This window comes from Cajanus cajan, chromosome 5 (genome assembly GCF_000230855.2).
Source record: "Cajanus cajan strain Asha chromosome 5, NIPB_CcT2T_4, whole genome shotgun sequence".
In the NCBI taxonomy this organism is placed as follows: Eukaryota; Viridiplantae; Streptophyta; class Magnoliopsida; order Fabales; family Fabaceae; genus Cajanus; species Cajanus cajan.
Genome location: NC_138521.1, coordinates 11,062,641 through 11,130,230, shown reverse-complemented (window position 1 = coordinate 11,130,230; position 67,590 = coordinate 11,062,641). Strand labels below are relative to the sequence as shown.

The following is a 67,590-nucleotide window of genomic DNA, read 5'->3' as shown; positions in this document are numbered from 1 at the left end:
CAAAAGAAATTGAGTCTCAGGTCCAAGAGTTGTTGGAGAAGGGCTGGGTTCGAAAGAGCTTAAGTCCTTGTGCTGTTCCAGTGTTGTTGGTTCCAAAGAAGGATGGCAAGTGGAGAATGTGTTGTGATAGTAGAGCCATCAACAACATCACTGTGAAGTATAGACATCCCATCCCTAGGCTTGATGACATGTTAGATGAGCTTCATGGAGCCATCATATTTTCTAAAGTTGATCTTAAAAGCGGATACAATCAAATTAGAATAAAAGAAGGAGATGAATGGAAAACCGCTTTCAAGACCAAGTTTGGATTATATGAGTGGTTAGTGATGCCCTTTGGGCTCACCAATGCTCCTAGTACATTCATGCGTCTCATGAATCATGTCCTTAGGGATTGTATAGGTAGATTTGTCGTAGTTTATTTTGATGACATTCTCATATATAGTAGGAGCCTAAGTGATCACATAGGACACTTAAGGCAAGTTTTTGATATTCTTAGGAAAAATCAACTTTTTGGAAATTTAGAAAAATGTACTTTTTGTGTAGATAGTGTTGTTTTCCTAGGGTTTATAATTAGTAAAAAAAAGGGTTCATGTGGACCCCGAGAAAATCAAAGCCATCCAAGAATGGGCCACTCCTAAAAGTGTTGGAGATATTAGGAGCTTCCATGGTTTGGCAAGCTTCTATAGGAGGTTTGTTCCTAATTTCTCCACACTAGCCTCCCCATTAAATGACCTAGTCAAGAAAAATGTGGAATTTATATGGAGAGAAACAAGAAAATGCCTTCACAACTTTGAAGCATAAGCTTACCCATGCACCACTTCTAGCTCTACCAGATTTTTCAAAAACTTTTGAGTTAGAATGTGATGCCTCTGGAGTTGGCATAGGGGCGGTTTTGTTACCGGGTGGGCACCCTATTGCATATTTCAGTGAAAAACTCAAAGGTGCCTCCCTTAACTATCCTACCTATGACAAAGAGCTCTATGCTTTGGTTAGGGCCCTTCAAACTTGGGAACACTACCTTATTCCCAAAGAGTTTGTTATTCATAGTGACCATGAGTCACTTAAATATTTGAGGGGCCAAGGCAAGCTAAATAAAAGGCAAGCTAAATAAAAGGCATGCTAAGTGGGTAGAGTTCTTAGAACAATTCTCATATGTGATTAAATACAAGAAAGGGAAAAATAATGTTGTGGTTGATGCCCTTTCTAGGAGACACACTTTGTTAGTCTCCCTTGGATCTCAAATCTTGGGATTTAATCACATTAAGGAGTTGTATACTAATGATCTCGAGTTTAAGGAAAATTATACCCAATGCTTAGCAAAGCCTCAAGGAGGGTTCTATATTTCTGAGGGGTATTTGTATAAAGAAGGAAGAATTTGCATACCCCAAGGATCTATAAGAAAACTCCTTGTTAGAGAAAGTCATGAGGGTGGTCTCATGGAGCACTTTGGAGTTGAAAAGACTCTAAGCTTTTTAAAAGGAAAATTCTTTTGGCCCCATATGAGAAGGGATGTTGAGAGGTTTTGCTCTAGATGTATAGCTTGTTTACAAGCAAAGTCTAAAGTAATGCCTCATGGCATCTATACACCCTTACCAGTTGCTAACTCTCCATGGGTTGATATCAGTATGAATTTTATTTTGGGCTTGCCCAAGACCCAGAGAGGCATGGATTCTATTTTTGTGGTAGTGGACAGATTTAGTAAAATGGCCCACTTTATACCCTGCCACAAAATAGATGATGCAAGCAACATAGCAAGACTCTTCTTCAAGGAAGTGGTTAGACTTCATGGTCTTCCCAAAACCATTGTTTCAGATAGGGATACTAAGTTCCTTAGCCATTTCTGGAAAACTCTTTGGAGTAGACTAGGAACTAAATTACTTTTCTCTATTACTTGTCACCCACAAACTGATGGGCAAACAGAAGTAGTTAATAGATCCCTATCTACAATGTTAAGGGTGGTCCTTAAGGGTAACCATAAGTCTTGGGATGAATACTTGCCCCACATTGAATTTGCTTACAACAGGGTAGTCCATAAGACTACCAAAATCTCACCTTTTGAGGTTGTATATGGTTTTAACCCTCTTACTCCTTTGGACCTAATACTCCTACCAGACTCTTCTCATTATTTTCATAAAGAAGGGGTATCTAGGGCTGAATTTGTTAAGAAATTACATGAGAAGGCTAAAACTCATATACAACAACAAAATGAAAGAACTGCTTTAGATAGAAGCAAGGGAAAGAAAACCCTCATTTTTGAGGAAGGGGATTGGGTTTGGCTTCACTTGAGAAAGGAAAGGTTTCCTTCTCAAAGGAAGTCTAAACTCAACCCAAGAGGAGATGGTCCCTTCCAAGTCCTCCAAAGAATTAATGACAATGCTTACAGGTTAGATCTTCCCAGTGATTATGGAGTGAGTAACACTTTTAATGTGAGTGATCTTATTCCCTTTGCAGGTTATGATGAGGAAGATGAGCCTACAGATTTGAGGACAAATCCTTCTCAAGCTACCTTCCCCTATATATTTGATTTTCCTACTCTTTTACTCACTTTTGAAGATTTATGAGAATAGAAATCAGATTTCTCTCTCACTCAAGAGTCCCTAGAACCATGGAGAACTCTCTCTCTAAGGTTTCCCTCAAGGTTCATTCAAACCTTGCCTTGGTTCATCAAGTTTCTACTTCAAGCTTGAAGTAACCGAATCCCTATCAAGACTTCTTCTCCATTGAAGAACACTTCAAAGGAGATTTTAGAGATTTTCAAGTGTCAACCTCAAGAGGCATTCGGTCCAAGCATGGAGCTATTGAAGAAATCACAATCTACTTCAACTAGTTCCATCAGTGACAGAGTGAGCCGAATTGCCATTTTGACATATTCTAATTCTTTCTTTCACAGGCAACTAGGAGTCATTAATTAGGAGGAAAACGATGTTTGAAGAATCGATGCATGATGTATAGGTTAAATAATTACAATGAAATTAATCCAATAATTAATACTACTATATAAAATAATGCTAATTTACAAAATTTCAATTGAAAAATGAATTTGCAGTTAGTGAGAAGACTTGATACTTATGGCGTCTGCGCTTCAATTGTTCGGTCAACTATTTATATCCAGTTCTTCATCTAACAAGATCAAGTTTCATCATATATAAGTATTATTTTTTTTAAATTACTTCTAGTTCAAGTTTAAGTATTCTTCGATTTACTTTTTTAAATAACTACTTAAGTATTTTTTCAACATAAAACTTCTCTAGACTTCAACAATCAAATATTATTTTACAACCAAGTCTCTTTAAGCTCAAAACAATAACATTAAGTTATAGTTAGATAATATAAAAATGTTATTTTGTCTTACTTTTAAGATATGATATAAATCAGTATAATACAAAGTTGATTTACATGAAGAATGAATATGAATATGTTCAAAAATTGATTTTACTTCTTTTTAAATCAATCTGCTTCATTATATAATGAAAATGACTGTTGCAAATCCTTAAACATCTCTTAGAGACTTGCTTCGTTTGTCTTGATTTTCGTTCCTTGTGGAGAGAAGTGTTTATTGGTGTATTAAATGCATTTAACCAAATTATTACTTCTTATCTTATCAAGGAAACTACTTATCATCTTTTAGGTACCAAATAGTGGAAACATGCATGTGTTAGGTCAAAGCAGTTCTAAACAACTTTGTTTGGTGCTTCATGTGATTCAAGAAATTTGTTTGTCTTTTTATAATGTGAAACATGCCTTTTATTCCTTTTAAGTTGAATATGAGTATTGAGGAAACTTTTTCATTTGATTTATTAAGGAATAATATAGACACACACGATTATATTATTAGACATTATAAATGATATGAAATCAAAACATGTGTCTTTCAAATTAAGTACTTCATTTGGCTAGATAACTTAATTGTCTTAGTGCCTAATTTGTCTTAGTGTTTTATTCCCAAAACTTTTTTTCTAAAAAAACATCTATGTTTGTTGACGTTAAAACTTGAAATCCTAAAATGTCTAAGATTATCTTTTGACCTAACAATCTCCCTCTTTTTTATGGTTACAAACATGTTTTTGAAAAAAGAAAATTTTAAATGTAAGGAATATGGTTATAAAAGAAAGATGAATGATATTTTCTTAAAGACTTTTGAAAAGAAATTTGTATGATTAGACGAAATAATAACTTTGCGAAATTTTTTTGCAGAATTGACTTGAAATAGTTTCTCTATCTTTATTGCATTCTTCAAATAATTCTATTTTTTTCCTACTTAGTATTAAATTAGATTAATTAATCATAGTGTAAGTCTTTATGGATCGAGGTTTAGGACCTCTTTGTCTTAGTCTTGCTTGGCGTGGTCTGGGCCACACCTAACGTTCCCTCTCTCGTAAAATCAACCTTAAATGGCACTAGACACAACACTTCACACCTAATGTCGAGAGGTTTAAGACCTCTTTGATAGTCCCACGCCTGAAGTGACCATCCTCATGCTTGGTGTGGTCGTTGATCCTACAATTCCTATAATTGCGATCTACACAATTCTTCCCCCTCAATAAACACAAACACACTCAAGGCTTTCGAAATGTAATCCAATTGGTCATTTGATCAATCCATACTCAAAGTCTATAACAACATTAAATTATCAAGATTCATCCACTCTCAATGCAACCCCCAATTTCTTATATGAATGACTTTATCCTTTGAAATATACAGACTCATCATTTAAATAGATTGATCAGAACATCATACAAAAATCATAAATAGGGTAACAATAAGTTCCCAATTATATACATACACAATAATATGAGTTGAACATACAATCTATAGGGCTTAGGGTTCACTCCCTCTGTCCTTATTCCTCATATATACCTAAAAGATTTGATAATCTCACATCCCTCCTACTTGGAATGATAATTTTTGCATAATAATGCTACTCCGATAGCTCCTATTGCTAATCAATGTGTCCTCTAAGTTTTCTCTTGTAAGTGCTTTAGATTTTTTAGAAGGTCCGTAATGACCTAATCCTCTCTTTATTTTCTTCTTTTGAATCAGTCTCTAAGTTGAGCCCAGAATCCAGTCCAAAATCTTTTGATTCACCTCTCCCCTTTTATTTTATTAATAATATTTCTCTTATAATATTCTAATTATTTTAATCTATTTATTATTTACTTTTAAAAAATGAGAGGTTACAACATTTACAATATGCGCCTAATACAAGTTTTTGTTGCTTCATTTCAATGCAACTATCACCATTGGAATTGTGATGAGACATGAAACTCAAAAAATTTCAAATTAAGTTTCGGAATAAAGAGTAGTTACCAATTTTATTTTATTTTTTTTAATGAAACAGATATTAAAAAACTTATGGTAAAAAATGGTTTTCGAAGCCAAATTGTGGAGTCAATATCCAAATATCATATACTTTTTCCGAAGTTTTAAACAGTTTTGGTTTCTATATATTCGAACTAGCTAAAAGCTATTCTTTTTAGACTTTAGGGTTCTTAAATGAGTTTTGAACATGCATCGGTGAGAAAATCTGACTTTTTTTTGGACGGTATTAAATTTTTCGTGTAGCTGGAAATGAAACAAGTGCATTCATAAGAGGTTGAATCTAATAAAGAAATGAAAAGATGGCATTTTAGACTTATCGAAAATTAGAAATACACCATTGTTTCATGGTATAGATGCAATAAGTGAAAAAGAAACACATAGGATTCGCCAGCGGAATTCTTGGTGTACCTGTTCTCACTTTTTGCATCCCCAATTGCATTTATGAAGTTATGCCAAATGGAGTTCTGTATTAACAAAGATGTCAAAACGGGTAACCGGCCCGGCCCACCACGGGTTGGTGGGTTAAACGGGTTGGTTCATCTAATTTAAAAAAAATGTAATTTTTTTTAATATACAACTAAAGCCCAAAATCATAATTAAATGATAATTCTAAATATAATCAAATAAAATCTAAATAATCTCATGTAAATAAATATAATTCAAAATCATCTCAAATACTCTTTTGGACCTAATAATTTAAATTTTTAATTCAAATCCTAATACTCATTTGAGCAATCAAGCCCAATAAAATGAAAGCTAAAGCATAAGTTTTTTTTTTTAATGGGTTGGTGGGTCAGCCCGGCTACTACGGGTTCAACCCGGGTGAGCCGGGTTGTTAGTGAGCCAGGTTCAAAATTGGCTTATATTAAAATTTTCAAATTATTTTTGGCCCAACCCGACTCGAACCCGTGGTGGGCTAGGTTGGCTCACCAGGCTGAGCCCATTTTGACAGCTCTATGTATTAATTTGGTTAGAAAATTTTATGGCTTCGAGACGCACGCTAAATCTCTATCCATAATAATTCATTCACCAATTGCATGTATGTAATGTGCCCTGCTTTAGCGAGCAATCAATTAATGAGGATCCAGAAATTTTAGCAGCTAAAGTGGATTTTCGCCACCCCAACACTTTTGATGGTTGACTATGATTATCACTTAAAATATTAAGAAATTTAGTAGAGTAACAATATATGAATCAGTGAACAACGTAAATATACTATGATATGAGACTATATAGTTATAAGAAAGTGAGGTAAAAGAAAAAGTTGTTATTTTACGTGGATCGTTTGTTATGATGATGTTTGTTGGAATTTTTTTTATGAGTCCTTTTTATTCAAATTAATAAAAGTTTTTAATTTAGGCATGTTTGGTATGAAGGTTTTCCATATTCGTCAATTACATAAAGACATGTTTTCTAAAGTGAAACTCAAATATATGGGATTAACTAATTAGACTAGTTAAAACTCAATTTTAGGTGATTTAACATGCAAAGATCTCTAGACATTTTTTAATAGTCACAACCAAACAAGATTCGTGTATATAAACATTTAAGTAGATCGAATGAATAACATATATATTAATTACAATAATCATATCCTTCACTTCAAGAGAATCATGAATTGCATAACATAAAGATCAGAATATGACACGGAAACGATGAACTGTACTAGAACAAGTTATTCTAGGTGTACGGAAGTCATGGGTGCAGACAATGAGTGCATACGAGCGTGTAAGTATTGGATTTCTGATCCTTTTGAATGGGCCTACTCATTTATTTATAGAAATTAGGGGGTGGTTATTTTGCATTAGTTCGATGTGTGGTATATAACCGTCTTGCACTACGTGACGTGGGTAACCTCCTTAAACCATTTTTTACTTCGCGTAACTTCCTTACGACCTATTAAATAATTCTCTTTGCAATCTTTAGAGATTGTTTTCAAAAGGTAGTTACTATGTGGATCCTATATGATATCTAACTGTTCCGTATTTCGTGAGTTACTCCCTTTTTTGGGTCATTTTATCCCTCTCTATTTGATAGTCGAAATTTGTTTTCGAAGGTGTTTGTATTTGTAAGGCAATCAATTTATGTAAAGACCCTACACTTAATGATCGTTCCGTTTTATGCCACGTATACATCCTATTTGAATCGTCTGTAACTATTTTCTCAGTTATCAAATTATTTCTTGAAACTATCTTCGAGTACATGTATAAATCCCTTGCTAATATATGAATAATACGTTACATATGGAATATCTAACTTAAGTGTGATTAAGTCAATTTTAGTGTAGTTAAGTCGGTTTAAGTATAACTTTAGCCTAAAAATGGTTGATTTATATATGGTAGAGTCGAACTTTACACAATACATGTCGAAATAATCATAAATAAGTTAGTTGGAATATTGACAATAAAGTCAACTAAAAAATTCTAAAATAATAATCTCTCAAGTCAATATTATGTTAAAGCATAATGTCTAAGAGAACGAATTAAAATAAAATAAAACAAACAACAATGATGAAATTGAAATGCAAAAATTGAAATGGTGATAGAAATTTCTAAGCAAAAGTGATCGAAAACTTTATAAAACTCGTTCAATACTTTAATGGGTGGTGGATATATAGGGTCTTGTGTACAAAGTAATTTCTATAGATAAAATATTTTGTTTTCAAGTAACTTAACACTTCTTCATAATAATTTCCAACATTCATGCCTTGAACTAATAATTTCCAACATTCATGCCTTGTAACAACTTTATGATCTTGATTCTCTGTTATTAATGACTTCAATGGTCTTCTCTCATTATCTTCCTTCCCTGACCTGTCAAAATAAAATATATTATACTTCAATGAAATAATCTTGGCATCAATAAGGAAATAACTTTATGGAAGTACAATTGTTTTAGAAGTTACCTAAAATAGAATTAGCATGCTCCTGCACCAACTTCCATGTCATAATAACATGGTGTTCCTCTGTCAAGGTTGCACCAATAACACATCTAATCACAAAAGATCCTTCAACTTCACCATGGGTCATGAATGCGTCGCCAGAACTATTAATTGAATCAAGCAATTTACGATTCACTTCATTCACCCTATATTCATCATATATTAGTTTCCCATTACAACATTCGTTGGTATCATTGGACACCCCATTAATAATTGCTGATGGCGCAATCCTAAAGCAAACCAAAGAGAATTTTGGTGGCACAACAATCTCAAATCTCTTATCCAACCTCACTAGCCCTTCAAAAGTTTGGGCCATTTTCACATGATTCCTCAGGAAGTTCCTAAGGTTCTCAACACCATAGCTTCTAAGAACAAGCCATAGTTTGAGGGCATTGAATTTCCTACTCAAGGGTATCTGCCAATCCTTGTAGTCCACCACTTGCTTTGACTCAGACACTTTGTTCCTCAAAAATTGAGGATTAACTGTCAAGGATTTTGTGAGGGCAATGCGGTCTTTCACCCAAAGGCAACAACATGCTAAGTTAGTCAAAAACCATTTATGAGCATTGAGACTAAAAGAATTAGCCTCTTCAACTCCATCTATGCAATACCTAAACTCAGGGCAAATGCAAGCTGATCCAGCATAAGCAGCATCAACATGGACCCAAATACCATATTCCTTGGCCACATTACACAATGGCCCTATAGGATCAATTGTGGCAATAGCAGTGGTGCCAACAGTGGCACATAGGAAGCAAGGAATCAACCCTTTTTCCACATCCAAAAGAATGGTGGAGAGAAGTGAATCAGGAGTCAAAGCAAACAAATTTGACCTCTTGGTTTTGATGACCCTGAAATTTTCCGATGGGATCCCAGCAATTTGTGCTGCCTTCTGAAGAGCACTATGTGTTTGGTCAGAACCATACACAACAAGCTTCCCTATGTTTTCCTTCCCAAATTGGGAAAGCTTTCCCTCTCTTGCAGCCACCAAAGTGCACAAAATGGCCTCACAAGTAGTCCCTAACAGAACCCCACCACCTTCACCTGAGAAAAGAAAGGTCTTGGGGAGCCTTAACTCTTGTCCAAGCCAATCCATAACTATGTTTTCAAGCTCAGTGGCAGAAGGTGATGACATCCAATTGAATCCAACCACATTGAAGCCAGTGCTGAGCATCTCACCCATAAACCCGGCTATGCTACCACTGCTGGGAAAGTACCCATAGTAGTTAGGACTTTGCCAATGTGTGATGCCAGGGATGATATGGTCTTGCACATCTTCAAGTATGGATTCAAAAATTTTAATACTCACTTTTAATTTAATTATATTAAAAATTTTAATATTTTTTTATGTGTGATTATTTATTATAATATGAGATAAAGAAATAACATAATTATAATTATAATATAATTAAAAAATAATTTAAAAATATTATATTTTTTATAAAAAATAAAAAATAAAAAATTTGACGAGTACGAGTATAAGTACAGGTATATCCGATACCTGATAGAGACGGAAATGAGAATGAAAATTACATACCCGACAGATACAAGTACAAAGACGATGATGAGTTTAGCTCACGAAGATAGAAACAAGTATCATGAAACCGGTACCCGCCCGGGCCGTTGCCATCCCTGATTGTCACTGGGGCTGACTTTTATCATCATGCATTTATATCAACTAATTTGGCCATCGTATATTTAAGTCATACCTAAATTTTTTGTGATACACAGGTATACAACAAGACACGTTTCATTCCATGTTGACACGTTATGATTATATATTACTCGATAATAAAATTGTGGGTTTGTTTTAAATTTAATTATAATTTATTTTAATTGAATTAATTTTGAAATGACCGACATTAATCATATATATATATATATATATATATATATATATATATATATATATAATCAAATCTAATCAATATAACTTTTACTAATAATTATATTGTTTAATCTCTTATAATTGTTTTTTCAAATTTACTCTTAAATTAAAAGCTTCTTTTATCTAAATTATTTTTACAAAATTTATATTAATCAAAAGTTATTCAATGCTTTATTTATATAAATCAAAATTGACATAATACATATTTTTAAAAGATAATAAAATATGAGTAATTTAATTAGTATTTTTTTATTATTGTTCATTTTAACATCAAAATAACATAAGTCAACTGCGAGTTCAAATAAAAATTATCTTTAATACTAAAACATATGTGGAGACTGGGGTATCAGAAATTGTTTCTTGATTTAAAACAAAAAAGGAAAATAAACACAACACAGTAATTTTTGAAAAATAAAATGATACATCAAAGCTAAGGCAAAAAAAAAAAGCATGCCTATGATTCCGGAAGCAGAAAGGGGATTAATTGAGTAGTGCAAGAACTCCAAACAAGAAAATTTTGGACATGAACCTATGTAGCTACCCAATCAGTGCAGAAATTTCCTTGCCAAATACGACCAAAAAATTGACTGTCCAAATGCCAGCTGTTAGGTCTCTAATATCAATGGAATTTTTTTTTTTTTTTTCTGGATCAAGAACATGTTTAGATTAGATGCAAATTTTTTTTTTTTAAAGGTTTCGTTATTGAAAATAAAGAACTCATTTTTAGTGATCCGGTCCAAGTTTGGTCTCCCATGATGTGGGTTCAATATTTTACAGGATCATTAAAATCTTAATTGGTGTACACATTATTATATATTTTAAGATATTTTAAAAAATTAATTTATTTGTTAAATTATTTTAAATTTAATTTTAAAATAATTATTTTATTAATTACAGATTTTAAAAACTAATTAATGTTAATTTTAATGAAATATAATAATTTGATATAATTTTAGTAAATTTTAATTAACAAATATTTTAAAATTAATTATTTTTAATTCTCATAATTAATTATAATTACAACGATAAATATTTCCCTTTTATTAATATGACTCACTTCTACATCGGTATGAGTCAGATCATCACTACCCTTTTCTCCATTCTTTCTTTTTGGTTAAGAAATTGTCAATTTTTTATTCTCTTTTTTCTAGATTAAGAACATGTCAATTTTGCATCATGAGACATGCAGGAAGGAGTTGAAATTATTTTGTGTTCTCTAAAGGACTTTAAGTTGTCCAATACAATCTGTTGAATACAGAACTATGAAGAACACGAAGAGCAAGGTGGAGGAGAACTAGATTGTGAACATCACAGATGATGAAAACAAGATTATAATAGTATTTGCGCGAAAAAATCTGGTACATCTATTTTAATTAAATATTGAAAGGCTAGTATTTTGGATTCCAATTCTTTATATTCGTGTTATTTAAATATTTGTTTGATTCATGTTAGTATTTGTGAATCACGGTTAGCACATTGCTAGAGTGGTTTGGATTTATTTTACACTATTGTTGTGATTTATGATGGCCGATTAAATATACTTAATTGTCATCAATATGTTTTACTATAAGTTGAATGACATATATGTGTGTGAATTTTTCTTTGGAGTGTGTGAATTACACGTGAGCTTGGACTAGAAAATTATTGTGCAACCATGTGGATTTATTTGTAATTCATTCTCATTGAATTTTATTCTTTATAATTTATATTGTCGGCGGAACATTACGATTTTGTGATATTTGCTAAATATATCGGTTCAAGGCAAATATAATTGTACGGGTAGGGGCGTTCGGCCACCGCCGGTCGGCCGCCGAATGGCAGTACTTGGTGGCCGAACGGCAATCGGCCACCAGGACCGAACTATCATTACTCATTGCTCTTAACCCGTGATTAGGGGTTAATCAGATGATTAAGATGTATTACCTGGTACGGTAAATACGTTGCAGGGCCCATGGGGTCCAGGGCCCATAAATGTCAGTATAAATAGCTCAGGTCAAAAGGTAACGTCACTGTTCATTAATTACTCTCGATATTGGTGCTTGTCCTGACTTGAGCGTTGGAGTGCCTTTTTGCAGGTACCAACCCCTCATTTGCGTTGGATCGGAGTACTCGTTCGGCCTTCAGAATACGAGAAGACTTGGTGTACCCTTGAGACAGGTACATTTTGGCGCCCACCGTGGGGCCGAACGAAAGTGGTTGAAAGTTTGTTGAGGAAAACAATGCCGATAACTAGGAGAACGAACACGCAAGACCGTCCTACTGAAGAACATGTGGAGGTTGTGGATGAAACAGATCTCACTGAAACAGTACGACTACTCAAACAAGAAATGGAGCTGATGAAACAACAAAGAGAAAAAGATGCGAGGGAGCTTTCGGCCTTGAGAGCTGAGAATGAAGCGCTGAAGAGTCAGGACACTTCCTGGAAGCCTACTCATATCACCAACACACAAACTCAAGGGTCATATCAATCTCACGCGATCCATACATCAGTCCCTCATGCCTCAGCAGTAGCTCCTGAGAGATTCCCTTCGGCCTTACCTACTGTGGGTCGTCCTGCTGATGTAACCACTGTCGGATCACACCGACATCCGTTTACCCCCTCCATTATGCAACTCCCCTTAATGGATAATTGGAAGGCTTTGCCTATCGACAAGTATGATGGTACCACTGATCCTGATGAACATTTAGATGTTTTTCTAACACAGGTAACTCTGAGCACGACAGATGACGCTGCGTTGTGTCGGATTTTTCCTACGTCCCTCAAAGGCAGAGCTCTCAGCTGGTTCACTCGTCTTCCACCCAATTCAATCGATTCCTTTAACACATTATCATCACAGTTCACTATCCAATTTGCGACGAGTCGCCCTCATAGTCTAACATCTTTATCCTTGGTTAGTCTTAGACAGGACAAAAAAGAGTCTCTTCGGGCGTTTATGGATCGGTTCAACAAGGCTACTTTGGAAATCAGAGATCTCAACCCAGCCGTGGCGCTACATCATCTTACAACAGCTTTAAAACCAGGCCCATTCGTCAACAGCATCTGTAAAAAGCCTCCTTCGGACATGAACGACTTACGTAAGAGGGCGGATAAGTACATGCAGATGGAGGAGTTGGCAGAATTTAGAAATCAGGCCCGAGCCGAGCAGTCCACTAAATCCGAGAAACCGGTTGAACCATCATACAGGGGGCGAGGCAAAGAGATATCCCTTCGGGAGCGGCCTATTCGTGGCCCGAAGTATACTCAGTATACTCCCCTTAATGCCAATCGCGCGGCGGTCCTTGAACAGGCTTTGGCATCTGAAGTATTGACAATCCCGAAGAGGGCTTCTACTCCGCCACGGGCAGATACTAGCAAATCTTGTCGGTATCATCGAAATCGTGGACACTCAACAGATGAATGTGCAGCCCTTAAAGATAAGATTGAAGACTTGATTAAGCAAGGAAAACTGCATAACTTTGTGGACCGGACCGGTTCGTCTCAGAATCGTTCATATCAACCCAGGTATCAGGATCGGCACAGGCAAGACCGTTCTGATAAAACCTCTGATAGAGGTCGGCGTGAGAGAAGCCGGTCACGTGAAAGAAAAGATGATTCGGCACCTTCGCATAGGAGGGTTATCAATACTATTGCTGGTGGCTTTGCAGGTGGAGACACAACATCTTCGGCCCAAAAGAGACATCTCCGAGCTATCCGATCGGTCAACACTGTTCATAGACAGTCGTCTCGGCGATTGCCAGCAATAACCTTCACAGATGCCGACTTCAAAGGTATTGACCCAGAGCAAGACGATCCGATGGTCATCAGTGTAGAAATTCACAACTGCATTGTCAAGAAAACACTGATTGATCAAGGCAGCTCGGCAGACATCATATATTGGAACACATTCAAACAGTTAGGCATTTCTGAAAAAGAATTGCTTCCCTATGACGATCCGTTGGTCGGTTTTGCAGGAGAGAGGGTCAATACCAAGGGTTACATTAAACTCTTCACACGCTTTTGTTTCGACGAAAAGGAGAGCAGGGAAATCCAGGTAAAATACATTGTCGTGGATGCAAGTACCTCATATAACATCCTCCTCGGTAGACCGTCTTTGAACACATTGGGAGCTATCGTTTCAACACCACATTTGGCGATGAAGTTTCCATCTGACCAAGGAAAAGTAATCACAATTCATGCTGATCAAAAGGCGGCGAGAGAATGTTATTATGCTAGTTTGCGAGTTGTGCCATTGGAAGAAAGAAAAACCAAGTCGAACAGAATCCATGCTGTGGATGCTTCGGCAACTGTAGAGGAGGCCGTATGGGATCTAGATCCTAGAATGAGTAATGAAGAAAGGGTGGAGCCGATTGAGTCAAAAGTGCAGTTCCAGATAGGTTCATACCCTGAACAGGTTACGTACATCGGCGCAGAAATCCCCGAAGATGATCGCTCGTCCCTATGCCAGGTTATAAAGGAAAATAAAGATCTATTTGCATGGACACCTTCTGACATGCCAGGTGTAGATCCAAGGATCATGTGCCACAAGTTATCGGTCTGCGCCGAAGCAAAACCAATCGCACAGCGTAAAAGGAAAATGGGGACTGAAAGAAAACTCGCAGTTGAAACGGAGGTTGCCAAGTTGATTGAAGCTGGATTCATCCGGGAGGTCCATTACACCACTTGGCTAGCAAATGTGGTGATGGTGAAGAAGTCGAACGGAAAGTGGAGAATGTGCACTGATTACACAAGTCTCAACAAGGCATGCCCCAAGGATGCCTATCCACTTCCAAACATAGATCGATTAGTTGATGGAGCCTCAGGACATGAGATGTTGACTTTTCTTGATGCTTACTCGGGATACAACCAAATTCCCATGCATACCCGCGACGAGGAAAAGACAGCCTTTATAACCGATTCGGCCAATTACTGCTATCGGGTAATGCCATTTGGATTGAAGAATGCAGGGGCAACATACCAAAGGTTGATGAACAAAATGTTTCAACATCAAATAGGCAGGAACATGGAGGTATATGTGGACGACATGGTTGTAAAATCCAGAAACGTTGATCGGCATGTAATGGATCTTTCGAAAATTTTCCAACAGTTGCGCAAGTACAACATGAGGCTCAATCCGGAGAAATGCGTGTTTGGGGTGTCCGGAGGAAAATTCCTTGGCTTCATGCTCTCGGCCAGGGGGATTGAAGCAAATCCTGACAAATGTATGGCAATCGTCAACATGATAAGTCCTCAGAACCTTAAACAAGTTCAACAGCTAGCAGGACGGCTTACAGCGTTGTCCCGGTTTCTCCCATGTTTGGCCGAAACAACGAAACCTATGGTAAAGTTGCTGAGAAAAGCAAACAAGTTTGAATGGTCCGTTGAATGTGAGAAGGCTTTTCAGACTTTGAAAGAACGTCTCGGCTCCCCACCTATCCTTTCTAAACCCAATCCAGCAGAACCAATTGTGGTCTACTTGTGTGTTTCAAATAATACAATAAGCACAGTTTTAATTCAAGAAAAGGAGGGACAGCAGCCTATTTACTTCATCAGTCGCATGTTACAAGAAGCCGAAACAAGGTACCAGCTCTTGGAAAAAGCAGCATTAGGACTTGTTCACACCGCTCGGCGCCTCCGACAATATTTTCAGAGTCACCAAATTATTGTTCGGACTGACTGCCCGATAGCCAAAGTATTACGCAAACCCGAGTTGGCAGGAAGGATGATGGCTTGGTCGATTGAGCTATCGGAGTTTGATATTTGTTTCCAACCTAGGGGACCAATTCGGTCCCAATGTTTGGTGGACTTTGTTAATGAATTGCAGCCGAGAGGTCGTTTTGTTAACAATGTATGGACGATACATGTGGATGGTTCCTCAAACAATCAAGGAAGTGGGGCAGGTATAATTCTGGAGGGACCAACAGGATTAATCCTAGAACAATCCTTACGGTTTGCGTTCAAAGCTTCAAATAATCAGGCCGAGTATGAAGCGCTATTGGCTGGTTTAAGGCTTGCACAAGAAATTGGTGTCAACCGACTGGAGTGTTGGACCGATTCAAAAGTTGTAGCCGAACAGGTGAATGATAATTTTCAGGTAAAAGATGCAAACTTGTTGAAATATTATCATTTATTCCAAAAAATGCGCGATACGTTTGAAGAGGTTCAGGTAAAATACACGCCAAGAGAACGCAATGCGAGGGCGGACCAGTTGGCTCGGTTAGCAAGCAGCACCAGAAAGCCGGGACAGCTACGAACCACACTTCACTTGGATCTTGAGTCGCCAAGTGTGGTAGCCACCGAATGTTTTGCAGCAGAGGGGTCCGTTCGTACATGGATCACTGAGATAATGGATTATCTCGAACATGGCACCCTACCCTCTGACCCAACGGCAGCCAAAAAACTCCGAACGCAGGCCGCTAGACATGTCGTGGTTGGAGGAGACTTGTATAGAAGAGGATTCTCGGCTCCGTTGCTGAAATGCGTTGATGAAGAACAAGCCAATTATATATTGAAAGAGATGCATGAAGGGATATGTGGCTTCCATTCGGGAGGACGGACTTTAGCAACTAAAGTGCTTCGGGCCGGATACTATTGGCCTACTCTCAAGGAAGATTGTGTAAAGTTTGTACAGCATTGTGTATCGTGTCAGCGACATGGTAACCTCATCCACGCTTCGGCCGAAGAGCTTCATGGCATCAGTTCACCTTGGCCATTCGCCATGTGGGGTATGGATATTCTTGGACCCTTCCCAATCGCCAAAGGGCAGTGTAAATTTTTGCTGGTTGCTGTAGATTATTTCACGAAATGGGTCGAGGCCGAGCCACTTGCCAGTATCACAGCAGCCAATGTTCAAAAGTTTTTGTGGAAAAACATCATCACTCGCTTTGGCATTCCATATGCACTTGTTACCGACAATGGTTTACAGTTCACCGATCAAAAACTTAATCGGTTCATTCAGGATCTCGGTATCAAGCACAGGTTTACCTCGGTCGAACACCCGCAAGCCAATGGACAAGCCGAAGCTGCAAACAAAGTCATCCTTGGAGAATTAAAGAAAAGGTTGGGAGATGCTAAAGGAGCTTGGGCAGAAGAGTTATTAGAAGTCTTATGGGCTTACCGGTGTACACCTCAGTCCACGACTAAAGAAACACCCTTTCGGCTAACGTATGGCACGGATGCCATGATACCGGTTGAGGTAGGCGAACCATCTTTTCGGAGGCAACATTTTCAGGAAAACACCAATGATATTGCTCTTCGAGCTGAAGTTGACATGGTCGATGAAGTACGTGTCCGCGCCGCAATCATAGCAGAGGCTTGCAAACAGAGGATGGCTCGTAGGTTCAATTCCAACCTTATCAAGAGAAGTTTCAAAGAGGGCGACTTGGTGTGGAGAGTACAAGGACCGGCAAGACGCAATTCCAAGGAAGGCAAGTTGGCTGCCAATTGGGATGGCCCCTTTCGGATCCGACATAATTTGGAAAACGGGGCATACAAACTAGAAGAACTCTCAGGCAAGGTCATTCCCCGAACGTGGAATGCTTCTCATTTGAAGACATACTATAGCTAGTATACATTGTAAAAGACTTGTATGAGCAAAAGGTGTACTCTTTTCCTTGATCGGTCTTTTCTCCCCTTATAAAAAAGTGAAAAGGGGTTTTGGCCGACAAGGTTTTTAACGAGGCACCCAATAATGAAATTACTTCAGTTCTTACAATCTATTGTGTCAATTTATCAATTCTTCACAACTACGACCTCGCAACAGGCTTCCCTCCCGAGTTGTTCAACTCGGCCAAGGACGTGCCTTAAAAAATCTCGCAACAGGCTTCCCTCCCGAGTTGTTCAACTCGGCCAAGGACGTGCCTTAAAAAATCTCGCAACAGGCTTCCCTCCCGAGTTGTTCAACTCGGCCAAGGACGTGCCTTAAAAAATCTCGCAACAGGCTTCCCTCCCGAGTTGTTCAACTCGGCTAAGGACGTGCCTTAAAAAATCTCGCAACAGGCTTCCCTCCCGAGTTGTTCAACTCGGCTAAGGATGTGCCTTAAAAAATCTCGCAACAGGCTTCCCTCCCGAGTTGTTCAACTCGGCTAAGGATGTGCCTTAAAAAATCTCGCAACAGGCTTCCCTCCCGAGTTGTTCAACTCGGCCAAGGATGTGCCTTAAAATTTCGGTTCCGTTGTTAAAATATGTCGACAAAGAGCAAGCAATTCCGAACGAACCCGTTCGGTATTGCTCAAAGAGCAAGAAATTCCGAACGAACCCGTTCGGTATTGCTCAAAGAGCAAGCAATTCCGAACGAACCCGTTCGGTATTGCTCAAAGAGTAAGCAATTCCGAACGAACCCGTTCGGTATTGCTCAAAGAGCAAGAAATTCCGAACGAACCCGTTCGGTATTGCTCAAAGAGCAGGCAATTCCGAACGAACCCATTCGGTTTTGCTCAAAGAGCAGGCAATTCCGAACGAACCCGTTCGGTATTGCTCAAAGAGCAAGCAATTCCGAACGAACCCGTTCGGTATTGCTCAAAGAGCAAGCAATTCCGAACGAACCCGTTCGGTATTGCTCAAAGAGCAAGAAATTCCGAACGAACTCGTTCGGTATTGCTCAAAGAGCAGGCAATTCCAAACGAACCCATTCGGTTTTGCTCAAAGAGCAGGCAATTCCGAACGAACCCGTTCGGTATTGCTCAAAGAGCAAGCAATTCCGAACGAACCCGTTCGGTATTGCTCAAAGAGCAAGCAATTCCGAACGAACCCGTTCGGTATTGCTCAAAGAGCAAGAAATTCCGAATGAACCCGTTCGGTATTGCTCAAAGAGCAAGCAATTCCGAACGAACCCGTTCGGTATTGCTCAAAGAGCAAGCAATTCCGAACGAACCCGTTCGGTATTGCTCAAAGAGCAAGCAATTCCGAACGAACCCGTTCGGTATTGCTCAAAGAGCAAGCAATTCCGAACGAACCCATTTGGTTTTGCTCAAAGAGCAAGCAATTCCGAACGAACCCGTTCGGAATTGCTCAAAGAGCAGGCAATTCCGAACGAACCCATTCGGTTTTGCTCAAAGAGCAAGCAATTCCGAACGAACACGTTCGGTATTGCTCAAAGAGCAAGCAATTCCGAACGAACCCGTTCGGTTTTGCTCAAAAAGTAAGCAATTCCGAACAAACCCGTTCGGTATTGCTCAAAAAGTAAGCAATTCCGATGGAATCCACCCGCTCTTTAAAGATAAACAAATAAGTTCACAAGTGTTATCGTAATTTGCGCAAGTTAAGATTGGCTAATGGTACAGCCTATCGGTATCCTAAAAATATCTATCGGCTCGGCAAGATTAAACATCCAGCCAGTTCATTCCAAGATGACACATTTTCAAATCTGAAAATAAACCTTCATTTAAAAAGAAACACAGGTGGAGGCTCTATCGGCCCCCTTGCTACAAAGTTATAGTCCTAATACTACTCATCGGGGTTGCTCGTCGGATCATCCTGAGCTGGGGCCTCCTTTTCCCCCTCGGGACGGGGATTGGCAACCTCTTCATCCTCCTCATCAGATGAAGTATGAACATCTGTGACTTGGGGGGCATCCAACGGCTCCTCGTCATCCGGATTCACCCCTTCGGGCATATCAGCAAACGACATGAGAGACCCTTGATAAAAATCTTGAGTCATGTCGAACTCAAAATCCTCCGGAAATTGGCCGAAGTGTTTGGCCTGCCGAATGGCGTGCTTAAACCCAGCCTCATGTTGAGCAACAATCTTCTCTTTTGCTTGCTCTTTAAGATTGTCATAAGCAGCTTGAGCTTCCTCCATTCGGCGACGCTCCTCGTTAGCTGCTTTCTGGAGGTCCAGACGCAAAGTATCGACCTCTCGCCGAGAAGCATCCAGTTCAGCTGCCAGTTCCCGGTTTTTAGCTAATACTTGTTCATTAGCCGCCAATGCCTCGGTCGCGATCTTCTCGGCCTCCCCCACACTTCGCTTCAAATGCTCCACCTCGCCGACAGGCTCCATGGCAAGATGGTGCGCTAAAGCCAACGAGCGAGATTGTACCTCGCAGAAAAGCCTCCACTTGGTCTTCGTGTCCAGAGTGGCCAAAAACTCCTGCCCAAAGGGAGACACCATATCAGGCCGAATCACCATCTCAGCCGGAGTGTCATCACTCAGAAAATCCCGAGACATCAAAGGTGGCGGCACCACAATCACGGTTCGGTTCGGCGAAGCTATAGGCGTAGATTTGGCCTTTTTAGCCTGCTCTCGACGTTCCTCGACGTTCTTCCTCTTTGTATTCTCACGACCCGAATCTTTCCCTTTCTTTTCTTTCTTTTTTTTGCGTTCAGGGGGAGGAGGCAATCGGTCATCATTGGCCGATCGAGGGGAGCCTGCGGCGGTTGAAGTCCCCACCCCTCCGGATTGCCTAACTTGCTTCACCCGAGCGGCAAGCAAACTACGAATATCCAGCTCGTTAGCACCACTGGTAACCATGATTCCTGCAAAAAGGATTATGTAAAATATCAATAGGAATTAAGTTTACAGGTTAATTCGGACAAATAATATACCTATCAAGTCATTCCACCAACGGGGGGATTCAACCACGTTGATCAAAGACCTAGTTGGCAAACGCCGGGGTAGACGAAGCAATAACTTAAGATCTGTTCGCTCTTCGGTTGTCAGCATTTTCTTCGGAACGACGTCATAAGGCCGAGGGGTACGCGTCCAGTACAATGGAAATAAAGGCTTTTCGTCCTTATCAAAGAAAAACCGTCTCCCATTCGGCCTGATGGTTACTCGAAAAAATCCGGCCTTGAAATTTTTGTATGAAGAGGTGAAGCTATCCAATAATAAGCGATCACTCACTCGGCTTAGAGAGTGCCACTTCGCTAATATGGTAGGCCGAGACGAATAGAAATACAGAAAAAGAATTGGAGAAAGCTTAATACCGACGCACTTACACAAGTGTTTGAAACCTTGTAACTGTGCCCAACTGTTCGGATGCAACTGCGTCGGTGCAACATTCAATATCCTTAATACTCCCATGGTAAACTCATCAAACGGAAGTTTCACTTTAAGATCCCGAAGAAGGCAGTCATACATGTAAAATGACTCCATTCTAGCACCGCTTTGATCAAGGCAAACCAGGTCGGGGTTTGGGGACGCATTGTTCCGACATGATCGAACGCCAATCGGGTATGGGTTCTCAGTAGCATCAAAGTTCAAACAGTTGGTGTAGTCCAATAGTCTCGTAATCATATCTGTATCTCGGTATCGGGAGTAGTAGGAAGTAACCTCCCCGTTTACCCATTCGTATCCAGGTATTTCGGAGGGACCGTATCGCTGGCGATTCGATACTCGCTTTGGTTTTTTCTCAATCTCTTCACTCCCACTGGTAGATGCCTCTCCCGAAGCAGAACCACTCCGATTTGGCCTTTCGGCATTCACAGGAGACGACGATGCTTTAGAACTCGAATCACTCGAATCACTGGACGAGGACCCCCCGGATGACGACGACCGAGAGCTGCTTGCCGAAGAGGATGAAGAAGTAGTAGCCATGGCTACAAAAAACTTACCAATTTGCTCGGAATAACACAATCGTTTGTTGGATCGGCTTAGGAAATCTTTAGCTATCACAATTCGGCGGAGAGCAACGCGTGTGACTGGCCCTACCACACCACCTATTTATAAGCTCAAAAAGGCGGGAAAATTTGAAGTTTTAAATTATATGTAACCGTTAGATCCTTCAGATCCAACGGTTACAGTAGTGCACCCGTTCACATTCCTCCAACACTTGTCTTTTGTTACCCTCAAAGGAAGCCTCACCTTCCATTAAGGCTGGGGGGCAGTGTACGGGTAGGGGCGTTCGGCCACCGCCGGTCGGCCGCCGAATGGCAGTACTTGGTGGCCGAACGGCAATCGGCCACCAGGACCGAACTATCATTACTCATTGCTCTTAACCCGTGATTAGGGGTTAATCAGATGATTAAGATGTATTACCTGGTACGGTAAATACGTTGCAGGGCCCATGGGGTCCAGGGCCCATAAATGTCAGTATAAATAGCTCAGGTCAAAAGGTAACGTCACTGTTCATTAATTACTCTCGATATTGGTGCTTATCCTGACTTGAGCGTTGGAGTGCCTTTTTGCAGGTACCAACCCCTCATTTGCGTTGGATCGGAGTACTCGTTCGGCCTTCAGAATACGAGAAGACTTGGTGTACCCTTGAGACAGGTACAATAATTATTATTAATTGCTTGATTCACAGTTACATATCAATTGAAATTTATGGATAGAATTTTAATTATTATTATGATTAGTTAAGAAAATTCAGTTTTAAAATCCTTGGCAAAATGTTATTTGTCCGAATATTTTCGATGAATGAGCATAGCAAATGCAATCATCGGTCTTAATATATATTTAAGAGAAAGTTTACTTAAATTTATTTTATTTAATAATATATAATTTAAATGATTTATGTAATTTTTTTTTTATGTTATATATATTATTGAAACATGAGACACATACCTAATTTACATTAAAATGCTTTTATATTTGTGTGGTCAAAAAGTGAAAAGAATAAATTGTAAAACATCATTTTACTGTAAGTAATTAATTTTCGAGATTCTTTTTATTTATGGAAGTGAATACATATGTATGAGACATCATTGAAAAATGATACAGGAAATTAATTTTTGAGATTTTTTCAATAATGAGAAGAATTAATTGTCAATATTAATTCTTATGAATGAGATGAGATTTATCCAACAAAAAATATAAATTATATAAATTAGTGTGCATCAATTTATGTAGTAATAAACATTTTACTCTATATTTTTAGAGATATTGGTGATCATATATTTTATTTTCTTTTGAGGCAATATGTTGATCTATATAGTATTACATGAGAGATAGCTAGTGACAATTGAGTGTCATTTGAATATTTTAAATGTGTAATCATATAATATGAGTGCCTCTATATGAGAAATTTGTATGCTAGAGAGATCATTTTTAAATTCAGTTTTGTGATCATTTTTTATGACAAATATGCAAACACCTTTTTTTCATTTTGAACATGTTTATAGAACATTTCAAATACTTTGAAAGACTTATGTTTATGGGCTAGGAAGTAAACATGTGTATTTAGAATAGTCATCTATAATGACAAATTCATACTGTCGGAACCCGACCTAAAAAAAAGTTAAGTTCTTTTAGATGGCTTGTTTGACTTTTATTTATAAATCTTATCGACATTTGAATGTGATAACCAAAATAAACCTCTGTCAATGATTTAAAAAAAAAAAAAGGTTCTTAGAGTCGCCACTGATATTTTGCTTAAAACATCAAAAAAAGAAATGATTTTTGAAATCAGAGTTGAGTAAGGAGGTCAATTACATGTGCGGAAGGTGTTAGGGACCCCACAACGCCTTAAATTAGTACCCTATGATGTACTTATTAACAAACACTAGTGGAAAAAACACATTTAAAATCGGTCATTTTTTACTTTTAAAAGAGCCGATTTTAAAAAGTGGGACATTTTTTTTAAAATATTTGACTTATTTTAGAAGGATCTCTGAAAAAAACCTGCAAATTAATAAAATACCAAAAAATTCATATGTTTTTAATAGATCAAATTACATACAAATGACAAGAGTTGGTAAATGTCAACCATATATGTAATCAAAGTAACTTACAAATTATGATGCATCCTAAACTACAAAATGAGTAAAACTATAAACATAACTCGTAGCTAGCCAATGTTTCAATGAAAAATGTAGCTCATTGCTCCCTAATGGTGTTTATATCTTCTAGCGACAATGGTGATCGATCTATAAATATCTGTTAAGAAAATTTAGAACAATTAGAAATAACTCTTAAAACATGATAAAATGCAAACTTAAAATAAAAAATTTTAAAATTCTAAAACGTACTTCAGTCCATCCAGATACTATTTGTGAATCAACAATAATATGCATTGCCTTCATTACATAGTATATGCACTCATAGTTTCATTTTTGCTTATGAGACTACAAAAAGAATATAAAAAACAATTTTAGAAGTAATGGTAATTCAAAAGAAAATACCTTAGAAAAAATATCATTACTAAAATAACTTACTTTAAGAGAGACCCAAAGCATTTTTTTCTTCAACTTTGAACCGTTGAGTATATGGTATCCTTCCATAGCCCTAATGATAAAAGGACATCATTATTATATTTTAAAATAAAATGTAATGATAAATAAAATAAAGTAGTTTTTTCACTACAAGAAAAATCAAGATTATCTACGGAAAAATCCGTAGATAAACATAAAAATCCGTAGATAAATGTCAATTATCTACGGATTATCTACGGAAAAAAATCCGTAGATAAAATGGTCGTAGATAACGTTATCTACGGAATTTTCCGTAGATAATGTTATCTACGGAACATTATCTATGGAATTTTCCGTAGATAATGTTATCTACGGAATTTTCAGTAGATAATGTTATCTACGGATTTTTCTGTAGATAATGTTATCTACAGAATTTTCCGTAGATAACTCGTTTCAGGAAATTTTTATTTAATTTTAATAAATTTATTAAAGTAATAACCCTCATATTTGGCCTCTCAAGGATGCTATTTCATTACACTTCACTTTTCAACATGTTTTGTCCTTATTGCACATTTTCTGGAAACTTCCCAGAAGGTCACCCATCCCTATACTACTCCAGGTCAAGCACGCTTAACTGTAGAGTTCTTATGAGATAGGCTACAGAAGAGCTAATGCATGTTATCGGTATAAGTAGTACAAATTAATTCATTTAAGTACAATCTCATACTTATACTATTTTTGGATCCCTCTCATTTTGGTATGTTCAGACCGCTATAAAAATATAAAAATATATATAATAATTATATTACCAATAATAATAATAATTATATTATATTTAATTAATATTTATTTATAAATATACTTACTTGTATAATTAACAATTTACTTATTTCTATTTAAAAATAATATTATGATACAATTTAAATTAATTATTATAAATTTAAAAGTTTAAATAATAATTTATATATATTTTAAAATTATAATCTTAAATTTTCAATCATTAATAAAATACTAATTTAAAATCTTATCTAATTATATCCTAATATTTTCATATCAAATTTAAAACCATATATTAGTATGTTATTTTTTTTATCATCAATTAATTTATAAAAATAAAAAATTTAAGATGACAATTTTTAATAATATTTATTTTAAAATATTATAATGAATTAAATAAAATTTTAAAATATATTTTAATCATAAATAATTTTAAAATGTATTTTAATCAAAAATATATTTTTTGGTCAATACGATAACTAAAAGTATTATGATAAATAATTAAATTAAAATAATTAAATCTTATAATGATTCTTTTTTTAATGATGCTAAATTAAATATTATAATTATTTTACAATAAATTAAAATGAAAAGATAATAAAATATGTTAATTGATGTTACAAATATGTAACCTAAGAAATTTATTTACGGGTGAAGTTATCTACGAAAATTTCCGTAGATAACTTATCTACGGAATAATCCGTAGATAAGTTACCTACGGATATTTCCGTAGATAACTTATCTACAGAAAAATCCATAGATAAATTATCTATGGAGATTTCCATAGATAACTTATCTACAGAAATTTCTGTAGATAACTTATCTAATAACAATTTTAAAAATATTTATTTTAAAATATTATAATGAATTAACTAAATTTTACAATATATTTTAATCAAAAATATATTTTTTGGTCGATACGGTGACTAAAAGTATTATAATAAATAATTAAATTTTAAAAAAATTAAATCTTATAATGATTATTTTTTTAATGATGCTAAATTAAATATTTTAATTATTTTACAATAAATTAAAATGAAACGATAATAAAATATGTTAATTGATATTTCGAATAAAATATTTTACCTACGAAATTTATCTATGGGTGAAGTTATCTACGGAAATTTTCGTAGATAAGTTATCTACGGAAATTTCTGTAGATAACTTATTTACGGAAATTTCCGTAGATAACTTATCTACGGAAAAATCCGTAGATAAGTTACCTACGAAAAAATCCATAGATAAGTTACCTACGGAAAAATCCGTAGATAAGTTACCTACGGAAAAATTCGTAGATAAGTTACCTACGGATTTTTCCATAGATAACTTATCTAATAACAATTTTAAAAATATTTATTTTAAAATATTATAATGAATTAACTAAATTTTACAATATATTTTAATCAAAAATATATTTTTTGGTCGATACGGTGACTAAAAGTATTATAATAAATAATTAAATTTTTAAAAAAATTAAATCTTATAATGATTATTTTTTTAATGATGCTAAATTAAATATTTTAATTATTTTACAATAAATTAAAATGAAACGATAATAAAATATGTTAATTGATATTTCGAATAAAATATTTTACCTACGAAATTTAACTAGGGTGAAGTTATCTACGGAAATTTTCGTAGATAAGTTATCTACGGAAATTTCTGTAGATAACTTATTTACGGAAATTTCCGTAGATAACTTATCTACGGAAAAATCCGTAGATAAGTTACCTACGGAAAAATCCGTAGATAAGTTACCTACCGAAAAATCCGTAGATAAGTTACCTACGGAAAAATTCGTAGATAAGTTACCTACGGATTTTTCCATAGATAACTTATCTAATAACAATTTTAAAAATATTTATTTTAAAATATTATAATGAATTAACTAAATTTTAAAATATATTTTAACCAAAAATATATTTTTTGGTCGATACAGTGACTAAAATTATTATAATAAATAATTAAATTTTAAAAAATTAAATCTTATAATGATTATTTTTTTAATGATGCTAAATTAAATATTTTAATTATTTTACAATAAATTAAAATGAAACGATAATAAAATATATTAATTGATATTTCAAATAAAATGTTTTACCTACGAAATTTATCTATGAGTGAAGTTATCTACGGAAATTTTCGTAGGTAAGTTATCTAAGGAAATTTCCGTAGATAACTTATCTACGAAAATTTCCGTAGATAACTTATCTACGGAAACATCCGTAGATAAGTTACCTACGAAAAAATCCATAGATACATTACCTACGGAATAATCCGTAGATAAGTTACCTACGGATTTTTCCATAGGTAACTTATCTAATAAAAATTTTAAAAATATTTATTTTAAAATATTATAATGAATTAACTAAATTTTAAAATATATTTTAACCAAAAATATATTTTTTGCTCGATACGGTGACTAAAAGTATTATAATAAATAATTAAATTTTAAAAAAATTAAATCTTATAATGATTATTTTTTTAATGATGCTAAATTAAATATTTTAATTATTTTACAATAAATTAAAATGAAACGATAATAAAATATGTTAATTGATATTTCAAATAAAATGTTTTACCTACGAAATTTATCTATGGGTGAAGTTATCTACGAAAATTTTCGTAGATAAGTTATCTACGGAAATTTCCGTAGATAACTTATCTAATAACAATTTTAAAAATATTTATTTTAAAATATGATAATGAATTAACTAAATTTTAAAATATATTTTAATCAAAAATATATTTTTTGGTCGATACGGTGACTAAAAGTATTATAATAAATAATTAAATTTTAAAAAAATTAAATCTTATAATGATTATTTTTTTAATGATGCTAAATTAAATATTTTAATTATTTTACAATAAATTAAAATGAAACGATAATAAAAAAATGTTAATTGATATTTCAAATAAAATGTTTTACCTACGAAATTTATCTATGTGTGAAGTTATTTACGGAAATTTTTGTAGATAAATTATCTACGGAAAAATCCGTAGATAACTTATCTGCGGAAGGAAATTTCCGTAGATAAGTTATCTACGGAAATTTTCGTAGATAACTAAATATTATCTACGAAAATAATTCCGTAGGTAATATTCCGTAGATAACTAAAAATTATCTACGGAAAAAATTCCGTAGATAATATTCCGTAGATAACTAAACATTATCTACGGAAAAAAGTCCGTAGATAATATTCTGTAGATAATAATCATTTTTCTTGTAGTGTTTTAAAACAGCTTACTTATCTAATAATTGTTTAAAGTCTGCAGGAGGAGGTTTGTGCATCGAACAAATGCATACAGATATATTGTCCATAGGAAAAATAATCAGAAGTTGCCAATGAGCACTGCATTGAGAAACTATCAGTAATAGACAATACATTTTTAAAAAATTTATAATCAATTATATACAAATAGACTTACTTAGAAAAGTAAGGAACTAAGTAAACTTTTTTATTTGAGTCAGACATCTAATTTTGGATGTAAGCTTGAATTTCTTCTGTCTTGTTCCCAATTTTTGGGATTAACTCGAGTTCCAAAAATCCATAAATGTGATCATTCCCTTTATCCACACTCAATTTATGGATAAATCTACAAGGTTAGAAATAAAGTTAGAAAAAAGCAACAAAATGCCTAAACTTTAGTCTGGAACAGCCTTAGAACGGCCCGTTCTGTTTGTATCATAAGAATGTTGTTCCATTCAAGAATAACAAACTTCAATCCCTTGATGAATTTTTTAATAATAAAACTATCATCTATTACTCCATTTGATGATTGTATCATAAGAATGGAATAAAAAATGATCACATAAGAAATTTTCAGAACCTACCCACAAGGAAAACCCCTTCCATATGCAATATAATCTACTAGATGATGTAATTGAAATTTGTAATTTAGAAACCAAGACTAATCAAGAATGTGTATGATGTCAAGGTTAATAAAACTTAAAACTAAATTTTGTACACTTAACAACGTAAAATTGAATAAACATATATTAAATTAAAAAAGGACTATAAATTTAAAATAGAAGAATCAAAGAGGGTAAGAGTGAGACCAAGAATGAAAAGAAGATTGAAGAGGATAATAATAATAGGTAACTAAGATGTAAAACTGAACTTTAGTCTGGAACGGCCCCAAAACGGCCCGTGCTAATTATAGTACGGCCCGTGCTGATTGCAGTACGACCCGTTCTACAAGCAGAACGGGCCGTTCCAAACTCAAAATTCGCCCAGCAACAACGAAATAAGAGACATGAGAAGAGAATGTTACCTTGATGTTGTATTCTTCCGAGAAAATGAGAAACTGCACAGAGAATGTTACCTTGATGTTGTATTCTTCCGAGAAAATGAGAAACTGCACACTTTAGATGAGAGCCCGAGAGAGTAAAGAGAAGAATATATGAACTATTGAAGTCAAAGAGTAGAGAATGGAGCTAGGGGGAGAATGGGAGCGTAGATAGTAGATTAAGTCTCTGATGCTACTTTTAAAATCGGTTGTTCAATAGCCGATTTTAAAAGTGCTACTTTTAAAATCGGTTATTTAAGAACCGATTTTAAAAATTACATACAAAATCAGTTCTTAAATAGCCGATTTTAAAAGTGATACTTTTAAAATCAGTTATTTGATAGCCGATTTTAAAAGTAGCGTCAGAGACTTTTAAAATCAGTCATAACGTAGCCGATTTTAAAAGTAATGCCATTATTTACAAAATTGTCACCGCGTCACTTTTAAAATCGGCTACCTTATGACCGATTTTAAAACTCCGATTTTAAAAGTCATTTTTGTACTAGTGAAAGCAAAGCAAAGATTAATATTTTTATCCCATAATTATACGTATACAATAACAAATTAGCTACATTATGCTCTAATCTCAGGAAAGTGATCAATTAAAGCAATAAATAGAGAGAGAGAGAGAGATTTTAGGACCTCCAAAGCAAGTTTTTATAGAAAAAGAAGAAGATTGAAAGTGCTTTGCGACGACCTTCTTGTTCTACAAGAACCTCTCAATCAGTCAATAAAGGCTTCTAGACTACAGAAACTCTGACATCTCTACCAAAGGGACTAGAGATCTCTTAATCAAGCTCTCAATGAGTTTATTTTACTCAAAGTTCTCTGAAAGGAGTAAAGGGGGAGAAAGAATGCCCAAAATTGAGAAAATGGGATCCCCCCCTTAAATGAGGGTGATTAAATGCTTAAATAGAGGTCAAGGGCATATAATAGTTGTTATCCCCTTGGAACTGCTATTCTCAGCCTCATTTTGTATGGAAACATTCATATTGGAATGGTCATACTCACCTTGAAAATGATTGTTTTGGTTAATCATGGGAACGAGTGTTTTCGTGACCAAAACGGTTGTTCTCGTGCCTCTAAGCTTTGTTCTTGGTTGTTTGACCCTTGGAATGTTTTTTGGAGGCCTCCTATGTTAAGTTAGATGAAGCAATTCCCACACTAGTGGAAAAAAGGCTTTTAAAATCAATTATTTTCAACTTTTAAAATCGGTTCCGTAACTGATTTTAGAAGAGTCAATTTTAAAAGTTAGACTTTTAAAATCAGTTAAATAACTGATTTTAAAAGTTAACTTTTAAGATCGGTTGTTTTATAATCGATCTTAAAAGTCCTAGTTGCAAAAAAAAAAAAATTGGAACGGGCCGTTCCAGGTTGTTAAAAAGGCCTAAAAAGATAGTGATGGAAAACTTGTTGGAGACCCGGATTGATGTTGAGTTTCCTTCAAGCTCCTCCCTAGATCTTGAACTCCTTGATTCTTCCTATGCTTGGTTAAGGTCTCCTATGGAGGAGGAGGCCTTAAGACCACCACGATTGGTGGAGAAACTCTCCCAAGAGGCGCCACTCCTTGAAGAAGAGATAAGCCCCTTCAATTCTCACCACACTCTTCTATGGAAGGGATAAGAGAATTGGATGCAGTCAAAGAGGTTTAGGGACTTTTGGAAGAGAGAAAATCTGAACTCAATTTCAGAAAATGAATTCTCAATACATCAAAAGTGTTTTACAAAGAGGGAAAAACGAAAATATAGGAGTAGGAAGCTTGGAGAGTAAACTAGTCTTAACCATGGTTCACTAGGAGCCATGGTAAGGTCTAGCTAACCACCCATGGTCTAGAGGCTTGGAGAGCAAGCTCCTCACTTAGCTTGCTTGGTAAGCTAGCTAAGGAGAAGCTTGTGCTTCAAGCTTCCAAGCTTGAGAAGAACCAAGTTATTTGGCCAAGTGTGAACACAAGTGTGAACACATCTAGGTGGGCGGCTCTTTGGACTTAATTTACTCCAACCGGTTTTGAAATTGATAATTTGGTTTAGTTAGGTTCATCCAATGTGAATGGAACCTAGCTAAATCAAATCTATGAAAAATTAGGAGTAAAATGAGTCCAATATGTAAATTTTAGCCTAGGACCACCTTTTGGCTAAATTGCTAGTAACACTCTCTAGCTTGCTAATGGCACTCTCTAGCTTGCTAATGCCACTCCCAATCCTACTACTAGAAAACTAAGAAAAGAATGTATTTCTAGGTTAGGTTAAATGGAGTCAAAGTGCCCAAGTAACCTACCCTAGAAACAATATTCAATAGCTACTAAAAAGGAAATAAAGTGCCTCACAAATACAAAGACAAAAATACACCTATACAAGTATCTACTATATACAAGGTACAAGAAATCAAACTATACAATGTATATACAATGGAGACTCCTTAGCTCAACCTTCACCCTTCTTGGTCTTACCTCTTCTAAAGGGATCCTTGGGGATTAGATTTCCATCAGATAGTGTGGAACGGGCCGTTCTAGCATAGTTTAACCAATTCAGAACAGACATCAAAATGACCCGTTTCCTTTCAGTACGAGCCGTTCTCCCTGAAGCACGGGCCATTCTCAAAGGAGAACGACCCGTTCTCCTTTCAGAACGGGTCGTGATCCTTGCAGAACGGGCCGTTCCATATTAGAAATTTACCCAAAATTGATCCTACAACGAAAATAGAGACAAGAGAAGAGCATAGGAAGACGAAAAGAGACACAAGAAGAGCATGAGAAGACGAAAACAAAAACAAAAACGATAACGAAATTTACCTTATTGGAGACTTTAGAAAATGAGAGTGTAAAAGAGTAAAAAAAGGAATGGAGGGAAAGATTAAAGAGAATGAGAATGGAAGTTTTAGAAAAGTGTTCATATTATTTACAAAATTGTCACCGCGTCACTTTTAAGATCGGTTACAAGGTAACCGATCTTAAAACTTCGATTTTAAATCCAATTTTTGCACTAGTGCTAGCAAGGTTTTGAATGAGACAAATATAATGCATATTGTTATTTCTAACGAGTGTGTTAGTGTTTCAGAAAAATATAAGTACAGGCAAGTTGAAGAATAGAATATATGCATGTACCACTTTCTACACCAGAATCAAGACAAAATTGAGCTAAGCACCAGATGAAGTCTGATCAAAAGATGGATAAAAACATAAGACAAAGCTACCCACAAACTACAAGTTTTGCATTACAGTAAATTCAATCTTTCCTTCCCAACATAGACACAACGCAAAATAAAGAACAGAGCATGAGAAACCAAGATAAAGGGTAAAAGCTACAAGGCATCAGATGAAGAGATCAAACGAAACCAATCCAAGTACAAGAAGGAAAATAATGAAACCTCAAGACCACAGACGATGGACAATCTAAGACGAAGCATCCTAGATGGAGACTCAAATTTCAAAACGTAAGCGAAGAATGATGAAATGCATCTAAAGTCTACTAAGTCACAACGTGAAGTACTGCTTATCATCCACACTCCTAGAAGAACACATGAAGTCATCAAAAATAAAATAAGAGAGAAGAGAAAAATGGACTAGCGCGCATCCATAAGACAAAACTACATGTGTCAGAGCAAGTACACTTACCATTCAGCAAAAGACAACGCCTTTGCAACTACAATGCCAGGAAAGTACAGATATGCCTAGGTTATGATTGAATTCAGACATAGATGTGAACAAACGGTACAAAAGACATCACGTAACACAGATTCGGCAAGAAAACATTTAATGCAAGATCAAATGCATTAAATACAAGATCTACGAAGCCTAGACGAACTAAACAAGAAAATCAGATGATAGTTGGTCAAGCAACAAGATTAGGCCTAATCAAAGAAGGAAGAACATTCAACAAACACTAGACGAAGCCTACTACTAGTCGAAACCTTGAAGTATCAGACGAAAGACCAAAACAAGGCTAAATCTAGAACAAGACAAAAATGGGTTAAACATCAGATGAAGTCCATACAAACATTAGATGTAGTCAAATGGTCAACTTAGATGAAGAACATTCAAGGAAACGCAACTCATGAAAATCAAACAAATTAAGCTAACTAAATAGATAAAGGTTGATATGTGCACCAAACGACTATGAGTCTAATATCAGACAAAGGTGTGTCAAGGACAACCTCAAGTGCAACATAAGAAATTAGACGAAGCATGAGTCAAAGATCAGGAGAAAGTCAACTGCACATCAGACAAAGGACAACACAGACTGAAAAGCATTCCAAACAGAAACAAAGACTGTCCATTCACAATGTTGACCAGACCAAAAGAAGTCAAAGCATTAATGTCAAATGCTCAAACGAAGATCACCACTTGAGACGCATATAGACCGATAGATGCAGACGAAGACAGCCATGAAAGCACTTAAAGAATCAAGTCTCAAAGGACTACTTAGGCATTGTCTACGATCATATAAAAGCTCTCAACACAATCGCGTGATTAAAGGAAGAGAAGAAGAAGAAGAAGAAAAGCACACAAAAGAAAAAGCATGCATGTGTCAAAAAAAGTACATTACTTTTTCAGATAAGGACAACACCTCTACAGCTACGCAATCAGAAAAGGACAAAAAGGCTCTTAGGTCTCTACTAAATTCAGACACTACTGCATGCAAAACGAAGAAGACTTCACGCAATGTCCATGAACAAGAAGCAACATTTAATGCAAGATCTTGAGCATTAAATGAAAGATCAAACTAGTCATGAACAACTACATCTACTTCAACGGACACTTGCAACGGGAAAATTCTACAAGACTATATATAGATCATCACTTCAAACCTTGAAAGGTTGGCTTTTGCGTAGACAAGAAAAAAGTGATATCAAGCCCACAAAGCAATGAAACCAGAGAAAGAGCATTTACTGTCAAATCTACCATAGTGTATCCATCTCTGTAGACTAAGGAGTTCTAAGTGTAACTTAGGAACATGAACCTTAGTGAGTGTAGAAATCTTTGTATCCTTTTTATGAGAGTAAACCACACTCAATCCTTGTAAGACTAAGGTTGCATACCTTAGTGAGTGTACAAACATATGTACCCTCTCTATGAGAGTAACCCAAACACTCAAAACAAACCTATTTAGTTACCATATGTAAAGCCTGAAGAGGTTAGGGAAAGAATACTTGTAAAATCCTGGAGAGGCTTGTAAAAGAATACTCACTAAGAGCTAGAAGTGGCTGATTAAAGAATACTAGCGCTAGTGCTGAAGTTAGCGGGCTAGGAGTTGGTTGACAATACTCACTTAGAGGCAGAAGTGGTTGATTAAAGAATACTAACGCTAGTGGTGAAGTTAGCGGGCCAGGAGTTGGTCGATAATACTCATTGAGAGCCAGAAGTGGCTGAGCAAAGATTACTAGGATCGACGAGTGAAGTTGACAAACTAGGAGTGGTTGAGAATACTTGGGACTATGATGGAATCATGCCTAGGAAGGCAAGAGGTGACATATTGAAGGAGCCAAGAGGAGTTGGTTAGACATGAAGGTGTGGGCCAGTCAAGGCCCAATGGGCCCGATGGGCCTGGGAAGGCCCAAGTTGAACTTTTCATGGGCCATATTTTGTTATAGCTATTTTCATATGTTTTGTATACATCATGTTAGTATAGGTATCATATATTTTGGTCTTGTATTTTGGACCACATAGAGTAGCATTTTAGGTTTTAGGCTTGTTGGGCCTAGTTTTGGGCTTCATGGGCCTTTGGGCTTTTGGTACCCAATATTGGGCTCATTTTCATTCTTGTAATTTTTCCTTTCCATTGTATTTGTTTGACCATTGTATTTAGGTCATTAGATTAGGAATATACAAGAATTACTTAAATAGGTAAATTAGGTTAAACTAGGTTTAATTTGGAAGTCATTTAAGTTACATTTGAGTCACATGTTTAGCACCATGGGTGGCTGAACATGTGCCACTCAAATTAACCCTAAATAACTCTCAAATCAAACCTAAATGCATCTAGGCACCTAAATTTTCGGACTAGCACATGGGAGCCAAAATTTGAATTCAAATTTCAAGTTTGAATTCAAATTTTGGGCGCCACATGTAGCCTTGGATTTAGGCGCCCAAAGTTGCACACTTGGAACCCTACTTAAGTGATTCTTCCACTCTTTGTATTCACTTTTGAGAATAATGAAATTTGAGAGCTTATTCAGCCAAATTTCGTTCAAGAGTCACCATGAGAGAAAGCTTCACCTTAGGAACCCTTCTAGGATTTCCTCCTCTTTGAAGTGAGCTTTCCCTTGCACCTTAAGCTTGGATGCTTCCATCCAAGGCTTAAGCTTTCTTCCTATCCGAGAATCTCCTCCATCTAGTGTTCATCACGTTGGTTTCTATTTCCTTGAAGAAGATCCGTGCATAAGGAGAGCTAAGGAGAAGAACATTCATCACTCCTCCTTACCTTCTCCATCAGACTAGGAGTGGTCGTGACCTGGGTGGTCTAGAATACTCAATACTAGCCTGAAAAGGCTGATTAAAGAATACTAGAACCAATGAGTGAAGTTGGCTGATCAGGAGTAGTCGTGACTTGGGTGATCTATAATACTCGCTACGAGCCTGAAGCGGCTGAATAAATAATACTTGTACTTTATTGAATATCTAGTGGAACCCTTCAATTAAAGGAGACTGGACATAGCTCAGTTTGAGCGAACCAGTATAAAAATACTTGCACTATTTTTATATGTCTCAGACGTACTCTTATTTAGTTGATTTAAGACACTAAAAATTTCGCCCAATGCTTATCGTCCATTATAACTATTTTTAGACGAAAACCACACATGTTTAACTTACTATCTTAAAGAATGGTTTTTTGTTTAAGAATCATTTTTCTTGTGCAGACGATAAACTTTCAGACGCAAAATCTGCACAGCAAACACTAAGCGTTCAAAATAACATTTTTACTAGACGAAGAATGAGTCCCTTGCGAAAATGTTTTCAAAATGCCTTTGTTCACACATACACATATTCAACCCCCCTTCTATGTGTTTTTCATGAAACTTCATCCTACTCCATCTCGATGCATCCCAGAGTCTTCAAGGTCCCTTGAAGGTCACTTCTCTCGCTTTAGAAGCTTCCCATCTTTGGATTCTCATCCCAGACAGAAACTAGTGTCTACACATATACTTCTTACCACCTATACTTAAAGTTTTGGCAAGACCAAATAGATTCATATATAACAATTATAAGGATCTATAAGTGGAAACAACTTTCTTAGATTTAAAAGATGTTTTGATTTGTTTCCCCTTATGATATGCTTCACAAACAAGGTGAGTTTTCCATGAAACATCATGTAGTCCTTTTATTAAACCTTTTTTGGTTAATTTTGAAATATGTTTCATATTGACATGCCCAAGTTTTTTTTATCTTTCCTTTTTCTCTTCCTTCAAAGGAGATGGACTCTTCATGAGGATGAAAGTCTACGAATATAGACATTTCTCCTATCATGTGTCGTGAGTAGCTAGTATCCAGGTACCAGTGTGAATCATTTTTCCAACCAAGGATATTTACAATAGAAATTATCTATGACTTTGGTACCCAAATATTTTTAGGTCATTTCCTATTAGTACCCATACCCTTAGGCTTGGTTTTCTATTGGCCTAGATTTTGTCCTCCTTTTTCACTGGCCTTGCATAAAGCAATCTTAGGTTTGGATTGAGATGTCTCGGATCCAAGATCAAAGTTAAGACCACTTTTGTCTAATAGAAATCTTCTACGTTTTAAAAGTATGTTTAATTTAGAAGAGCCATCAGCAAATTTAGCCAGGTCCTTCCTGAGTTGCATATTTTCAACCTCTAATGTTGTAATCTTGGCTAGAACACTACTAATGATCTTTTTTTTTAGAGTTTGTATCTATCTTATAGTGTCTGACTTGTATTTCTTGAGTTTATCATTCTCATTTTGTAAAATCTTTCATTTTTCTTTTTAATTTCTTATACTCGAGAGAGATCTGTGAGAGTTTGCAAGGAGAGTCTCATAAGACATATTTTCCTCATCTGAAGCATATGAACATGAGTTGGAATTAGAATTTGTCTCAATCTCTATATCATCTTATTCAAAGTCAACATCTTCCATTAGATAGATGTTGACTTTCTCTTTGTCTAAATTGTTGTTACTATTGTTGTCCAAATCTTTCTAGATGGTCATCAAGCTTTTCTTGGCCTTCTTTTACTAATACATCACTTTATGAGTGTAGGACATTCAACCTTCATGTGTTCGGGCTTCTTATACTCATATTAGATTACTTCTTTGTTGACCCTTTGACTAGGTTTCTTAAACCTATCTTTCTTCTTGTAGAAGTTATTCAGTCTTCCTTTCTTTTTCATCATGTCCTTGAAATTTCTAAACACGAGAGATATCTCATTGTCTTCTGAGTTCTCAAAACTATCATCTGAGTTACTAGGCTCAAACTCAACCATCAAAGCCTTCCTTTTATCTCTTTCTTATTGGTTTCCCCAATTCTCAAAGCAACAGATTCGTTAGCTTTAAGATGGTCTCTACTGTTCAAGTGAACTTCATGAACTCGCAAAGCTCCAAGAAGTTCATCAAGAGTAAGAACCTTTAGATCACGCACCTCCGAGGTTGTTGTGGCTTTGGACTCCTAGATCTTTGGAAGATTATCCAAGGTAACAAAGTTAAAATCTAAAATTTTGTATAAAATATCTTTACATTAGACCAACTCTAATGAATGGTTCCTAATTATCGTAACCTTTTGTCTCTAACGTAAATAAAGGTTTTTTGTTGATTTATGACGTATAAATAATAGTAGGATAACAACAATTCCAAGCCAAATTTGGCTATCCCACGCTTATATGTACAATTTTTGGAAAATAGTAAGTGTACGTATATGTTACAAGAACGATGGGAACAAAATGAATCTTAAATTATATGGTGATGAACAAATAAAATGCTTTAGAGAAGAAGACAGAGGAGTATTTGGTTTGAAAGAAAAATCAAATTTGATATAATCATATTGATAAAAATAAATTGTTCTAGTATGTTTAAAAGTCTCGTATCGTTTAAGAATTGAGACTAAGGGTAGTTGATAAACACCCTCCTTCCTTAACCTATCAAGGTGCCTTTTCAAGAACAAAACTATGACGATCTAATAAATGTCAAAGCAGAAAATACTTTAGACATAATTAGCCTAACAATGTTCACGAACTTATAGTTGATACATAGGTGCTAGAAGAAAGATCCAAGCCACCATTGCCCCCTTAGCCTCGATTGGGAGGCTTGTTTTGGTAATGTCTAAAAAGTCTCATATCATTGAGGAATCAATGAGTATTTTATATATAAAAATTATCCCTCCTTAATCAACAAAGGCGTCTTTTAAATAAGTTGAAAATCATGACAGCTTAACTATCATTAGCGAAAAATACTTCGGACGCAATGACTCTATCGATGTTAATGGACTGACAATCAAAACATTAGTGCTAAAAGAAGGGCCTAGGCCACTCTTGCTCCTTAGCCTCTATTAGGAGGCTTGTTTCGATATAACTAAAAGTCTCACATCACTAAGAAATCTAAGCTAAGGGTAGCTTAGTAGTCGAAGTCAAAGATAATTTATAAACACTTTCTTCCCTTAATCATGACGGGCCAACAAGTGTCACAATGAACAATACATTAGACACGATGATCCTAATAATGTTTATAAACTTATAGTCAAAACAAATAAATAAATAAAATTTTAATTTTAAATAATCATTATTTAAATTAAAAGGAGTGAAAATTATATCATGTGTCAAGAACTTAATTGTATTAATTTTAGTGAAAAAATTAATCATTAAATAACTCTGATAGGCACAGATGTATAATGATAATGAACTTTAATTTATTCACGTTATTTCATTTTTTAAATCTCTTTTATTTCATTTCTTGTACATTTTTATTTGTCTTATATTTTATTGTATTATAAAGAAATTAAGAGAGCAAAAGTGTCTATTTGCAAGTCCTTGAAAGTTGTGAACCTCTACTATACTTTCTTAGTTAGAGGTAGCTGGCTATCTCAAAATAAAGTTTAGGATTTTTTTATGCATATCCCCTAGAATTAATGCCACTATGTACCTTGCCCTTAAATAATCCAAAAGAAAACGACTTCATTCCCAATTATCGCAAAAGTAGAACTGAAAATACATTAAAAGAAACGGTGTAGACCATTGAGATAAAATCAAATAAATAATAACTAACAACAAAGGTGAAATGAGAGGATAACACAGTTTATTGGCTAAATTAAAGCCATTTTTCAGTGTATGGTGCAAATGTATTTCTTAGGTTATGACTAGTACAACTCCAAAATGTTCATACAATTATATCACAAAAATATATCTATTTGACTATATATATTACATCCTAAGCTACTTCAACTTATAATCAAGTAGATTTTCCTAATTTCTGTACAAAATAATTTTGAGCTTAGTTAGTAAAAGTTTCTTATATCACCATCATGTACCTTCATCTTGTGCATCTTGAGTGAAGACAATGCCAAAGTATATAATTTCTTTCAGCTGATCAATGAATGGACTTGCATTCCTTTTCCAAGTTCAGAGACGGTTATCTGTTGAACCTATGCTTTATTTTGGAAAACGGTACCTCTTGCAAAATTGACAACATGATTAATTTTTTTCATTTTAACCCAAAAAATGATATGGATTTGCAAGCTTAGTTCCCATTAAGAGAGAAAAAGCCTTTGGAATTAGGGGACCTCAACAGCATTGAAGGAATGGCACCACTGTGTTGAACCAAATATATGATAAATGAAATCCATGCTGCAGCACAAAAGAATACTAGAAAACCAAACAACAGCCCATCCACTTCAGCCAGGAAAAAATCTAGTAGCATATATCCATAAACCAATATCACCAGCACAGCCACACTCCAAGACACTCTCTACATCATAAAAGGAACAAAGTTATAGATAAGTATGGAAATTATTTACCATTGGAACTTACAAACAAATACATTAGAAATTATTCATATGTTGGTTTGTGAAAATACTTAACATTAGTCACTTTTTTGTGCATGTACAGTAGCTGCAACAAAATTAGAATTTAAAATCGGTGAATCCTATCTAACCTAAAATCTTCATAGCTTTACTACTTGTTTAGATAAATTTTTCTGAAAACACTTTTAGGAAAGTAAAATAAGAAAGAAAAACGAAATAAGTTTCTTTATAGACTAAAACTAACTTATATATAATCTAATTTGTATAAGTTCTCTGAATATCTTCTCTAAAATCTTTTATCTCATGTATAAGTTAGTTTTGATTTATGTTTTCTATTTTTCTATGCTAGAAATGTTTTTGAAAAAATTTATTCATGACTCTTATATTAATAACTCTCGATAAAAATAGCTGAAGGGTTGGGTAGACATCTTACCTCTACTATAGGCCCTATTCTGAAGGTCCCCATGACCTCCTCTTTGGACACCAAAGTAAGAAGTGGAATAAGTGCAAAAGGAATCTGTATTGCTTGGACCACATTAAGCCACTCATTCAAGGTATCCAATGAACCTTCTGATGTATTGAAAACAATAGCACAAATCATTGTTGGGACAATAGCACAACTTCTAGTGATCAATGCCCTCAACCACTTCTTTATATTGAGCTTAAGGAAACCCTCAGTTATAAACTGGCCTGCATATGTGCCAGTGATGGTACTACTTTGGCCAGCTGCTAATAAACCAATACCCCATATATAGAGAATTGGAAAGAAGCCTCCTCCATACCTCTCCTCAAGATATTGCCCAGCATTTACCAACCCTATGCCTTTGGCCTGTTCTGTACCATAGAACACCCTAGCGAAAACAGTTATCACAAATAGATTGATCACCAATGTGACTAAAAGTGCAACTGAGGACTCAATTGAGTAGTAGTTGAGAGCCTCTTGAACCTGCCCTTTGTTACGGATATCAATGTCCCTTGATTGAACTAATGCAGAATGGAGGAACACATTATGTGGGGTTATCACACACCCCACAATTTCCACTGCCTGCCGAAGTGTTTTTGAACTAACTTTTGGGATCAAAAGACCTGCACGAAGTACCAATATGGAAAGAAATATGATCATTAGAAAAGCACTACTAGTATACTTTTACATCATACAATCAAATGAAAGTGCTCAGACTAAGGCATTAGATAATTCCTACCCATCATTAGTTCTTCTTCATTGGGCTTTGTATCAAAGAACATCCACGCAAAAGAAAAGCCCATAGTTCCAATGAAAACTGCGAAAACACCTTCCAACTTCCTCACTCCATAGTTCTCAAGAAATAGAAAGAAGAAACTGTTCAACCAGAGACAAAATAGCAGGATTGAAAATGGTGAACCGCAACATTTTTATTATTCTTATCACCATACTTATCATAAAATTAAACATGGTAAACTGCACTTCTTTTCTATCCGTAACTCAAATTGAATGAAAAGACACATAAAACAAAACTTGGCTCAAGTTCGTTATATTTCCATTATCAAATTCTTAAATCAAACACAAAATAGTAACATGGATTTTTTTTCTTTCTTCAAACATTTAACAGCCTTCACAAAGGAGGATGAGCCTCGGAACAATAATAAGATTATAGTTTCAAATCTTAAAAAAAAAAAAACAGTTTCTCCGCTTGAGAAGATAAGACTGCATACACTCTCCAGATCCTACTAGATGGGAGGCTCATGCATCAATGGTTGTTTGGACGAGTTTATCTACGGCTTATTTAGACTTATCTTATCACATAAACATTTATATTTAACCAAAATGTTGAGTTCGAGTCTTATGTATAAAAAAAATGTAAATGAGAGAAAAGATCCTACTAAAGGTGGCTAGCTAAATTTCCCGACAAGAATTAGTCATCAATAAAACTGATGGATACTTTGTACTAATAACATGGGTTAAAAAAAATATAATTTTGGATGCAATGCATTGACATGAAAAGTTGTTAAGCTTACCAATCCATGGCTGTGATAACCACACCAGCCCAAATAGGAAGAAGGCCATGGCTAAGAATCTTGAAGGCAATAGCACTGCCAATAACCTCCTGAATATCAGCAGCAATGAGAGCGAGCTCAGCCAGAACCCACAGCACCAACCTCGCCCACTTCGAGTACTCCTCCCGGCACAGCTCCGCCAGGTGCCGCCCCGTCGCCACCCCAAGCCTCGCCGACAGAAGCTGAATCACCAGCCCCATGATCGTCGACCACATCAGCAGCCACAGCAACGAGTACCCCGCAATGGCACCAGCCTGAAGGTCCCCTTCCAGGTTCCCCGGGTCCAGAAACGCCACACTCATCAACAGCCCCGGCCCCGTGAACAGCCACAGCTTCCGCCACGAGAACGGCGGCACCGCCGTGGACCCGCTGCCTTCGCCGGCGGACTCCAAGTCGAATATGTGCACCTTGTCCTTGGCTGCATACACCGCGTCCGTGTCTTCTTCTTCCTCTTGTTGTTCGTATACGTGTTCGCGCTTTGTGGGTGACGAGCGGCATGAGGACAAGGGTATTGTCTCGCATTCTGATTGGAGCAACCGGTTTTCTTCTTCCTCTTCTTCTTCTTCGCGGTTCTTGTGTTGTTGTGACTGAGTGTTGTTCATGTTGCATGCATGCAGTTATGGTTGTTGATATGTTCTTTTTTTTTTTTTCTTTTATGTTGTTTGGGATGGGAGAAGAAGATGGAGAGAATTTAGTGGGATTATTGATTCTATCTATGGCTGCGCAAGGGGATCAATATCGTATCAGGGATTGAGGGGTGTGTGTGCGTGCATGCATGCACACCGCGTGCTATTTTTTGGAGAGTTTTCTTGGGGATGCTGTGCTATATTTACGGAAAAATGCTATATTTTGGGGATGGTAAATTCAGACAATTTTGATTCGCTATTTTGTAGCAAAAGTTGGAGAATCAAAGCAAAATATATAGGATACAGAGATATTGCGAGTATAACTTTCTTGCACTTTATTATATGCCTGCTTTTGCAGCATGTTTTAATTTGTCATGCTCGCTACATGAGAAAGGAGTGAATCCAAAACTCGACTCTTTCCTCTTTGCATTCATTGGCATCGGATATGAATATGTTCTGCTACATGAGAAAAATAACTATAACATGAGGTTTAAAGTAATCTGGGATCTAATCTCGTTCCAAATGTAGGAATGCTAGGATTGCAACTATGTAAGATGCCCATGTTGGATAGTTTAATTTTTAATATCGAATTAATATACAAACTAATGGTGAGAAGTCTTTGGATTTGGTTGTTTTACAAATTACCCTATATAGCTTGCTAGAAACGAACTAAACTGAACATAAACTACTGGCTTGTTATACGAAACTGCGTGCTTGTTTGGTTTGGCAACAAAAGTCACGTTTGATTTTAAAATAATTGACTCTATTTTTGCTACAGGGTAAAAAAAAATTATATATATTTTTGCTTCGAAAATTAAATTGATTCTATGTTGTAATACTAATTATATGAGCTTACAGATAATGAATGCAATTGTTTCAAAGCATCACACCCATAAGGTTTTCGAACACATGCGAGATTTCAAGTAATTATATCCTATTAGTCAAAATCATTTTATAGCTAAATTATGCAATATCTTTTCTAAATACAAATAAATTGCTTAACATCAATTTATTTGAAGTCAATAATAATCATACTTCCGAAATTCCTACACACCCGTGATTTTGACTGGGAAATAAAAATCAATCTAAATTCTTCACCTGTTTCTCTCCAAAAATATAATGCGAGAAGCATTAGATTTTATGGTTTTCTTAAAATCAATTCATTCAAATTCTTGTACAATCCACTTCCCTACAATCTAATCCTCCAGACAACAGAGAATTATGTGTTGTGGTCGGGCTGCATCATGTGAGATTAAATTGAGAAGACCGACCTCGTTCGATTTATTACCAAAATCAAAACTGCCTAACGAAAAAGCAAGTGAAAGCCAAAGCGAGTGAACGAGAGAAAGAGCAAATGCAAGTCGAGCGTTTAGACACTAATCAGAAGAGAAATTTATGTCAGTATCCTCTGTTGTGAAACTACAGTATTAATAATTGCACAAATACCACCATAAAAATTTAAAAATGAAATCACTTGACCAACTCCCCAGTAGATTCCATTCAATCCTTTATTTTGCAGACCCAGGACAAGATATAGACTACTTTTCATTTTCGTATCATCCTTTCCATTTCTGTCACTTTTTTTCTATTTTAACTTCTAACTGTAAAATTAAAATACCATATTTCATCGAGACGACACCTAGATTACATATTTATCCTTGGACACCTAATGCAATGATAAAAACTTGGAGCTTAAAACTAACCCGGTAACACAAGTGACAACCAACAAAATCAGCTTATATAATCTGCACCATATCTTACCATACTGCATGCTACCAAAATTTCCACTCACAGCACAGTATACTAAGCAGTAACCAAAACTTCCATATTACCAATCATCATACCCTTATTAAACTCATTTACAGGTTCACTCTTCAACAGAGTATATTCACTACAAAACCTCAATTCAAACATAAAATTACAAAATTCTATAACAGCAGAGCAGATAGTAATTGATTTAAAGTATTCATCCGTTCACTGATTCATCTTATAAATTCAAATGATATAATCTGACCACTCAGAGATAAAGGAAGTATGGTCCATGGACTCCCCAGGCACATCCTCATGCTTAGAGGGCTTTTCCTTCCCACCAACCAACCTCGCAGGGTTCCCAACCGCCGTGGTCCTTGGTGGCACATCGATCAGAACCACTGACCCAGCACCAACCTTCGCACCTTCCCCAATCTTAATATTCCCAAGAATAGTAGCACCAGCACCAATAAGCACCCCATCCCCAATCTTGGGATGCCTGTCCCCACCAGCCTTACCAGTCCCACCCAGCGTAACATGGTGCAGAATCGACACGTTGTTCCCAATCACTGCCGTCTCCCCCACCACCACCCCGGTGGCATGGTCAAACAGAATCCCCTTCCCAATCCTTGCTGCCGGGTGAATGTCCACAGCAAACACATCGGCAATCCGAGAGTGCAGCGCCAACGCCAGAGGCCGCCGCGATTGCCGCCACAGCAGGTGAGCCACTCGGTGTGCCTGCAAATCACAATCACACAGAATTAACCCTAACACTCAATAATCAATTCCAGTAAATAGTACACTTAGTAATCTCTACACCTTCATCTGATCAGAAACTATCATGTATAAGGATAACTACCAGAAAAATCACACCTAATTACCTATCATGAAAAATCTATCATGTATAAGGATAACTGACTCAAAAGTCGTGCCTAATTAGTACCTACACACTAATATTTATACCGCAATCTAATCAGAAACTATCATTATAAGGATAGCTACCTCAAAGGTCATACCGAATTTCCTGTATACTAATCCTTCTGCATTGCAATCTAAGACCAATTTGACACTTCTAGAAGAAGCAAAATTCTGATGAAAAAATAAAATAATTTTTTCCACAAATTAAAATAAACTTAGATACAGGCCAATTTGCAGATCTCTCTCGTGTTGACTTTTAAAAAAATATTATTTTTAACTTATGAATAAATTAGTTTTAGATTAACTTATATTTCAATTTTTCTTCTATTTTTTTTTTTTCCCTAAAAGTACTTAGGATGAAGCTTAAGCATACATGCCTCTAATCAGAAACTGTCATATACAACCACCATACCTATCTTAAAAGTCATACTCATAATTATTTATAATTTCTAATTAACTGACAGTGGCCATATATTAAAGCGAATTAATTAACTTTTAACTATGATTTCGGAATTGGAAACCCTAGAAATAAAGAAATGGACCTGGCAAGCGAGGAAGCCTTTGTAATTGAGGAGGCAGTGGGAGTAGGAGACGCAGGCGGGGTCGCGTTCGCGGGCGGCGCGGAGGTCGGCGACGGCGGCGGAGCGGAGGGAGGGGTCGGAGGAGAAGGCGTTGAGGAAGAGGTCGTAGAGGAGCGTGGAGAGGAGCGTGGAGGAACAGAGCTTGTTCCCAAGGTGGAACGAGAGAGAGCGTTCCAGCGACGAGTGCGAGAGGATCGTCGAGTAGAGGTAGCTCGCCAGCGCCGGCTCCGACTCCGCGTCGCGCCGAGCCTCCGCCTTGATCTGCGCCCACACCCACCCCTCGTCGTCGGATGCGACGGAGGAGTTCGCCGCCGGTAAACCCGTCGGCATTGCTCGGTGATCTGCGGTGGTGATGGTGTTCGTTTTTGTGGTTTAGAAAGTCATAGAAAAATGAGTGTTCTGCAAGGAACAATCAAAATCGTTATTGGTTCTTTGCGATGTTCTCAAAGTATTTATATATACACACTTCACTTCTGTTCTTCCAACATGTATTTCCACATAATTAAAAAATAAAATAAAATAATTAGAAAAGTTGTTCAAGACTTGATTCGTCTCATATACTTTCTCTATTTTTTATTATAAATATTAAAACAAATTATTTTACATATATTAAAAAATTAATCATTTGTAATCAAAAAAATTTTACTTAACTCGTGTTATTTCAGACTATTTCTTCTAAACCTATGTTCAACAGTAAATAAACACGTCATTATTTAATATGTCATTAAATATTTTTATTTATTAATGTCGTAAATAAGTCTCTATAACTTATTAAGAATTCTTTAATATATATATATATATGTGAGACTTTTTTATTATGTTTATTTTATAATATTATATTATACTATTTTAGATTATTAATATATTATAATTATAATGATATTTTTTATTTCTTAAAATTATAGTATCAGTTTACTATTAGTTTATTTATATTTAACTAATAATGTTTATAATAATAATCATAATAATAATTATTATTATTATTATAAGTTAAGTTCAAAATTATAATATACTATTATTTTCTTAAAAACATTAATCAATATTTTGTTCTCATTTTAAAGGTATTTAAGTTATTTTAAATATTTATTATAAAATTAATTTACTGTTATTAAGAAATATTAACAATTTTTTATCATGGATATTTTGAGTTTTAACATTATTATAATTTTCAGTCAAAAAAAATATTATTATAATTTTAATTTGAAAATTTTTAAAAATTTTAATTTTCAATCATAATATAATAAATTTAAAGTATTATGATTTAAATAATTTATTTTATATCTTATCAATTTAACATATCTTAATAAATCTGAGTTCTTTATTTAAATAAATCTTTTATATCTTACTTATCAATTTACAATATCTAACATATTTAAGCAAAATTTATTTTTATAATATTATTTTTAAAAAAATTATTATAATGTATAAATTTTCAAATTTTTGTGTTGTACATGATATTGACAAAAATATCTCTCGAAAAGCTATCCTTCTCAATATTTTTTTTATTAAAATCAAGATTCAAATCTTAGATTTTGAAATTTAAGGACCAACTATAACATCAATTGAACCAATGAATATAAATTATTTTTTAATTATTCATTTTATTTTATAATGATAATATATTATACTATAAGTTAAAAACAGGAAACAAATTACTAAAATGATAATATCTTGATAATCTAAAATAGAAGAAAATAATATTTGAAATAAATATAATAAAAAATTAAAAATAGAAGTCTCTATACTTATCTATGTACTACTATCAAGTCCAGACATTAATATATTAATTTTATAATTAAAATAATTTTAGAAATTTATATTTTGTTTAATATTTTAAAAATAAAAATAAAGTTATTTAAAAATAGTTAATTGTGAAAAAAAAGTTATTTAATTGTTGTACAAATTTAAAAGGAGAAAAATAACATTTGAATAAATAAAAATAAAGGTAAAAATTAAGAATGTTAGTTATCTACATTAAATTTTAATACTTCTATGATACTCTTCCTAAATTGTTTCTGTTATAAATATTAAAAGTAGTATAACTGAAACAACATGTATTAAAGAAGAAATATTTTAGAAAAATGACATTAAATGGAGTAAAAGTAGTTGAAAGAACAAAATAATAATAATTATGGATGATTTTTTATAATTATTTAAAATAAGAATAAAATAATTATTTTTATAAGTGAAAATTAATTTATGTATAAATTAATTTTATATGAAGTTTTAAAAATTAGTTTTTTAAAAAATAAATTATTTCTAATTTATACCTCAATTAATTTAAAATTATAAAAAAAATATTTTATTTTTTTCTTCTATAAATTTATCAAACAAACTTTAAATTAAAAGTTGGATCGGATTTGTTGACATCATAGCATTAAATTAGTGAAATGACACCTTCAATATTTTTTAATAGAATACAAATTTAGTTGATCCAATCATTATTATTAATGATATTAAACTCATCATTATACATATTAAATTTTAAATGATTTAAATTTTTGTAGAGATGTTATCTATCAATAAATATTTTCATGTATTTTGAATATCATATATGTTAAAATAAAAGTGATATGGTCAACTATCAAATAAATTTAAAATTATATGCGATTTTGGATACTCGATTTAATTAGTAATATCATCAAATATAATGGTTGAATATGTTAAATTTGTATTCTATAAAAAAAAATTATTGAATGTGTTCCATGGTGTCAAAAATTATATATATTTTTATAAGTTTTATATTAATCTAAGAGTAAGTTTAGGTAGAGTTATTATATTAAATAACTCTTTATTTACATTAAACTTTAATAATTCAACAATTAAATTAAAAAAAAAATTAATGTATAGATCAAATTTATTTTTATAAATTTTTGAAAATTATTAAATTATTTATTTCACTAATTCAAATTGAAAAACATTCATAAAATTATTTTATATGTTAATTTGAATTTATATAACGAAGTATCATATGATTTTTAAACTTTACAAAAATTTGTCGATTTGATCTATATATTAAAAAAAATTAATTTTAATAATTAAATCGTTAATATTTAATATAAAATATAAATTATTAAATAAAATAATTCTATTAAAATTTATTGGAATGGATCGTCCCAATAACTATTTATGATTAAAATGAAATGTTAGAAACACATTAGTTTTCCCATGCTTCAATAAATACATTTCAAGTATTTATGATTAAAATGGAACGTTAGAAATACATAGTTTTAACATGCTTCAATAAATACATTTCCTCTGAGCAACGTTTTAAGAACTATTTTAAAAAGAAAGTAATAAATGAGAGAAGAACTTACAGATTACTCTTTCGTTCTCCTTTCCAGATAAGAAAAGAAGAGGTGGGAAATAATACAAAATTATATTCTATTATTTTATTCATATTCTTTCTCGTAATTTTTCCACCACTCTTTTATCTTAGTAAGGTGATATGTTCCACTGACTTTATCTACCAGTGGACAGTAGTTGTAGTGACATATGATGCTCGTCATGAATCTGGCCATGGATATAGAACAACTTCATCGTTTACTTTCATAAATTAATTTAAGATAATAATTAAACATTAAAATTAAAAATAATTTAATTTAATTTTCGTGTATCATCTATATGAAATATTTATAATGGCAACTACTCAAATATTATTCCAAATATAATATTTTATATGATTATAATAAAAATTAATAAATTTGTCATATAATATACATGATAATTTTAAATATATAAAAGTAAATTATACTAACAAGCATTTTGTGTTACCAATGCCTAATGAACCCAAGCTACTGCCAGTGCAATATTAGTAAATAGGTTTTCTGAGTAATTTGCAATTTTTCAAAAACAAGACTCTTACAATTTTAATCTATTAGAGGTTCCTATAATCTAATTAATCCACATTTTAGGCATACAATTTATAATTATTATGAATTCATTCCTACTCAAGGATTTAGGTACATCCTTAGGGTTTTTCCAAGAACTGACAAGCACTCATAGATTCATGATCACATACAAGTCTCATAATTTACACATCAATACTCGCTTATAACATATTCAAAACATCTAATTTCATATATAAAAAATTACACTAGGTTTAGGTTTAATCCCTCACCCACACACATACACACATAACCTATGGATTAGGGACCAATCCTACTACCAAACAATTACCTTACACTCCGAAGCGATGTTCTCACTCTCCCTTTATGTAACGACCCGACTGGTCACTACACACAGCACAATACACCAGAACACCACACAGAAAAGAACAAGTATATACATATAGTGTCTAGAATATATATATATACAAGGTCCAAATCTGGCTAGAGTCAGAGTGTACAAAATACATCCAGCAATGCTACACTAAGTAGCTAAATACAACAACAAAACAATTGCCATCTGCCAGCTGCAGACTCTCCTCAACACACTAACCTAACCCTGCTCTGCTCACATACATAGTATGATCATCGCAATCCAAACCACATGGAAACAACAAAGGGTAAGCTAGTGAAAAGAAACAACATACATATATAAATATGAATAGTAAATAGCTACAGCTATCAGCACATCATTCAGCAATAACAGTAGTAAACAGCAGTACACAACGGTAAACAGTAGTAAACACACAATGCATCGTCACACAAATTAGTTAGTATTGGTCGCTTGTAATCGGTATAGCTCGACCTGGCCCCTATACCGTGGTCGCTTTGTACATGTGTGCCTCGATCTTGCCCACACACGGGACCACTAAGAACTTAGAGGAGAACAGCAAGTTACCACTCCAAGGGTCAGCTTTCCAAGGAGGGTTTTCAACAAATTGGGCTCTAAGAGCACCACAGCCACTCAATCCACACAATGGGATGAGAAATTTCGAAAATATCTCCTCTAGTCTTAGTGATCAACAGCTCAGCCTTACGGCCTACAACAGCTCAGCCTTACGGCCTACAACAGCTCAGCCTTACGGCCTACAACAGTTCATATCAACATGCAGCACAGCACAACATAGCAACAATAACAGCACCGCATAGCGGCAATAACAGCACCGCATAGCAGCAATAACAGCATCGCATAGCAGCAATAACAACATACAGCTCAGCACAGCACAGCAATATCAGCATCCAGCACAGCTAAACAACTTACAACACAACAATATACATCAAATACAGCTTAACACCATAATGCAGCATAAACATCTCACAGCACATCAAAATCATCACTCAACTCAACAACATTCATCATTAACAGCTTAAATCAGCATAAACAACATTCGGCACACCTCAGCTTAACAGCAATAACAGCTCAACAACATTCAGCACAGCCCAGCTTAACAACAATAACAACTCAAACAACATACAGCACAGCTCAGTTTAACAGCAATAACAGCTTAACAACATTCAGCACAACCTAACTTAACAGCAATAACAGCTCAACAGCATACAGCACAGCCCAGCTTAACAACAATAACAGCTCAAACAACACCAATCAACCTAAGCACCTAAAACAACTTTTAACTTAACCAAATCACTAACTGTGAAATGGCAACCTTCACATAAAACAGCGTATCAGGAGTTATACTACTCCTACCATGCTCATCCTTATCTCATATGAAAGATAAGAATATTTCCTACAACTCTCATAAAGACACCAAGTCTTAATTCCTTCATCTACCTTGTTAAAAAATGATAAAAACCGCAACAGCTATAACCAATGCTAGCAGCTTGACCCCTTCTTCACTAAAACAGCCATATCTAGAGTTCTAGAACTTCTTTTTGGGTGATTCCAGCGTCATTGGAAAGCTAACATCCAAGGCTACAACTTTCATGAAGACTATAAAGTCAAATTCTGAAAGAAAAACACACGTACGTCACATTAAAATCACGCCCGGCGCAAATCTCAACCAGAGACCTACAAAGGTCTTTTGAGCCCGGTGCAATTATCCTGCGCCCGGCGCAATATCAGTAACAAAAACATAAGATTTACGTCTGATAGTGCGCCCGGCGTGGTTCTCCCCACGCCCGGCGTGATTCACCCAGGGATTCCCAATTTCAAATCACGCTAGGCGCGAAGAACTGCGCCGGCGCAATTTCAAACAGTAACCTTCACCACTTCAAAAATTTCACCCAAAACCTGCAAAAATCAACATCCCAAATACATGCAAACCAACTAAAGTGTCACATTTTCAATCAACAGCTCAAAAATCATGCCTTTTTACACATGCAACATCAAACAAGGAAAATCTCCCGAATTTTCATCAAAACCCCGAAAACTCTGAAAACCTGTTTTCATCAAACAGCTCATCAATCATCAGAAAATCAGCCACTCAATGAGTTTATGAACTCATTTCCAACAAAATCAGCCAAAGAACTAGCTTCCCTTACCTCGGTGAAGAATCCGAGCTTCGGGACCGCGGAGAACGGAGAAGAAGATGAAGAAGAGATCAACGGAGAAGAGAAAAAGGTTTCCGGCTTCCAGCTAACTTCACACAACCCTACACCTCACCTACAGCCACCAAGATCACCTCTCAGCCAAAAGAGGGGGAATAAGAGTGTAAGAGAAAGTGAGAATGAGAGTTTAGAGGGAAAGAGAGTTGAGAGGGAGAGATGAGAGAAGGGGTCTCGCACTTTATCTTGATTGGCATTAATTCCAAGATTTTGATCTTCAAGTTCCCCTATAATTGTCTTTGGTTCACCTTTTTCTTTAGATCATAAAGTACGGTCAGATCACATATGAGACAGACCTAACACAATTAATGTATTTAAACAAAACCTTAACTCTCACCTGCACGTATAGCCTGTCAGTAAAAACCTAACTAATTAACATCACATTTTTTATTTTAAAAAGATAATCTCCAGATATCATCTTATCAAATCACTCAGAATATTTTATTCCCCAATTAATTAATTGAAAAATCTTTTATTAATCTATTTGGAGAAAGTGGGATGTTACAAAATTGGCTCAAACTTGCAAATCATACAACCAAACCAACATGTGTTCCAAGATTCAACATAAATACAACATAAACAACTCCAGACCAACGCAGAATTCCACATGCAATCAAGGATTACCAAGAACCATCAAATTCACCTTAAAACACCTTGAAGAACTGAAACTTAATCAACTCATATTTCTTCTAAATTTAATCGAAAACAGCCAACATTTGAGATTTTCAACAACAAACAAATTATACAATTCAACAATTCATCAACCACAATCTTCTCTTACCTTGAATCGCTTCAAAAATATGAAGTGGGGAGGAAGAAAAACATAGAACTCAAAACCTCGTATGTTTTTTCTACTTGAGATTCTTAGCTCTAGAAGCTTCTCCAACTCTATCAACTTGGATCATTTGTTTGAAAGGTGTATACGAAATTAGTGGAAACATAATAAGGAAGAATTTTCTCTAACTCTAGAGACCCTCTCTCTAAATTCTCTCTACTTTTCTTAAGAACTGAACTTCTAAGGTTCATGTCTTGAGAAAAACCTTATTACACTCTTTCATAAGTTAAACCAACTTAACTCTAACTAAAACTATATCAACTAACTTAACTCTTAATGATTCCTTAACCCTTAAAGCTATAAAACAATATTAATAACAATATTTCAACAATTAATCACATATAACATATAATTAATTAAATAAGATAAAGTCACATAGTCTTACAATAATTTATTTTTAAAATATTGAAATTAATTCATAAATAAATACGATAAATAAAAAATAATAAATTAGAGAACAAGTTAAGAAAATCTCTAAAAATCCTCTCGTTGAAAAATATCATCTAAAAGCACTACTGCATAAGATAGTTGTTTACAAGGACTGAGATTTAGAAGCCAAATTAAAAATACATTATAGATAAATGGATCAAATTAAGGATATTTCACACGTATAAGGACTAAATTAAAAATGTGTTAAGAGTTTAATAGTGATTCAAATCAATAATATTTATAGGTATAAGAGACTCATTTAATATTGTTTTATATGTAGAGATCAAATTGAAAATTTGCAACATGTATGAGGACTAAATTGAATGTGTAACCTAAATAATAATAAATTTTAAAAAAAATATACGAAGACTTTAATGATTGAAATTTTCACTTAAGGTAATCCAATTAAAAATTTCACGTGGTAGAGAATTCTTTCACGACGAATTTATACCTAATTATCATTCCTTTTTCTTTCTTTCTTTTTTCTAGTAATAAGGAGTACATATAACTCTCATGGCTAAGATTTTTGTACCTATCAAAATGATTTATAAATAAATATAATAACAAATTGGACAACCGCATCAACCATCAAGTAACCTTTAGATGTCCATCTGAGAAAAGAAAAAGAAAGAAAGATTCGATTAATCATATAACTTTATGCATGCTTTTAGAATCACTTACACATATAGTTTGTTTCTTTTAACAACAATCTTTAATATATGAAATCCAATGTGTGGAAGGTTGATCTAGAAAGCTTTTAACATCAATCATGAATGTGATGGTTAGTCTGAGTTTTTTTTTTTTATTTTTCAATTCATTTCTTGTTCTTAATAAGGCAGCCTAGGCTTTATATGTAAAAACAAATTAAGACAAATGCACTTGACTGGTTGTATGTTCATCCATAGGGAATGGAGAAGATAGACTAGTACAAAGCTTGAACTTATTTATCTTTAATTAGGACGAGTGGTTGAAAAAATAGGAGCACATAAAAACAATTTTTTTTAATATGATTTGTTTTTAATCTTTTAAATTGAGTTTTTATCAATGGATTAATTTTCCTGTGTGCGCAATCGTTTCCAATTCCAGTTAGGTTGTCCTGAAAGGGGTTGTCGATTGAGGAAAATGAAATGAGGATAAAAGAACCCATGAATATAATTGACATAGAAACAAAACGAAATATGAACTTTATACCAAGTAATCTTCATTTTTTACCCCCCACTAAATTAAATTGTACGGAATAAAAGCAATTAAAAAAGTAAATAATGTTTTAATTCCTGTAACATGCAGACATTTCGGTTTTGGTCTTTACAACAACAAACTTCGGTTTTATTTTCTGAAGAAAAAAAAATCGAATGATATAACAATTGAGTCGAATAATTTTGTATGCTACGAGTTATGAAGGAGAGTAAGAAAAAAGACTTTGATATATTACCAATTAATCATGTCTTATATATAACTTACAAATATTTAATTATTTCATTCCACTTTTAATTAGAAATTAAACATTTATATAATAATGCTAGAATTTTATTTCATTGCATATTTTTACTTATAAATTAGGATAAATTATAATGACACTCTTTAAAACATCATTAAATTATGTGCACACCTCTTGTTATTTTTATCATTATACTAACTTTTTTAATTATCTAACAAATATTAAGCTAACAATCCTTAGATATTACACAAACTTCTCTATATTATTTGAAAGAAATTACTGCATTTCCCCCAATAAGATTGTTTTAAAAAAACTTTAAAAAAAAACCTATATACATACAATAGACATTACACATTGAAAATGATATATTTCTTACCTGGTAAATTATAATTTTCTCTAAAAAAATTATAACGTAACTTTTATATTTAAACTTTTTTTTTTAATCTTTCCCTTTCTAATGTTACTCCATCTTGTATAAAAATATTATTAAATAATACCAAAGTAATAAATTCAAAAACATAATTTCAAAACAAAATCTTAAGATATTTAAAACCATTTTGATTGAAAAGAAACTATCAAACTATAAGCTAGTTAATAAAGCAAAACTCATTTTTATTTTATTTTATAATAAATTCAATTCAATCATCTAATGAAACTTGCATAACTAATACTCGGTTCAATTGATGTTGCAATTAGTTATTAAGTCTCAAGGTTTCGAATTTAAGTCTTGAACTTAATATAAAAAAATCAATGCTTAAAGAGATAACCTTAATGCAATCAAAGTCTCATGAGAGATTAGTTTCCAACAAAGTTGAAGGATAATCTTGTCAATACCATAGTGCAAAAAAAAAAAGTATGAAGCCTGCATATCACTTTCTGTTTTTGCAAACGGTCAAAACTGGAATATCATTCTCATTTTTTATAAGGTCAAAACTTCAAATGTTTTACCTTAAGAAAATTGATAGAAAAAAGAGAATGAAATTGAACTACACTAAATGTTCCTTATACTTCTATGGATAAAAATAAATTACAAAATCTTCCCTTCAGTCGGAATTAGAATCTGGGTCTCCATCCACAATATCAGGAAAACTATCTCCATCGTCCAGTGAATTGTCCTGGCCAAATTTTAAAGCAAATTCCTCCAAAATACTAGAGCCTGAGGTTCTTTGCCCAAAACTATTACTCTGAAAAGCTAATCCAAAGTCTTTATTAACCGAGCTTCCTTGTCCTGATTCCATGTGACTGGCTTCATTATGAGGAAGAGTGCTTTCTGAAACAATCTTCTCGTTGTTATCATCAGCTACATCACTGTGAGTTTTGGCCTCGGGGATGTTTGTGGTGCAAGAGACAGATTCCTGAAATTGTACCACAGATTCTCCCGGTTGATCTGACTTCAAATTGATTTCATCCTCAACAGTTTTCATTTCAACATCTGCACAAGTGGCAGTCTCAGACACCATCTCAGCTCTCTCCAGTAAATTGGAGTCAAGGACTTCAGGATCATTAGCTATGCAATCTTCAGAAGGCTCTGGGGTGTGTTTTGTATTTTTAGCCAATGACACATCAGCTTCATTGCCATTTTCAAACCATCTAGCACACAGATCATCATCATAGTCAGGAGGAGCTTGTGGAAAACCATATGGAGTATGGTCATTCCGGCCAAAATATTCATGTTGGAGATTACTATTAGCTTCACCAAAAGAATGGTTATTTGCATAGGCATAATCAACTAAAGGAAGTGCCCTAGGATGTATAAGCACTTCCAAGGTTAACAGAGCATGGAGACAGAACTCAGCTAGTTTTGTTCCAGTTTGTTGCTTCCCTGCAAATAAGGATTCCATGTTGTTCAAGCAAACAGGAATATAAAAATGAAATTTCATGAAATCGTAGGTAAAAGGTTTACATGGTTATCACACAGTCATATCAGGAACTTAAAATGCTATTTTATATTTGATCATTCTATATTCAATAATAAAATTAAAAATAAAAGGGCAGTGGATATTTATGTTGACAGGAATTTAAAATCTCGTATTTAGACAAATAAAGCCCAATATTTTACAACCTGATGAAATACCATACTGATACCAAAATAAATAACAAAAGAAATTCAAATAGATATATAGAGAAGTACCTCTACGGAAAAGTTCAAGGCCCTGGGCTAAATATGGAGGTCGTACCCTAGCAAATGAAAGAAAAGATACCAACAGAGCACGCAATGCAGCAAGCTGCAAGTCTGTGGCAGTTGCAGCAGGTTCCTTTTGTTGAAACATACTTGTTTCTTCACTAACTGGTCCTTCCTTAAAAGAATCCATTGCTACGACTATCAAAAGGCTATCAACTTTTGATCTCCAGGGTTCGGATTTTAAAGCACCAGCCTGTGAAAAATTATAAAAATTTCATGCAGTTCACTTAAAATTGATAAGACAATTGAGATATAGAGGGTCGCTTTGGTGTCCCCTTAAACTTGGGAAGACAATTTCATCAATGGATTTTAGGAGAAATTTGCATTCCAAAATGTTTCAGGTCAACATTAAGGGAGATACATAACTTAATACGCAGGTGCAGTATTTTACACCATTTAAATTAGAACATCTTTTCCTCATTTTCGATTTTTGGTATGTCATTTTATTTAACATATGTAAACTAGGTAAAAGGGGCCTTAGAATTACATAACAGTTGCATATTGTGAATCATGCCAGATCACTTATACAAGTTTAACAATATTATATACCTGAAATTACTTGTTGAGGGATGAAGTTAAATTTCTAGCTTCTCTGTCGTATTCTGCTTATGGCTGTTTCGAGGGAGTAGCTATCTTGGATATGCAGTTTATACAACAGGCTCACAGTACTTATAGCAGTTTTTCTGATCTTATTTGTATAGTTTCTTGTTTGGAAGATATAATATCCTTAGTTCTGCTATTTGTCTCCAACAAAATACCTTTTTCTTTTTTCATTAAAAAAAATTAACTGTTTTAACAAATAAAAGTCTATCATGTTATAGAAACAACATTCTAAAACCATGGACACAGATAGCAGTGTCCCAACATATCCTCCCACAGACATAATAAAATTCCTTTTTCTTTTTTGATTAAAAGAAATTGACTGTTTGTACAGATAAAAGTGTATCATACTATCATGTTATAGAAACAACATTCCAAAACCATGCCACAAAGATAACAGTGTCCCAACATATCCTCCCACAGAGAGAATACGATGAGTTGATGTCATTATGAATTTATTAAAGGTTGACTCACATGACAATTTGCATAAGAGCATAGGAAAGCATTTACAATTACCAAAATTGAGTTCTGTGAGAATATTAGGATAACCATTGTGTTAGGATTCTAATTCTGTTTGAAGCAACTCTGCCGGGCTTATACTAGTTACATTACACTTGTATTTTACCTAAAATATCTGTGCAAGTGTTACAGGCCACATTTACTTAATTCTTTATGCTGTTTGTATCACAATTACTCAGTCACTACTTAATTCTTTATCCCATTCCATCCCCCTACAATTACAACAAAAACTATGAACAAGAATAGCCATTGAAGGTAGGGAAAGATTGATAAAGAAACAACACCTTAAGTTATTTTATATTAAAGATACTTAGATGCATACATACCACAGTAACAAGAGCCTCTAATGTCTCAAGTGCAGCTATCCTCAGAGAAATTGGAGTCAATGGACAATTCTTGGGAACTTCCACACCCAGACCACCACCTTCATCATGCGCCTGAAGAGAACCATTTGTACTGATGTGCTTCCTTTTTCTATGACCTGGTGGTAACGGTGCTCCAGCAGAGGCATTTAAATTTGAACCATTTAACATGCCACCATTCTTATGCTCAATATTACTTAAATCAGCAAATGCATTGTTAATAACTTCCTGTGCAAGGTATAAAGCCATTCCTGTTCAAGATGACTAATTAATAAAGGCCATTATGTATGGTCAAATTAAATAAAGCCTAAACAAACAGCAAGAAAAGGGAAACAGATGAATTTCCGCATCAAGAAAGATAAGCTGAAAAGGGAAAGAACTGCCCATGCAGCCTACATGGCTACATGTAAAGTTGTTGAAATAATCTATTGCAAAAACACAAATGATAGATATCTATCAATAAATAAAACAGTATTACATATAATCAGAGGTAGGATGATGACAGCAGAGAGAGACCATGAAACTATGACTAAATACACTTAACATCAGGCCTTTCTCTTTCCTCCTTTCATTTTCACTTCCTCTCCCATTCTCTACCTTTTTTGTATCCTTAATGGGAAAATTCTACAAAGGAATTCTTAGTAAATGTGTGCTTCACTAAGTGTATGCAAACCCAATTTTCAATGATTTTGAATACTTGATTATGTAAATACGACTTCGATTAAAATTAAGTTTGAAGTGACTTATTTTGAAACCTTTTATCTCAAAAGCAAGCTTGTAATATAATTTGGTAGTGTTTGACTCAACTTTTGTTGGGTTTTCCTCCTCCTTAAAAGAAGTTTGCCTCAAAAAAAAATTTCAAAAAGGCTACAAAAAAATCCTCTACAAAAGCTAATTGGAAGAGATTATTCTTTTAAGAGAAAGCCAAAAAAAGTTGAGTCAAGAACCACCTTAGTATAAAATCTTCAACTCTGCACCTTCTCAAAAGCTACATTTTTTTTGCTTTTAGTCAAACATGCTTTTAGGAGCAAAAGCAATTTTAATTAAAAACAACCAAACATCATTTTTTCCCAGAGTCACGCATTCTTCTAATCTGACTCTGGACTCCCCCAGCATTTTCCCAAGTATGCTATTAGTGATGTTCAAAGTGGTTAACAAGGAAACGTTGATGGATGAGAAATGTGGGACGTAAAATATAAAAATAAGGTGATCCAATGCACAAGGCTCTCGCTTGGTAGGGTATGAAGAAGGTAGATTGTACACAGTTTTACCCCCAAAAGCAGCTGAGATTTGAACCAGTGACCTCTAAATTAGAAGGCAAACAAACCTTACCATTGTGCCAAGGCTCTTCGTCTAGGAGAGTATAATATATCTTCCCAAAAAAAAACTAAAAAAATGTAGTAAGGGAGTATGTAAAGAATAATATAAAAAACACATTCCAATTCACAAACTTCTTTGCTACAAGATAAAATCATTGTAAGCAGAAAAGCAATTCAATTGAGAAATTTCATGTACCAACACCCATGGTTAAGAGCAAATTCTTTGCGACTGAATAGACCTTAATCCTTATATCTGGCAGCTCACATGTTTTGAAGTACTTTGTAACAATGCGCACAATATAGGCAGCATGTGGTAATAGTTGACTGCAATACAAATATTGGCAATAAGTAGAATTATACACTCGTGCAAGAAATAAATACATGAAAAGTATATTCAAGGAAAGAATATGGAAGTGACACATAGAAACAAGATCAGAACACCATAACAATGCAAGGTAAGCTCTTAGATGATAGAAGACACATTATGACAGAGATCACTAATAATGGCCTTAAAATAAAAATATATAAATAAACAAACACTATTCTAAAATGTCAAGGTTTCAAGAATGTTACATTTAATTTACAAAACACTCAACCTCATTTCTTTTTTCTGTTAAGCCTATTTTTCTTATGAATGGAGAGGAAAGGCAATCATGTAATCGTACCTGCCCATGGCCTTTATGATAGCAGTAAGCAATTCCAGGCTACTCAAGTGCAAAACTGGAAGTTCTGAACAAATGTTCTCTTGCTGCTTGGCAGTCATGAATGGCAATGACATTTGTGGCAAAGAGCCATTTACCATCAGAATCCTCTCAACAAGGGCCAATAACAGGCGAACAGGCACATTTACCTAACAATGTCAAGTTGCATTTTGTCATTGTTCTCTCAGACTAAGAATACACAGAACTGACAATCAATTATAGTTGTAGGAACACAAATTGGATAAACTAAACAATACCTTAACAGGGTATGAATTTGTAAGCATCATGCGACAGCCAAACATAAGTGTAGAGACATTAGACATCAGTGATTGCTCAGACGTGTTTGATGCCTTGTTACGAACTTCATCTGCTAATACATAGCCTCCTAGCGGTGATGGAGGATGTTTACCAGGCCAAAACAACAACCTAGTAACCATGTTCCGCATGGTTTCTGTAACACAAGGAAAAAGATAGTCACAAACTGCTTTCAATACTGACTGTAATAAAACAGATAATACCAATATCTACCTTCTTCCAGACCATGAAAGGCTAAATTTAATTGATCATTTATTAACATCAAAATTTTCTGCATCATCACAGACCAGCTTTCTTCATCCCCTTTTGATTTTGGAAGCAGTGCGAGGCAATGTGCGAGTTTCTAAATGTACCCAAGCAGACAACAGAGAACATCAGATTTAGATCACGTGGGTATTTTTTTTATGTACAGAAACATTTCCACACAAAACTAAGAATTCAACATTAAGTACAAGGCATTCTTTTAAAATAGGAAAAATAATAGAATAAAAAAACATAAATATACTCCTAGCATGTTCGATACTGACTAAGCAAAATGTGGCTGCTGGTAGAATTTTTTTCTGTGTTTGGAAGTTGTATATTAAAAAATGGAATGGAACTTGTAGAATATAAATTTAAAATAACAAATTAATACCTTCTGATATAATGTATAAAATAAGATAAAAGGAAAAGGTGAAATTATTTTTTAAGCAAAACGTGGCTGCTGCAGACATACAAAGACAGACAGACAAACAGTCCCCTTTCATCTCTTCTTATACCAACAATCCAAACATACACCAGAGAAAGGCTCTTTGAAATTTGATGAGCACATTACCTTCAACATATCAAGACTGCATCCTCCAGACAAAAGTTTTAAAGCAATAGCAGATTCAACCTGCATAAATTCAAAACATTCATCAGAATGTGACTACAGCATCAAGGGAACTTGAATGGTATCCTCTACATTTTCCCTCATAAGAGCAACAAACAAACTGTTATCAATCACATGCAAACATGTAATGCTCATTATCTTGTTTCAACCATGCAGAGATAGAGACACACCAAAGAGTATTGACTAGAATAAGAAAATTAGTGTCAATACAAGTAGTGTATATGCAAAAGCAAACTGTAAAAGCATCAATGTCCCAATTATGCAAACCTTAGACACGTGTGCATCCCTAGTATGATTTATGGCTCATTTTTAAGATTATTAAAGCAAACATAAATTAATATACTAGGAAATAAAACCTGATCTGAACCATTTAATAAACAAAATCATATCCTAAGTTTTTTTTTTTATTGAGAAAGAGTAAAAATACAAAGGGGTGACAATTAAAAAAATTCTCTACAGCTAAAAAACTGCGGAAAAAAAAAGAGAAAAGAACATAAACCAAGTGTATGATGCATGTAGCACACCATAACAATCTCTCTGAATAGATCTACAGCATGTCAACATGTACCAAACTAATGATAAATAATAAGTCACAGTTAACTCCCACAAACTTCATCAATCTAGGAGTAATAGGAAGATAGTAATTAAGTCATGACATGAAAGATGATGGCGATATTAAAAGAAAGGGAACATATCAAAATTACCATTTGAGTTTGAAGTTCTCACTTTGGTAAAAGAAATATTAGAGGAGGTAGTGCATTTATAAAAGAAACAAAGTTCTAATCATGCATACAGGAAATAAGGACTTGCAAAAAGGGAAGGAGAAGCTTACACTTTCATAATGATTCCGAATAGAAAATGGGAATGAAGTTATTATGGTACATAACAAATGAACTGCAGCATCCTGCATTCACCACAATTCAAATAATAAAAAAAGTTGTAAGCAAAAAAAAAAAAAAAAAGATACTTTCGTCCAAAGAAATAGCAGGTAGGGTCTATCGTGAAGAGCACTCAGAATATCTTATATTTAAAGATTTATCCGCATTAAGCAAAACCTTTTTATCTTCCAAATTTTGCTACTAACATAAGACATTTTCAGCTCCTGGCAATAACCAATTACGATAGTTTAGTTATTTTATCTGATCACATTATTTATGCAATACGTGACGAACTGAATGAATCCGTCCATCAACATATACTGTACATATATAATGCTTCCCATATAATCATTTAAAATGCAATTGCAATTCTAAGAACTGCCAAAACCAACTTCAACCCAAGAATTTCTCCCTCAATTATTATTTAAGAACTTACCCATACTGCCTCTGAGTTCTCATCATTCAACATCTTCAAAGTAGGCTGAACAACTTTCACAGCACAGGAAGATGAATCTTTCTTGATCTTTGGATATCCACTTAACCTATTTTGCAACAAAGAGTTAGTACAGGTAGCTGCCAGCTATTTTTATGAAGACGCTACAGATCTCACAAGCAGCAACAGGACTAAGACAAAGGCTCCAAGATTGTTTTAATTTGATTTAGAATGATAACACCAATAAGTGGCAGAAAATAGTCCACAAAATAAATGTAAGAAATATTTAAATATTAAGACTAAATGCATATTTACAGTAATTTTGTTTCTATAGAAATCCTGGGACTCATATAATTCAGAAATTAGTAAGCAGTTAAGTAAATGGAATGTCAAATTTAAGCAACTTCATAGGAATACTCATTGTTGTCAAACCCGTAAGTTGAATTGCAGACTTGGATGAGTTTAGGTTCATAAATCATGTCAACCCTAACAAACAACTTGCCTAAACTCTGTTGGGATCAGATAAACACGGTCAAACTAGTGATTCCACAGTCAAGTTAGAGAGTTTACTAAATGTCTGACATCAGAAGGTCAAGGTGCTTAAGCAATACAGATGCACAGCCCAGTTTTAAAACTAGGAGAAATGGCCCTAAAAATAAGACTGATATTGGGTTGAGACATGGGGCATGGAATGTTATTTTATTTTATTAATTTATGGTATTACATTTACTATGATTAATTTTTTCAATATTAATTTTTGAATTAAGTAAACTCTTAGAAGTTTAAAAGTCAAGTTTATTGTTGGAAATCCACCTCGATTACAGTCACCCCTAGCTTACCTTAGTTGCAGCCACTTTGAAGGACGTCTTAATTGTAGCTTCAAGGATGATAGTTTAGTCACACATCGATTAGAGGGGACTTAAATAAGTCTTATAGAGCTCAAACACCCCTCACCTAACAAGCCGATTTTATATAGTTGAGTTATAAACCCTCCATAAGTTTAGGCAGACTCAAGTTTGGCAAACTTGCCCTCATCCCATTGAGTATAATTCATGCACAGATATGAGTAATTAATTACTGGCAATATATGTAGCTACCACAAAACAGCTTTCAGACAAACACAGAGATAGGGATAAATTTATAGCAAGGGATTCAATTTAACAGCATCAAGCATGACTATTCTACATTGCACACCCAATAATTGTACCAATTAATAGGAAACTCTTTTGGTAGGATAAGAAATATCTAACCTTACAAATAAATCAGACATTGAAGCACAAGCAGCTACCCTCACTAAATGACAATCTGCTGGTGACTGTTTTAAGTAAAGATCAAGGAACACATCACAATTGTGCATAACAAAAGTAAAAAACTCACTTCAGAGATTTGAACAAAGATGCATGTAAACACATAAAAACAAGGGCATCTACGTTTGAGCGCACATGTAATTTAAAAGATTCAAATGGAAGTCCAAGAAGAAAATAAACACATTGTATCACATAAATGATGTTTAACATATTAGTGATATATCACATATAAAAATAATGTCCTTATCCAATACAAGAAAAGAAGCTTCTTCACAAACTCTAAAATGGATTAAAAAAAAGAATAAGCACATTGAGTAATTCCAAAAGGCATCATATAAAGATAGATTGCTGATTTACAAATTCCTGGAGGAATGTCTTACTGTAATGGTATCATCCATATAATACACAAAAAAAGAATTCCAGATATTTTATATCTTTCTCTTTGAATGAGATATCAATTCCAATGACAGTTTCATTAGATATCTTACAACTAGAATCCATCTCTTTTCCTATCCAGATCATCCACCAATGCAAACCCCAATTAGATTCACACACAACATACTTTTCATTTATTGAGAAAACCCAAATACTCTCTTTCAAAGTTCGAACACAGTAAATATAAAAGGAATGATATAGATTTTCATAAACAACAAATTACGTAGCACACACCATATCATTAAGTTCAAACAATGTCCATGTCCATTACATTAAGTTCTCCTTAGAGCACCAGCTTTGGCTCGTGCCTTAAAACATATGCAGGATAACATGCAAAATACAACAGCTAGAAAGCATCACTAAGGTCTAAGGACCTGTTTGGATAAATTTCTACAGAACCCTTCTAACTGGAAAAAAAAAAAAAAAAAGAAAGAAAGAAAAAATGAAATAAGCTTCTCCATAAGCTAAAATCAACTTAAATTGTAGAAGCTCCCTCGTATACCCTCTCCAAATATTACAAATTAGCTTGTGCAAAAGCTAGTTTTAGCTCAAGGAAAAGCTTGTTTCATTTTTCTTTCTTATTTTTTTTCGCCCAGAATTGCTTCCGAAGATGTTTCTGCTCTAAATTCATCAACTACCCTTAACAACAGCATATCTGCAGTGAATAATGGAAAATTCAAGAGGGCACTCGATACCTGTAGAAAAGGCAGCAACTTTTGGAACCAAAGAGAGTAAGATTCTAGGAAACGCTCAGAACTGCATTCCTCACAAGTAACCCCCAGCAGAGAGATCCCCGCCCAGCATTTATCTGGCTACAAAACAAAAACAACAAAAACGCACCCATCTCAAATATACCATTAAAAAAAAAGTATAAAAAAATTTGAATAGTTCGTTATTGTTGGTGTGTTTTACCACAGTGGTGGAGATGAGGGAGTAAATGCGGTCGAGCCAGGAAGCGAACGCGGATTTCCACGCTTGAGCGTGTTTGTGGGGCGTGGATTGTGCGAAGGACTCGGAGAGGAGAGAGTGCGTTTTGATGAGGGAGAGGAGGTTGGAGAGATTGGAAGGGTTGGAAAAGGGGGTGCTGTCGTCGGGAAGGTGGTCTCTGATGAGGGAGAGAAGCAAGCGGGGTTTGAACGCAACGTCGTACATGTTCTCGAAGTGATCGAAGACCGCCATTGCAGAGAACAACGATGCCTTCTTCTTCTTCTTCTTCTTCTTCTTCTTCCTCTTCGCGGCGGAAACACCTTAGTTAGGGGTTTATGAAGGTGTTTGTCTCGCTTGCTCTACTGGGACCTCTGAGCCAACCAAAAAATCTAAGAAATCAAAAAATTATTTATTCATTCATTAGGTCATAATAAAATAGGATTAATATTACTATCTTTTATTTCCAATACTAAAGATTAAGACAATAATAAGTATCAAATATAAATTAAACTTAAATGTTTTTTTTTTATAAAGATAGAAAAGATTACAAAGATGATGGTAATAATGATTGAGCTAGGCCCTCATACTTCTAACTATCTCAGCTTCTCCCCACCCAACCACTAGAATTAGCCAAGTGATTAACTTAAATGTGTTTGGAGTTCTTTGTTTAGAATAATTTATTTTTTTAAAATTTAAAATTTTTGTTTTTAATTCTTATAATTTTTAAAAAAATTATTTTAACTCTTCAATTCATCAATAATATATCTAAAAGTGACAGGAATAATTATATAGAGTTAATGTGACATTTTTACTAAGAGATAAATCAGTAGATAGATTTTATACGACAGAATTTGACAAATTTTCTAATAAAATATGAATACAAATATTAAATCAAAATATTTTGAAATTGCAAAATTAAAAAGACTAATTTTAAATTTGAGAGATTAAAAATAAATTTACTTTAAATTTGAGAGACTAAAATTATATTTAAGTCTATAAATTATCATGAGTCTATTTATATTTCACCCTTGTGAGTACACAACATTTGTATATTAGGAGTGTAATTTTAATCAATTATTGTATTATTAATAACACTTTATTAAACATAAATGTTATCATGTTATTATTAAATTATAATTTATATTATAATTTTAATATGTTTTTATTCTATGTAAAATAAGTTATTTTTTATTTTGGTCTCTATAAAAAGAATTTATCTCTTTAACATTGAAATTGTTGTTTTTAGTGTCTATTATTTTTTTATCTTTGTTAATTACTTTTGTGTTTATTGTATGTTCAAGTGATCATTCTTAGTAATACTCATAATTGTATTTGATGCCATGTTAGTATGTAACACTTCTAGTTTTTTTTTAATTTTTAAAACAAATATTAGTTATTTACCTTCAAATGAATATTAAGGACCAATAATAGTGACTTTAGGTTTTAGAGGATAAAAATCAAAAAAAAAA

The 67,590-nt window shown here is 34.4% G+C and overlaps 5 protein-coding genes across 5 annotated transcripts; 1 reads left to right on the top strand and 4 right to left on the bottom strand.

Moving 5' to 3' along the window:
- Nucleotides 1–7,892: 7,892 nt before the first annotated feature.
- On the bottom strand, nucleotides 7,893–9,547 carry LOC109792523 (phenylacetaldehyde synthase). Its single transcript, XM_020351944.3, has 2 exons — nucleotides 8,225–9,547; nucleotides 7,893–8,132 (listed from the first exon to the last, which is right to left on the bottom strand). The coding sequence occupies exons 1-2, from the start codon at nucleotides 9,441–9,443 to the stop codon at nucleotides 8,098–8,100; spliced, it is 1,254 nt and encodes a 417-aa protein (XP_020207533.2). The 5' UTR covers nucleotides 9,444–9,547; the 3' UTR covers nucleotides 7,893–8,097.
- A 1,686-nt stretch (nucleotides 9,548–11,233) lies between these two features.
- LOC145958224 (uncharacterized) lies at nucleotides 11,234–17,839 on the top strand. The gene has a single exon (XM_083074927.1). It carries the CDS (start codon nucleotides 12,368–12,370, stop codon nucleotides 17,690–17,692), a length of 5,325 nt encoding a protein of 1,774 aa, XP_082931053.1. The 5' UTR covers nucleotides 11,234–12,367; the 3' UTR covers nucleotides 17,693–17,839.
- A 17,142-nt stretch (nucleotides 17,840–34,981) lies between these two features.
- Nucleotides 34,982–44,524, bottom strand: LOC109807152 (metal transporter Nramp3.2). The gene is made up of 4 exons (XM_029273616.2): nucleotides 42,209–44,524; nucleotides 41,416–41,552; nucleotides 40,647–41,299; nucleotides 34,982–40,158 (listed from the first exon to the last, which is right to left on the bottom strand). Exons 1-4 carry the CDS (start codon nucleotides 42,847–42,849, stop codon nucleotides 39,931–39,933), a joined length of 1,659 nt encoding a protein of 552 aa, XP_029129449.2. The 5' UTR covers nucleotides 42,850–44,524; the 3' UTR covers nucleotides 34,982–39,930.
- A 153-nt stretch (nucleotides 44,525–44,677) lies between these two features.
- Nucleotides 44,678–46,557, bottom strand: SERAT1;1 (serine acetyltransferase 1;1). Its single transcript, XM_020371258.3, has 2 exons — nucleotides 46,083–46,557; nucleotides 44,678–45,360 (listed from the first exon to the last, which is right to left on the bottom strand). The coding sequence occupies exons 1-2, from the start codon at nucleotides 46,449–46,451 to the stop codon at nucleotides 44,869–44,871; spliced, it is 861 nt and encodes a 286-aa protein (XP_020226847.2). The 5' UTR covers nucleotides 46,452–46,557; the 3' UTR covers nucleotides 44,678–44,868.
- Nucleotides 46,558–56,111: 9,554 nt separating this feature from the next.
- LOC109808151 (proline-, glutamic acid/leucine-rich protein) lies at nucleotides 56,112–66,507 on the bottom strand. Its single transcript, XM_020371021.3, has 13 exons — nucleotides 66,107–66,507; nucleotides 65,890–66,006; nucleotides 64,703–64,767; nucleotides 63,456–63,561; nucleotides 62,974–63,045; nucleotides 62,085–62,144; nucleotides 61,484–61,613; nucleotides 61,213–61,406; nucleotides 60,920–61,104; nucleotides 60,451–60,578; nucleotides 58,900–59,186; nucleotides 57,404–57,647; nucleotides 56,112–57,094 (listed from the first exon to the last, which is right to left on the bottom strand). Exons 1-13 carry the CDS (start codon nucleotides 66,371–66,373, stop codon nucleotides 56,316–56,318), a joined length of 2,634 nt encoding a protein of 877 aa, XP_020226610.1. The 5' UTR covers nucleotides 66,374–66,507; the 3' UTR covers nucleotides 56,112–56,315.
- Between the last annotated feature and the right edge of the window lie 1,083 nt (nucleotides 66,508–67,590).

Coding starts and splice junctions, on each gene's coding strand:
- LOC145958224 (XM_083074927.1), top strand. CDS start 12,368: ATGCCGATAACTAGGAGAACGAACACGCAAGACCGTCCTACTGAAGAA.
- LOC109808151 (XM_020371021.3), bottom strand. CDS start 66,373: ATGGCGGTCTTCGATCACTTCGAGAACATGTACGACGTTGCGTTCAAA. Junction 62,145..62,973: donor TTCGGAATCATTATGAAAGT/GTAAGCTTCTCC, acceptor GAATTTATGCAG/GTTGAATCTGCTATTGCTTT. Junction 57,095..57,403: donor CCTTGAACTTTTCCGTAGAG/GTACTTCTCTAT, acceptor CCTTATTTGCAG/GGAAGCAACAAACTGGAACA.
- LOC109792523 (XM_020351944.3), bottom strand. CDS start 9,443: ATGGGTGAGATGCTCAGCACTGGCTTCAATGTGGTTGGATTCAATTGG. Junction 8,133..8,224: donor GCATGCTAATTCTATTTTAG/GTAACTTCTAAA, acceptor TTATTTTGACAG/GTCAGGGAAGGAAGATAATG.
- LOC109807152 (XM_029273616.2), bottom strand. CDS start 42,849: ATGAACAACACTCAGTCACAACAACACAAGAACCGCGAAGAAGAAGAA. Junction 41,553..42,208: donor GTTATCACAGCCATGGATTG/GTAAGCTTAACA, acceptor CTGGTTGAACAG/TTTCTTCTTTCTATTTCTTG. Junction 41,300..41,415: donor TGAAGAAGAACTAATGATGG/GTAGGAATTATC, acceptor TACTTCGTGCAG/GTCTTTTGATCCCAAAAGTT.